Source organism: Oncorhynchus masou, chromosome 6 (genome assembly GCF_036934945.1).
Source record: "Oncorhynchus masou masou isolate Uvic2021 chromosome 6, UVic_Omas_1.1, whole genome shotgun sequence".
In the NCBI taxonomy this organism is placed as follows: Eukaryota; Metazoa; Chordata; class Actinopteri; order Salmoniformes; family Salmonidae; genus Oncorhynchus; species Oncorhynchus masou.
Genome location: NC_088217.1, coordinates 66,431,407 through 66,487,469, shown reverse-complemented (window position 1 = coordinate 66,487,469; position 56,063 = coordinate 66,431,407). Strand labels below are relative to the sequence as shown.

Sequence of the window (56,063 nt, the reverse complement as noted above, 5' to 3'; positions counted from 1 at the left end):
ACCGCCTGGACAAATGTTCTAAAAACACATTTCCCTGCTCTACATCTATTTCCCTTTCCTTAAATAAACCTTGGAAATGATCAGTTGTCACCCTGACCATATCCTCTGGTTCTCTAACTATACTACCATTTTCTTCCCTAACGCCATGCATTACCTTCCTACTCTGTCTGGCCCTAACCGACTTAAAAAACATAGCAGAACAAGTCTCATTGTGTTCTAGAAAGCCACTATGCGCACGCTCCAGGAAAACTCGAGCCTTCCGCTCCTGCAACTCCCTGAGCTGCGCCTTTAGGGTTACGGATCTCTCCCAGTCAAACGACCCGCCGAGGTTGCCTGCCTCGTACTCGAGTTCAATTAACCTTTGGATACGATCCACCTCCCTCCTCTCCTCCCTTGTTTTCCTCTTGCAATACCCTATTATAAAAGCCCTCATCCTCACCTTAACTAATTCCCACCACTCTAACACCCCCTTGCACATGGACCGGAGGCCTTCAAGCCTCCAAAAGAAACCAAAAAACCCGTCAACAAAAGCCTGCTCCTCCAGGACCTCCCTATCTAACTTCCAGTACCCCCTACCAAAGAGGCAGACTGGCGACCCCACCTGCAGGAGCACCCCGTCGTGATCTGAAAAGAAAACAGGCAACAGCCGCCCAGACAACTTACCCAAAGACCTGGGTACAAAAATATAGTCGAGCCCCCTGGAGTTGCGCCATGTAGGACCGGCCATTTTCGGAGTAGTGTGCAGGCCACCATCAACCAGACCATGGCAACCCATTAGCCCGGTGATGGCGCCTGCACTGCTATCCCCCCTATTCCTAAATCTGTATTAAAATCCCCCCCTATCACTAATTTCCTATTTGTGACACACAGGGGCACCAGACAGTCCACCATCTCCTTCCTGTCTGCCACCACCTGTGGCCCATACACCACCACTAATCTAAATTTACAATCCCTTATCGTGACATCCACCCCTATAACCCTCCCCTGCATCACCACAAAAGAACCCTCCACTTTTACCTCCCTGTGCCCACACAAAATCCCTACCCCCGATGAGTGCACCCCCCCCCCCAATACCCCAAACCGACTCCGCCTTGTCCAACTCCATCTTAAACCTACTAACATCCCCTCCGTCCCTCAGGTGAACCTCCTGTAAAAAAAACACAAATCAAACCCCACATCCTCCAAATAACTAAAAACCGCCCTCCTCTTAACAAAATCCCTTAAACCCCTTACATTTAAACTAACAAAAGTAAAATTAGACCCCATGAAATAAAAACATGTAATACACTCAAATACTAAACCCAGACACAAAAAAACAAAAACAGGAGACTCACCCGATGCTCCCCTGCTCCATATCTACCTGTGAAAACACCATTGACATCCCCCCTCTTCCTCCATCTCACCAACCCAGGATGCAGGAATAGTGTTTGGCTCCGGGGTGCCCTGCACCCTGGGTCTACCCCCACACTCCTCCCCAGTGCTGCAGCTGGTTTGGAAAAAAATAGGGGAGGCTGAGTTCCCAAACAAAAAACTCCCAACCTCCTCCTGTACCCAGTCCTGAGTCTTGTTAGGTGTGACCCCACCCACCAGAAGTTGAGGGTCTGGGGAAACCAGCAGCAACCCAGAGGTTTCTCCCACCCCCATCACTCTCTTGACCATCCCCTCCCTCTCATTGTCGGCCAATCGCACCCTCCTCTTCATTCTCTTCTTTGGTGATGGCTGCAGTGGAGAGATACCACCCTCCCCCCCCCGCCAGCTCCTCCACCATATCCCTCATCTCTTCCACCAGGGCACTTTCCCCCCAGTCCACTTGCTCTTCCACCGTCTCCTTCTCCACCACCCCTCCCTCGCTTTCTTCTCTCTCATGCTCCTCCACTCGCTTGCCTTCTTTCGCCGCTTTTCCTGGTTCTCCTACTCCTGTGCCTTCCGTTTCCTTCTCTCTTCCATCCACCGCTTCTTGCTCCTCCTCCTTCCTTGCGGCCTTCCCCTCTGGACCTGTACTCTGGTCATGAGGCGTGCTTCTTCCCCCATCCCCCGCCCCTGCTCCCCCACCAGCCGCAGACGCGTATGACCTCTGATGAGCCGGGCACCCTCGCCACAGGTGTGCTGACGAGCCACACCCGTGGCACGCCTTAGGCTTGTCACAATCCCTCGCCTCGTGCTCCCCAGATCCACAAAATCTGCATTTTCTTGCACTGCACGAGGCGAATATATGGCCGTAGGCCATACAGCGCCTGCAAAATGGAGGCTGACGTGCATAAAACAATGTCCCCCTGTCAGCCCCCAGGGAGAACATAGCAGGAGGATGGAGGTAGCCACCATGTCCCTTTGTGTCCTTCCCGAGGAGGGCCTGGAAACCACTCCTCCCATTCCAAAACCCAAGAGAGTCTTTGAGGTGCCTTGCTGAGGAGACGTTATCCATGTATCTCCCCAGAAACGCCCTCACCTCTTCGTCCTTAACGTATGGGTTGTATATGTTGACACAGTTACAACCTTAAAGTTGTTCTTCGCCAGGCTTGTTATTTCATAGTGGCTCATCGGCCTCTCACCTCCCACTGCTCTTGCCCTTCTCAGGATATCATCGTGTTTTTCCTCTGGATGTAGTGCCACGTCGTATGCTCCCTCCAACAAGTTGCCTTGGAAACAAAACACGTCCTTCACCGTCAGCTTTAGAATCCCCATCAATATTGTCCTTCCAAAAGTTTCCCGTCCTAAAGGCTCCAACTCCTTTTCCTTCCAAGCAAACCGAATCGTGTTGGCCAGCCCAATCCCAGGGACCGACCGTGTTGATGAATTTTGCACCATCTCCAATTTTGCACCATGAATGGCGCACCCGTCTCACGTTCTCTTCTCTTCCAAAACAAGGAAAAAAGAAAAACCAAAGTGACCGAGCCTATTTTTTTTTAAATAAAAAATAATTTAACCGAGCCCATTTTGGTGCAAACAAACACAGAGACAGGAACAATCACCCACAAAACACTCAAAGAATATGGCTGCCTAAATATGGTTCCCAATCAGAGACAACGATAAACACCTGCCTCTGATTGAGAACCACTCTAGGCAACCATAGACTTACCTAGACAACTCTACTATACCACAATCCCGTAACCTACAAAAACCCCAAGACAAAACACACCACATAAATAACCCATGTCACACCCTGGCCTGACCAAAATAATAAAGAAAACACAAAATACTTAGACCAGGGCGTGACACACAGGAGTTTTTTTTTGCGAGAATTAAGGTGACTTTCAAGTAGTAAGACATGTATAAAAACGACAGATACCATTAAATAAGAAGGGGCTAGAAGAGTCTTATATTGTGAGCTATGGAGTGGCTAGGATAGGCAGGCCCCATACTATTGTGGAGGACTTAATTAAAATGAATGCCTGACAGCTTGAAATGCATTTGACACTACAGTGAAAATGGTTAACTTTGTTAAAGGAAGGTCCCTGAACTCTCGTATTTTCTGCACTATGCAATGATATGGGCAGTGTCCCACCCTGACCTTAGTTATCTTTGTTTTCTTTATTATTTGGTTAGGTCAGAGTGTAACAAGGGTGGTTTGTGTAGTTTTTGTATTGTCTAGTGGTTTTTGGTATGTTTATGGGGTTTCTCTAGTCTAGGTGTTTATATGTCTATGGTTGCCTAGATTGGTTCTCAATCAGAGGCAGCTGTTTATCATTGTCTCTGATTGGGGACCATATTTAGGTAGCCGTATTCCTTGAATAGTTTGTGGGTTGTTATTCTATGTTTAATTGCCTGTTCTGCACTAGCCATAGTGCGTCACGGTTTGTTGTTCTGTTCTGTTCTGTTCTGTTCTGTTCTGTTCAGTGTTCTCTCTTTATTTAAAGAGTTATGTTCGCTTACCACGCTACACCTTGGTCTCCTCTTTATGATGACCGTGAAAGGCAGCGACCATGTAACAACCATTTTACAACATACAGAAGTTCGCTGGTTTTCAAGGGGCAAAGTATTGACACATTGTTTTGAATTGAGAGACGAGCTTAAAGTTTTCTTTACTGATCATAATTTTCACTTGTCTGACTGCTTGCAAGATGAATTTCTCACACGACTGGCCGATCTGGGTGATGTTTTTTCTCACCTGAATGATCTGCATCTAGGATCACAGGGACTCCCCTCAACTATATTCAATGTGCGGGACAAAATTGAGGCTATGATTAAGAAGTTGGAGCTCTACTCTGTCTGCACTAACAAGGACAGCACACAGGTCTTTCCATCATTGTATTATTTTTTTCTGTGAAAATTAACTCGGGCTTACGGACAATGTCAAATGTGATATAGTAAAGCACCTGAGTAAGTTGGGTGCGCAATTACGCAGGTGCTTTCCCAAAACTGATAACACAAACAACTGGATTCATTATCCCTTTCATGCCCTGCCTCCAGTCCACTTACCAATATCTGAGCAAGAGAGCCTCATCGAAATTGCAAAAAGCGGTTCTGTGAAAATGTAATTTAATCAGAAGCCATTGCCAGATTTCTGGATAGGGCTGCGCTCAGAGTTTCTTGCCTTGGCAAATTGTGCTGATGCCCTTTGCAACCACGTACCAAGTATGTGAGAGTGGATTCTCGGCCCTTACGAACATGAAAACTAAATACAGGCACAGACTGTGTGTGGAAAATAATTTAAGACTGAGACTAACTCCAATACAACCCTACATTGCAGAGTTATGTGCATACTTTCAAGCACACCCTTCTCATTAACCTGTGGTGAGTTTTTCAGAATTTTCAATTATCAAATTAAGTTTTATATCCAAGATGGCTAAAAAAAGAGGAAAATTATTGATTCTGATGAATTACTCTCCAGACTGATCGAGTGATTTCAACAGAGCGAGACGACAAAGTCATACAATCGTAAATATGTACATTGTATTTCTAAATCCGAATGAGTTGTTGTTGGGGTGCTAAATATCCATATTTATGATGAGTGTATTAATCAACTGTATGTACGATAGATGAAGTCCTTTGTCTCTTCTTATCCTGCACTTTCTTAAATGCCCCTCCTTTTTCATTGTGTAACAAGCCGTCATATCGGGTTAGTCCACAAGGGAATTTTTATTGCATTATGTAGTAATCAATGTGTAACCTATCCTGTGTGTGCTTATTTATTTCTGCATGATTATTTTGTTAGTTAGTAAATACATTATTAAGCCAATTTGTATATCTCTGATTCATCATTTATGCTAGGTTTCGTGCAGATATTCAAGAATTTGCGACATTCAGAATGAGACTGAGGTAAATTAAAATTACTGAATTGACTGTGACTCATGTAAGAGATATTTATCTTTAGAGTTTAGTCAGGAGATAGCATCTTGTTAAATAAACTTTTCCCATGGTGCCCCAAGATTACTACTGTGTTAATTGGTACATGGTTAATGTAATCATCGTAATAATTAAACGTAGTTAATTGATTTGATAAAATAACAGTCAAACACATTAATGATGGTCACGACACAACACAAGTATATTACTCGCTAATTTTACATTTATGTTCAGTCTCTGGATTATAAAGTTGACGAGCTGAGGGTGTGGATTTACTTCCAGAGTGACATCAGGGATTGTAATGTACTATACTCTGTTTCACAGAAACATGGCTCTTGGGACATACTGTCTGAATCTGTATAGCCAGTGGGGTTCTCAGTTCATCGCACAGACAGGAATAAATGTCTCCCCGGGAAGAAGAAGGGCGGTGGTGTATATTTCATGATTAACTACACACGGTGTGATTGTGATAACATACAGGAACTCAAGTCTTTTGTTCATCCAACCTAAAATACCTCACAATCAAATCCCGACCATATTACCTCCCAAGATAACTTTCTTAAGTTATAGTCACAGCCGTGTCTATTCCCCCTCAAGCCGATACCACAACGTCCCTCAAAGAACTTCACTGGACTTTATGCAAACTGGAAACCACATATCCTGAGGCCGCATTTATTATAGCTGGGGATTTTAACAAAGCTAATCTGAGGAAAACGCTACCGAAGTTTTATCAACATATTGACTGCAGTACTTGCGCTGCTAAAACACTTGACCACTACTACTCCAACTTCCGGGATGCCTACAAGGCCCTCCCCCTCCCTCCCTTCGGCAAATCTGATCACAACTCCATTTTGGTCCTCCCTTCCTATAGGCAGAAACTGAAACAGGAAGTACCCGTGCTAAGGATTGTTCAACACTGGTCTGAACAATCGGCATCCACACTTCAAGATTGTTTTGATCGGCCTCCCGGGTGGCGCAGTGGTTAAGGGCGCTGTACCACCAGAGACTCTGGGTTCGCGCCCAGGCTCTGTCGCACAATTTGGCCTAGCGTTGTCCGGGTTAGGGAGGGCTTGTGTTAAGAAGCACTGCGGTTTGGTTGGCTTGTGTATCGGAGGACGCATGTCTTTCAACCTTTGTCTCTCCCGAGCCCGTATGGGAGTTTTAACGATGAGACAAGATAGTAGCTACTAAAAACAATTGGATACCTCGAAATTGGGGAGAAAAAGGGGTAAAAAATGAAATTATAAATTTAAAAAAGATTGTTTTGATCACACGGACTGGGATATGTTCCGGGTAGCCTCTGACAATAACATTGATGAAAATACTGATACGGTGACTGAGTTTATCAGGAAGTGATAGGAGATGTTGTACCCACTGTGACTATTAAAACCTACCCTAATCAGAAACCGTGGATAGATGGCAGCATTCGTGCCAAACTGAAAGTGCAAACCACTGCATTAAACCATGGCAAGGTGACTGGGAATCTGGCAGTGTAGTTTTTCCATCCATAAGGCAATCAAACAGGCAACACGTCAGTATAGAGACAAAGTGGAGTTCCAATTCAATGGCTCAGACACAAGACGTATGTGGCAGGGTCTACAGACAATCACGAACTACAAAAGAAAACCAGCCACGTTGCGGACACTGACATCTTGCTTCCGGACAAGCTAAACACCTTCTTTGCCCGCTTTGAGGATAACACAGTGCCACCAATGCGGCCCACTACCAATGACTGTGGGCTCTCCTTCTCCATAGCTGACGTGAGTAAGACGTTTAAGCTCGTTAACCCTCACAAGGCTGCCGGCCCAGATGGCATCCCTAGCCGCTTCCTCTTGTACAGTGCCTTGCGAAAGTATTCGCCCCCCTTGAACTTTGCGACCTTTTGCCACATTTCAGGCTTCAAACATAAAGATATAAAACTGTATTTTTTTGTGAAGAATCAACAACAAGTGGGACACAATCATGAAGTGGAACAACATTTATTGGATATTTCAAACTTTTTTAACAAATTAAAAACTGAAAAATTGGGCGTGCAAATTATTCAGCCCCTTTACTTTCAGTGCAGCAAACTCTCTCCAGAAGTTCAGTGAGGATCTCTGAATGATCCAATGTTGACCTAAATGACTAATGATCGGTACGGCAACTGCACCGCCCGCAACCGCAGGGCTCTCCAGAGGGTGGTGCGGTCTGGCCAACTCATCACCGGGGGAAAACTACCTGCCCTCCAGGACACCAGCAGCACCCGATGTCACAGGAAGGCCACAAAGATCATCAAAAGACAACAACCCCCCGAGCCCCTGCGTCTTCACCCCGCTATCATCCAGAAAGCGAGGTCAGTACAGGTTCATCAAAGCTTTGGCCCGAGAGACTGAAAATTAGCTTCTATCTCAAGGCCATCAGACTGTTAAAATAGCCATCACTAGCACATTCGGGACTGCTGCCTATTTACATGGACTTGAAATGATTGGCCACTTTAATGAATGGAACACTAGTCACTTTAATAATGTGTACATATTTTGCATTACTCATCCCATACGTATATACTGTATTCTATTGCATTCTACTGTATCTTAGTCTATGCCGCTCTGACATTGCTCATCCATATATTTATATATTCTTAACTCCATTCCTTCACTTAGATTTGTGTGTATTGTTGTAAAATTCTTAGATATTACTTGTTAGATATTACTGCACTGTTGGAAATAGAAACACAAGCATTTCCTTTCACCCGCAAAAACATCTGCTAAACACGTGTTTGTGACCAATAAAATTTGATTGATTTGATTTGAGATAGGGATACTTGATTCTGTTCTGTCTGAAGATGTCACTATTGTACAGACTACTGGGGGGCTACATATATTTAAAAGAAGTATCTGGTACAACCTGACGTATAACATGTGGGCGAGGCTTAAAGTGGAACATAACAAATGAAGAGCTCCATTCATCTGTCAGCCTACTCTTTCCATAAGAGAGAGTAGACATATTATATTGTTTCATGTATTCTCGTCATTGAGATGGGAGACATATTGCATATAGGCCTACGGAAGCCGAGGAGAGACGAAATATTTTGTCTCCGCCCGCGGGAATGGCGACTGAAGAATGTCAGACAGGCGTGAGTGGTAGACATAGAGTGATAGAAAGTCGGAATGTCCTACATATGCCAATGTAACTTTTTCTGCAACGTATTTCAAAACTAAGTATTTCCTTTGCGTAAATCATCCTGGAGTCTCCAAAGGATTCCTGAAGAAGGCACGCAGAACAGAGGCAAGTTTTTAAACCATGGCCTGAAATTATGAGCAAATCAGCCTATACAGTCGAACTCACATGCAAGTTTTTTCCAACAAAACGATACGGTTTTTTTCTTAGATTATTTAATGTGGTATAATTAAGTTATTAGTTATTACAATGTCACATCAACTGCCGTAGGCTATTTTGTGCTACGAAATGGACATTCTATAAAATGTTATTGCTTTAGTTTAGCCTATTTTAATTGCTTTGGTATCAGCTGGAGGCAGTGGCATTTTGACAAATTATTCTAATCATCATCAGTGGGGCAATGCGTGAGTATAAAGTCGTGGTCCTCGGCAGCGGAGGTGTCGGCAAGTCTGCTCTCACCGTGCAATTTGTGACCGGGACCTTCATAGAGAAGTATGACCCGACAATTGAAGATTTTTATCGAAAGGAGATCGAGGTGGATTCCTCCCCGTCGGTGCTGGAGATTCTGGACACTGCTGGGACAGAGCAGTTTGCTTCTATGAGAGACCTTTACATCAAGAACGGCCAGGGCTTCATACTAGTCTACAGTCTGGTCAACCAACAGAGTTTCCAAGACATCAAGCCAATGAGAGATCAGATCATCAGAGTTAAAAGGTGATTTCTGAGTTTGATATTAATTCCCTGACTGTGTCACTAGATTGAAAGTTAATTTGGAACACGATCAGGGTCATGGCCAATGGCCCTATTGAAATCAATGAATATAGGCTATATTCTAGAAAATTCTAATGGTCTAGTAATTACTCTAGTTTATTCCACTACTAATTGCAAATTAGTATGTGTGTGTGCACGGGTGTGTGTGATTTTGTTTCCTTTGGATCGATAATACTTGAGTAGGGCTGGGCTCACATCTGCTTAGTTTTATCTTGGACATGAAAGCAAATAAGCTTCCTGTTCTTTGAGGAGATATTATCTGATTCATCCAGGTCATGTGTTAGTCATGAAAGTCCAGCTGTGCTTCACCTGTACTCTATTGCCCAGAAGTCCTATGGTTTGATGTTGGACTTCTCGCTAGATGGAGAACCCATATGAAACCTGAACAGGTCAGAGCATAGGCCATCATTCAGATTGTCCCACATACAGTTCCTTCAGAAAGTATTCACACCATTTGACTTTTTCCACATTTTATTGTGTTACAAAGTGTGATTCAAATTTATTAAATTGTCTTTTTTGGGGGGTCAATTATCTACACAAAGTACGCTGAAATGTCAAAGTGGAAGTATTTGTTTTTATTAAAAAACATGTATAAATGAAAAACAAAAACACAAATATATCTTGATTAGATAAGTATACACCCCCCTGAGTCATTACATGTTAGAATTTGGCTTTATGTTTTAGGTTATTCTCCTGCTGGAAGGTGAATTCAACTCCCAGTGTCTTTTGGAAAGCAGACTGAACCAGGTTTTCCTCTAGGATTTTGCCTATGACAAGCATACCCATACCACAATGCAGCCATCACCATGCTCGAAAATATGAAGAGTGTTACTCAGTGATGTGTTTGGATTCGCCCCAAATGTAAGGCTTTTATTTAGGACAAAATGTAAATGTCTTTGCCACATTCTTTATTTTAGTACCTGGTTGCAAACAGGATGCATGTTTTTGAAAATGTTTATTCTGAACAGGCTTCCTTCTTTTCACTCTGTCATTTAGGTTAGTATTATGGAGTAACTACAAGGATGTTGTTCCATTCTCAGTTTTCTACTATCACAGCCATTAAGCTCTGTAAAATCACCATCGGCCTCATGGTAAAATCCCTGTGCCGTTTCCTTCCCTGTATCTTTGTAGTGACTGGGTGTTTTAATACACCATCCAAAGCCTAATTAATAACTTCACCATGCTCAAAGGGATATTCAGTGTCTGTATTTATTCCTTTTTTTAAACCCATCTACCAATCGGTGTCCTTCTTTGCGAGGCATCTGGAAAACGGATTATCTTTACGTCTGACCTTATTTGGTCTTGTCATAACAAAGGTGTTAAATACTTATTGACTCAAGACATTTTAGCTTTTCATTTTTTTAATATGTAAAAAAATTCTAAAAACTAAATTTCACTTTGAAATTATTGGATATTATCTGTGTAGAACAGTGACACAAAATCAAAATTTAAAATTCAGCCTGTAACACAACAAAGTGTGGAAAAAGTCAAAGGGTGTGAATACTTTCTGAAGGCTCTGTAGGTCATCTCCATACCAATGCTGGTCCAGAATACCATACTGGTCCAGAGTAGCATTTTCCCTCCTCCCTGGCAACTCATTTAGGAAGTACTGTATCTTTGTAACCAGAGATGTTAGACACGATGGTTTAGAGAAAAGCCCAGGAAAAACTCTAGGTCCTAGGTAATGGCAATAACGTGTCCTGCTCAGATCACATGGTCAAGAAAAACTCTAGGTCCTAGGTATTGGCAATAACTTGTCCTGCTCAGATCACATGGTCAAGAAAAACTCAAGTCCCCTACTCAAAGTTTCACTCTGTTAGTTGGAACAAGTGAGACGATGAAGTGGCAAATGCAAATCAGATGCCTGTTTCACACTATAGGGCCGACCCAAAGTGAACCATACTTTACTGGCCATCCCAGTACAGCTGGGGTTGGTTTTGCTTGGTTTAGCTTCTATTTTCCAGCCTGTCATTACTAAGATGCATAGTACTCCTCCATGGTAAAATGTCCCCTGGATACAGATCTAGGATCAGCTTCCCCTCCCACAGACCTAACCTTAACCATTAGTGGGGAAAATGCTAAACTGAACCAAGATCAGCATCTAGGGGAAACTTCACTCTACACCCATTAGCTAACTCCAGAAAGTGGCTTTACAGTACTTTTACTGCCTCGCAAAACCCATTATTGCTGAGCCAGCGAGCAGAAGTGCACTATATCCTCACTCACCACAACTCGGGATTGTGTGTGATTTGGAAGCCAAAGAAACATCAGGTCTCCATTAGTGAGAAGGCACATAACCTAAAGCCACGTTTGACTCCTAGCAGCGGAATCCTCAGAACTAGGGGGATCCAAGAGTGAGGTAATTTGGGCTCTGTGTGTGTGTGTGTGTGTACCTTCAACTCTTGCTGCAGCACCCCACAAAATAACCAAATAAATTACTGTATCGTGTATATTGTTGTTTCGTAAATCCAACCTGGGTGTGTTCCAACTTGATCTTAACGTTTTCCTCACATGAATGTGAAGGATATTGAGTCGATCGACCTAGAAGCTGTGTTTTCAAAGCACTTTCAGATGGATTTCACGCTGCACTGATGCTGTGTTTAATAGCAAGAGAGGAACAACACAGGCTGTTAAGTGTAGTCATTTGTGCAATGAGGTGTGGTCTCAAACTACACTTCTAAGGAGGGATGTGTGACTGAAGTTCTGACGTTTAACCCACGTCCTGGCTCACCGTGGTGGTGGTGTTCATTAGGCACACCGTAACAAAATGCTTGGTACCCACAGGGTCCTGCATGGCTCAGGTGGTAAAGCATGGAGCTTGCAACACCAGGGTTGTGGGTTCGATTCCCATGGGGGACCAGAATGAAAATGTATGCACTCTAAACACTGTAAGTCTATCTGGATACATTTTTTTCTAAGAAGACACAAAAATGGGTATTGGTCAGCATGATTTAGAGAACATAAACATAGGCTATGAAATGGAATACAAACCAATACTTGTAGCTATGTTTTAGAAGTACTGGGACTCAATTTGAAAAGTATCACAAATAGCCTGTTTTTGACCATGTAGACCCATTTATTAGGCCTCATTCCCTGGTTTGCCATAGAGCTTTAAAGTTCCAGGAAGGAACATTATTTAGTTCAAGTTACTGTTATGGTTCATGTTGAATTCACTGATTTGCCCTATTTTATTTTTGTTGTCAAAAACTATATGTGGCCTTTTGTTGTGTTGTGTTAAGTTTTTGTAAGTTTATAAGCTTATAAGTATAGGTTTATAAGCACACAGCCCAGCAGCGGCAGCACAGTGTGGGAATCCCATCATCACAGCATCTCTTGGGACTCCGCATCCATTTTGTTATTATTTTCCCTAGCTCTCCCTCAGTACGCCAAAGGAACATCTATCTAAGTACTGTATGTTAGCTTAGCCACCATAAGGCTACAGGATTGGGAAAGACACAATCTGGGATTTTCTTCAAGAATCAATGGAGAAATATATCATTAAAGATCCAATGCAACCATTTCTATCTCAATAATCTCAAACCATTTCTGGGTAAAAAAAAATTTTTTTTAAATTTAAATGATCAAAAATAAACAAAAATAGCTTCGTAGTAAAAAAGCAATTTAAGGAAGAATTTTGACTGTCTGGGATAGGTCTGAGTGAGTGACCTAATTGGGAGGAGCCTAATGGGAGGGATATGTAACCTGAAAACTAGCTGTTATTGGCAGAAAGGTTCAACTCTAATTTGTTATCGATCTATTAACTTGATGTTGCCAGGCAAGCCAAAACTGCATCCATGCAAAAACATTTCAGGCAGCCTTTTAAACAGCTCTTACACTAAAAAATGTATTATCATCATTGTTACAGTTTCAAAGAATTAGTCCAACATCATAGTGTGGAAATATATATACAGTATATATATAAAACACCGAAAATGCATGTATTACAATGCACTGCCCCATTAATTTGAATGACCAAACATTTCCTGCAAATGTCTTGCCTGTAAAAAAAATTAATTAAAGGTGCAATGAAACAATGAAACAACAGCAGCTCAGGGCTTGGGGGGGGGGGGGCATCGTGCTGGAGAGGGCGCATGCTCCGCAGTCATTAGTGTAATTGCACTGTGCATTAGGAAGCTGGTGTCGGTGTGCTGGATAAGGGAGCAGGCTGACGCTCCTTCAGGCGAAACGAAGAATGGAAATACCTTTTCAAAAAAACACAGCGGTTTTCTTGTTGTGTCTTTGGTTAGACCAGGGAAAACAGTCTCAGACACAGCCTGCAGCCAGAAAGCGTCATGATCAGTTAGTTGAAAGTGCTCCCTTAGTGCAACATTTGCTTGCAGATCAATCGGTTCCATCTGTAGAGATCCAGCACGTGCCCACTTGAAGGTCTGTGTCACCTCCTTTGAAAAGTCCCCTGACGTCTGTGACGAGGAATGGATTCTCAATTAGAAGAAGGAGCTGCTGTCCAAGGCTGAAGCTGTCAATGCGATTTCCAAAGTTTCCAATCAGCTTATCTATGAAGTCAGCATGAGGAGGAACATCTCTCTCACCCTTAATCTGTTCCTGCACTTTTGGGAAGTGCACACAGTCTCCTTGAAGATCTTCCTTGAATACTTCCAGTTTCCTCTGGAAGGAGCGGACAGATGTCATCAAATCACAAACGGAATTGTTCTTGCCCTGTTGGTTCACGTTGAGCTCGTTAAGGTGTGATGTTTACCAAAAAAGCAACAATATCCATTTTGCTCTCGTCTTGCAAAAAAAGTGAAAACTGTGTTGCCTTCTGACTCCTGAGCTGTACTAGGAAAGCTGTCATTTCCTTTCAAATGGACCAAAAGCGTTCCAACATCCTGCCTTTACTGAGCCATCTTACGTTGTTGTGCAGCAGTAGGCCATTTGCCTACAGCTGCACGTCTTTCAGGAATTCAGCAGGCGATGTTGATGAGATGAGGACGCCCTGAGGAAGTGGATGAGTTTCATTATATCCATCACTTCAGCATGCCCTTCGGACAGATGGGCGCACGGGACGGACTGATGAATGACGCGGTGGTAGACTGTGAGATCAGGGTTGTCCTCGTTCAGCCGGACCACAGCTCCTCTCTCTTCCTGTCATGGCAGGGGCCCCGTCTGAGGTGATAGAGACCACTTGTTTTTAGATCTATCCCCCTCTTTCTCAGCATCACCTTTATGGCCATGTATATGTCTTTTTCCTCTTGTATGCGTCTCGAGTGGTGTTACACCTAGCAGGTCTTCACAGAATTCCTTCTTTCTCTGTGTGGTAAAATCTAACACACACCAGAAGCCGGGCCTTATCACTCACCTCGGTAGATTCATCAAGAGCTAGTGCTATGCATGGTGGACTCTGAATAGCTTCATCACGCTGTGTTACTACATCCTGTTTTAGTATTTCACTCTTTCTTGCCGTTGTTGGACGTGACATTGGGATTTGCTTGATCTTCTCACACAGCTCGCCTTTTTTGTTTACCGTCAAGTAAAGTTTCAGCAACAGCTTTCACGCACTCGTTCACCACGCCCCCGTCAATAAATGGCTTTTGGTGTTGATCCAAAATCCAAGCAATTTTTTTTGTGAACATTCGTTTGCACGTTGTTGGGCAGTGAAGGCATGGGAGAGGACTCTGGTGGACTGATCATACTGGGCTTTGAGTTTGTTTATTTTTGCGTGCCCTCACCTCAGACTGCTGTGGATATGTTTGCTCAAAATATCTGTGCTTTGTTTCGTAGCGGCGCTTCATGTTGGCACTTTTTATTAGCGCCACGGTCTCTGAACATACTCTGCCCGATAAAGGCATATTTCTCAGTCCACTCCTCTTTGAAAGCTTGATTTTCTGTATAGACTATCCTGACTTTTGCGCACGCCATTGTATAAGTTCTCCTCGCGCTTCCGCTTTTGCATCTCTCGCTGTCTCTCTCTAACAACATCAGTCTCCTAACATGCATTGTAAAAATTCGCTGTGATTGGCTGAGTTTCGTGAAGTGATTTAAATAGCGCACGTGACTGGACAACACACAGTAGTACGGGGCGCTGTCGGGGACCTTCCCAAGTATGTGTAAATTGAAAAAAAAGGATTGCTTCATCAGTATTTAATTTAACATAATTGCAAAAGTGTTTTCTAATGAACAATTAGCCTTTTAAAATGATAAACTTGGATTAGCTAACACAACGTGCCATTGGAACACAGGAGTGATGGTTGCTGATAATGGGCCTTTGTACACTTATGTAGATATTCCATTAATTTTCCAGCGACAATAGTCATTTGCAACATTAACAATGTCTACACTGTAATTCTGATCAATTTGATGTTATTTTAAAGGACAAAAAATGTGCTTTTCTTTAAAAAACAAGGACATTTCTAAGTGACCCCAAACTTGTGAACGGCAGTGTATGTAAAGGAGATATGTCTGTATTTCATTTTCAATACTTTTGCAAATAGCTTTGCTTTGTCATTATGGGGTCTTGTCTGTCGACGGGTGAGAAAAAAATATATTGAATCAATTTAGAATTCAGGCTGTAACACAACAAAATGTGGAATAAGTAAAGGGGGAAGAATACTTTCTGAAGGCACTGTTTCTGGGTTATTAAACTTGGACTTGGAATTCAATCAAATCTGCACTGCAAGAAACCCAAAGTGTGGAAAACATCACATTTAACGCCCGCTTGGAGGATAACACAGTGCCACCAACGCGGCCCGCTCCCAAGGACTGTGGGCTCTCGTTCTCCGTGGCCGACCTAAGTAAGAGATTAAAGCATTTTAACCCTCGGAAGGCTGCAGGAGTGTTTACGGACATATTCAATCTCTCCCTATCCAAGTCTGCTGTCACCAATTGCTTCAAGATGTCCACCATTGTTCCTGTCCCAAGAAAGCAAAGGTAACTGAACTAAATGACTATTGCCCTGTAGGTCTCACTTCTGTCATCATGAAGTGCTTTGAGAGGCTAGTTAAGGATCATATCACCTGCACCTTACCTGACACCCTAGACCCACTCAATTTGCATACCGCCCCGCCCCAATAGATTCACAGATGGTGCAATCGCCCTCGCACTGCACACTGCCCTATCCCATCTAGACAAGAGGCATATCTATATAAGAATGCTGTTCATAGACTATAGCTCAGCCTTCAAAACCATAGTACCCTCCAGCTCATCATTAAGCTCGGGGCCCTAGGTCTGAACGCCGCCCTGTTCAACCGGGTCCTGGACTTCCTGACTGGGCGCCCCAGTTGGTGAATATAGGAAACAACACCTCCACTATGCTGATCCACAACACAGTGGCACAAGTCTTTTTTCTTACATTTTAGTCATTTAGCAGACAATCTTATCCAGAGAAATTAGGGCTTTGCTCAAGGGACAATTGACAGATTGTTCACCTAGTTGGCTTGGGTACTCAAACCAGCAATATTTTCAGTTACTGGCCCAACACTCTTAACCCGCTAGGCTACCTGCTTCCCATGGAGTCATGGAAACGGCCTAGGACTCTGGAAAATCACTGTCATAGCAGCAGTGCCCAAGGCAATGGGAATCTGTCACTGGATCAGTATTGTTCAGAAGAGAGGCTCGAGGCCAGAGCAATGTAACATTAGTGATAATGGCAGGATCCCCTACAAGGCCAGAGGAGGCCTGGAAGAGAACTGCCAAAATCAAGCCATTATGAGTGCTATAAATAATCATAATCATAATAATAATCATAATTAATACATTTTGGGGTATTTTTTATTGTTTATGGACTGGCACAGCTGGAAGGTTGAGAGGAACCTACAGTAACAGTAAAAAAGTTTGGACAAACCAACTCATTCAAGGGTTTTTCTTTATTTGTACTATTTCTATATTGTACAACAAAAGTGAAGACATCAAAACCATTAAATAACACATATGGAACCATGTAGTAACCAAAAAAGTGTTAAACAAATGTTTATATTTGACATTCTTCAAAGTAGCCACCCTTTGCCTTAATGACAGCTTTGCGGACTCTTGGCATTCTCTCAACCAGCTTCACCTGGAATGCTTTTCCAACTGTCTTGAAGGAGTTCCCACATATGCTGACCACTTGTTGGCTGCTTTTCCTTCACTCTGCGGTCCGACTCATCCCAAACCATCTCATTTCGGGTTGAGGTCAGATGATTGTGGAGGCCAGGTCATCTGATGCAGCATTCCCTCACTCTCCTTCTTGGTCAAATAGCCCTTACACAGCTTGGAGGTGTGTTGGGTCATTGTCCTGTTGAAATACCAAGCCATGATGTCGAAGGAATTGTCGGTAGAGCTCCGAGACAGGATTGTGTCGAGGCACAGATCTGGGGAAGGGTACCAAAAAATGTCAGCAGCATTGAATGTTCCCAAGAACACATTGGCCTCCATCATTCTTAAACGGAAGAAGTTTTGAACCACCAAAACTCTTCCTAGAGCTGGCCAACTGGTCAGTTTTGCATTTCCCCCACTAATGGTTAAGGTTAGGTTTGGGGGAGCGGAAACTGATCCTAGATCTGTACATAATAGCTGATATGGAATCAAAGTATTGTTGTGCAGAATGTAACTGGTTTGTGCCCAGTGAGGGACAGGGACTGAACCTACTCTGTTACAACAGCACATACCCAAGACGACTCAAGGCTGTAATCACTGCCAGGTTCTTCAACAAAGTACTGAGTAAAGGGTCTGAATACTTCTGTAAATGTGATATTTCAATGTATTTGTTAGAAATTTGAACAAGAATTCAAACCTGTTTTTTGCTTTGTCTTTATGGGGTATTGTGTGTCGATTGATGAGGAAAACAAACAATTTAATCCATTTTAGAATAAGGCTGTAAAGTAACAAAATATGGAAAATGTCAAGGGGTCTGAATACTTTACCGAATGCACTGTATCTCTCGCTCTCTATTCTGTATCTCTATTCTGTACATTGCTTTAATAAATACAGAGATGCATACAGATATACTGTATCTCCCCCATCTCTCTTTATCTCTCTCTCCCTCCTTCCTAGGTATGAGAGTGTGCCGGTGATCCTTGTGGGGAATAAGGTGGACCAGGAGGGAGAGAGGGAGGTGTCTTGTGGAGAGGGCCAGGCTTTGGCCGAGGACTGGGGCTGTCCTTTCCTGGAGACCTCGGCGAAGAGCAAGACCATGGTGGACGAGCTTTTCACTGAAATCGTCCGACTGATGGACTCCTCCTCGCTGCCCGACCGAGCGGAACCCTGCTGCGACTTAGCCTGCAGTATACAGTAGCTCGTGGGGAGGCGGGTCTGTGAGAGGGTGGCGGACAGGGGGCTGAACAAATAGGCGCACAGCTGCTCGGTTTGCAGTATTTACCAACTCCAGGGGGGAGTTGGACAATACCGCCCCCAATGTTTGTGATGGTGAGCTATCGAAGTCTTCAGGTCTCAGGCAAGGTTACTCTTCATGCGACAGTGGTAAACAGAATTCCCTCCGTTACACATTCGCCAGAGAAGCATTTGGAAACAGGGGTGAAAGAAAACAGATCGACATTGTAAGCCTACATCGTGTGTTGACTCAAAAGGATGGGGCAGAGCATGGGACACTATTGAGTACGTAGAATCAAACTCACCAAGACCGAAGGACGGACAGACAGACAGACAGACAGAAAGACAGTCTAAGGGCTCTATTAAATCTGTATCGCAAAAGTTTAGCCTTACAGCGTGATAGAAATTTAAAGGCAATTTTCCGGTGTTAGCGGAGACTGCATTTACGGTAAAACACTGTATACTGTATGTCGGACTCAATTGGAATTTACATTTCTATTGTGCAATCTGTAATGTTTCACATAGTTTAGCTTGGCCGTTGTCTGTGCATCTCGGTTGCCATACACAACAAATTGTTTGCCTTGTTACCTGAGGTTCGTGGTTGACTACACATGTTTTTAATGTGTACAGTTACATTTAATCTCCCACTTCGGTTTTATTTTGCACCTCAATATATACATTTTCAACAAACGTGGAAAAAGAGTCAAATGTATTCAATGACATTTGTACAATTATTAATAGGCTATAATACAAATATCAGTATCATACAGATGTAGGATCTTCATTTGATGAGAATTTTCCTGCACAGTCGGAAATGCAAACATGTAGTGTATAAGGTTTAAAAAGGCTTCCGAGTTTTTACATTTCCACTTCAAAATTTCAGACTTGATTTGCCCTAATGTAAAATGTATCAACCCCTACATAAAAAATGTATCAACCCCTACATAAAAAATGTAATTAATTATTATCCACTTAATAATTCACATTTCCTGCTGCTGCTGTAGCAAACTGGCTCAAATGAAAATCATACATGTGTAAACGATATAAATTATATACGTGTGTTAGTTATTAGATCATCAGGTTTTTATGAAACTCTAGACTTTGAACATGACTTCCCACATCACATTATACAGCATCATCAATGCTCTTACTGGGGGAAGGAGGTTGTTGGCCAAGATCTCGCGATACATGGCCCCATCCATCCTCCCCTCAATACGGTGCAGTCGTCCTGTCCCCTTTGCAGAAAAGCATCCCCAAAGAATTATGTTTCCACCTCCATGCTTCACGGTTGGGTTGGTGTTCTTGGGGTTATACACATCCTTTTTCCTCCAAACACAGAGAGTGGTGTTTAGACCAAAAAGCTCTATTTTTGTCTCACCAGACCACATGACCTTCTCCCATTCCTCTGGATCATCCAGATGGTTATTGGAAAACTTCAGACGGGCCTGGACATGCGCTGGCTTGAGCAGGGGGACCTTGCGTGTGCTGCAGGATTTTAATCCATGACGGCGTAGTGTGTTACTGATGGTTTTCTTTGAGACTGTGGTCCCAGCTCTCTTCAGGTCATTGACCAGGTCCTGTCGTGTAGTTCTGGGCTGATCCCTTACCTTCCTCATGATCATTGATGCCCCACGAGGTGAGATCTTGCATGGAGCCCCAGACCGAGGGTGATTGACCGCCATCTTGAACTTCTTCCATTTTCTAATAATTGCGCCAACAGTTGTTGCCTTCTCACCAAGCTGCTTGCCTATTGTCCTGTAGCCCATCCCAGCCTTGTGCATGTCTACAATTTTAACCCTGATTTCCTTACACAACTCTCTGGTCTTGGCCATCATGGAGAGGTTGGAGTCTGTTTGATTGAGTGTGTGGTCAGGTGTCTTTTATACAGGTAACGAGTTCAAACAGGTGCAGTTAATACAGGTAATGAGTGGAGAACAGGGGGGCTTCTTAAAGAAAAACTATCAGGTCTGTGAGAGCCGGAATTCTTACTGGTTGGTAGGTGATCAAATACTTATGTCATGCGATAAAATGCAAATTAATTACTTAAAAATCATACAATGTGATTTTCTGGATTTTTGTTTTAGATTCCGTCTCTCACAGTTGAAGTGTACCTATGATAAAAAAAATTACAGACCTCTACTTGCTTTGTAAGTAGGAAAACCTGCAAAATCGGCAGTGTATCAAATACTTGTTCTCCCCACTGTATATATTTATAACCCAACCCTGATCTGTACTTCTCTACAACTTTGTCCTTGACCTGTTTGGAGAGCTCCTTGGTCTTCATGGTGCCACTTGCTTGGTGGTGCCTCTTGGTTAATGGTGTTGCAGAGTCTGGGGCCTTTCAGAACAGGTGTATATTTACTGAGATCATGTAACACTTAGATTGTACACAGGTGGACTTTATTTAACTAATTATATGACTTCTGAAGGTAATTGGTTGCACCAGATATTTTTTAGGGGCTTCATAGCAAAGGGGGTGAATACACTTTTCCGTTTTATTTTTTTTAAACATTTTTTGAAACAAGTCCTTTTTTCCATTTCACTTCAACAATTTGGACTATTTTGGACACTCAATGGTGGTCAGGAAAACCGTCAGGATGAAGAGCAGGATAGCGATCCAGGGAAAGGGAAACGGCCAGATGGTTGGTGAAGGCCACAGCCCGGGCAAAGAAACTTTTCAGGTGTGGGAGGTTTTGGTCATGATTGACCTGAACCGCCTGCTAGGGGTTCATTTTTGGAGGAGGGGGTGACCAGGGTGGGAGGGGTTGGCAATCTTTCCTGAACTCTTCCTTGCCCCAGAGTCGTGCAGGACCTTGATGGAGGGCAGGTGGCAGACATGACCCTGTCTGCAGACTGGACAATGCGTTGCAGTTTGCCCTTGCAGCAGGTAGACGCAGACCCAAACCAGACGGTGATGAAGGCAGTAAGGAAGACTCAACAATTAATGCATAAAACCGGATCATGATTGACTGTGAGATTTTGAGGTTGTGGGAGATGATGGTCCCCAAGAATTTGAATGATTCAGCCATGCTAACAGCTGAGTCATCCATCTCGAGGGGGAAAGATGGTGGGGGGCGTTTTCTGAAGTCAACCACCATTTTCACAGTTTTGTCTGTGATTAGTTCCAGGTTATTGCAACTGCACCAGGCCACTAGCTGGTCAACCTCTCCATGGTACATGAACTCATTGCCGTCGTGTTGTTGGAAGTGCAGTCATTGGTGTAGAGTAGAGGTGAGAGCACGCATCCTTGTGGTTCTCCAGTGCTGACGGATAAAGAGTCCGAAAGGTGTTTTCCCAGCTTTACATGTTGTGTCCTGTTGGTCCGGAAGTCAGTGATCCACTGACAGATGTCGCTGGACACAGAGTTTATTTTGTAGCAGTTCTTAGATGATGGTATTGAACGCAGAGCTAAAAGTCCACAAACAATATCCTTGTATAGGTCTTTGGGTTATCGAGGTGTTTGAGGATGTAGTGTAGGCCCATGTTGACAGCGTCATCCACAGACCTGGGGGGTTGCTATGATGGCAGAAGTGTAGAGGAGAGAGGGGCCTGGAGAGGAAAGGGGAAGGGAGTGGTGGGGGGTGGGGTAGATGGGTGAGAGGGGGAAGTGGCAAGCAGGGGAAGGTGGAGGGGGGGGTATTGTCCTGGTGATTGAGGGGCCTTTGTGAGTCAAATTTGCAGTACAACTGGTTTTGTTTATTCGGCAATCATCTGCTGTTGGGAGAGCTTAAGGTTTGTTGTTGGTAATTTGTCACTGAGGACTTAACATGGTCCTCTCACACCAGTATAGTTGTGAAGAAGTCACGCCTCCTCTTCCCCCGGAGGTTGAAACATTTTGGCATGGTCCCTCAGATCCTCCATCGAGAGCATCCTGACTGGTTGTATCACTGTCTGGTATACACTGCCCTCGACCCGGAAGGCGCTCCCGAGGGTGGTGCGGATGGCCCAGTGCATCACCGGGGGTGAGCTCCCAGACATCCAGGACGTACATGCGAGGCAGTATCTAAGGCCTGAAAAAATCCCACAGACTCCAGTCACCCGAGACATGGACTGCTCTTTATGCTCCCTTCCTGCAAACGGTACCGGTGCATCAAGGCTCAGACCAACAGACTCCTAAACAGCTTCTATCCCCACACCATAAGACTGCTAAATGGCTAACTACCACTAATCCCACTCACATCTACGCTGCTGTTAAAATGATGATCGATTAGATGTATTATTACCACTGCGCTGTATTATTACCCGTCATAAAGCTTGCTGATGACACAACGGTTGTATCACTGTTTGGTGAGCCAACTGCACCGCCTGCGACCGGAAGTCCCGAGAGAGGGTGGTGCAGACAGCCCAGCGCATCACTGGGGGCGAGCTCCCAGCCATCCAGGACGTACATGCCATGTGTCGTCTGAGAGAGGCTTGAACTATTGCCGAACACTCCAGCTGTTCTCCACGCTCCCGCCCGGCAGGCAGTACCTGTGCTAACAACTACAGCTCTCACTCTCCCACAGACTATCCACACTGACTCGATGCCCATCCACTGGTACTCTACCCACTCAGACACAACCTACACTGCTGCCAAAATAATTCTTGATTAGATGTATTACTCCATTACGTTGCTGTCCATTGATTGATTGCCATTACCATAAGTATATATATATATATTTATCCTGCCACTGGTCACTATTATTCCTGTTTACATGTACAGTTGAAGTCAGAAGTTTACATACACCTTAGCCAAATACATTTAAACTCAGTTTCTCACAATTCCTGACATTTAATCAGAGTAAAAAATCCCTGTCTTAGGATCACCACTTTATTTTAAGAATGTGAAATGTCAGAATAATAGTAGAGAGAATGATTTAATTCAGCTTTTATTTCTTTCATCACATTCCCACTTGGTCAGAAGTTGACATACACTTAATTAGTATTTGGTAGCATTGCCTTTAAATGGTTTAACTTGTGTGAAACGTTTCGGGTAGCCTTCCGAAAGCTTCCCACAATAAGTTGGATGAATTTTGGCCCATTCCTCCTGACAGAGCAGGTGTAACTGAATCAGGTTTGTAGGCCTCCTTGCTCTCACATGCTTTTTCAGTTCTGCCCACAAATCTTCTATAGGATTGAGGTCAGGGCTTTGTGATGGCCACTCCAATACCTTGACTTTGTTGTCCTGAAGCCAACTTTGTATGCTTGGGGTCATTGTCCATTTGGAAGACCCATTTGCGACCAAGCTTTAACTTCCTACCTGATGTCATAAGATCTTGCTTAAATATATCCACATAATTTTCCTACCTCATGATGCCATCTATTTTGTGAAGTGCACTAGACCCCCACAACATGAAGCTGCCACCCCGGTGCTTCACGGTTGGGATGGTGCTCTTCGGCTTGCAAGCCTCCCCCTTTTTCCTCCAAACATAACGATGGTCATTATGGACAAACAGTAATATTTTTGTTTCATCAGACCAGAGGACATTTCTCCAAAAAGTACCATCTTTGTCCCCATGTGCAGTTGCAAACCGTAGTCTGGATTTTTTATGGCGGTTTTGGAGCAGTTGTTTCTTCCTTGTTGAGTGGCCTTTCAGGTTATGTCGATATAGGATTCGTTTTACTGTGGGTATAGATACTTTTGTGCCTGTTTCCTCCAGCGTCTTCACAAGGTCCTTTGCTGTTGTTCTGGGATTGATTTGCACTTCTCTCACCAAAGTACGTTCATCTCTAGGAGACATAACGCATCTAACGGCTGCATGGCCCCATTTTGTTTATATTTGCGTACTATTGTTTGTACAGATGAACGTGGTACCTTTAGGCTTTGGAAATTGCTCCCAAGGATGAACCAGACTTGTGGAGGTCTACAATTTTTTTCTGATGTCTTGGCTGATTTCCTTTGATTTTCCCATGATGTCAAGCAAAGAGGCACTGAGTTTGAAGGTAGGCCTTTAAATACATCCACAGGTACACCTCCAATTGACTCAAATGATGTCAATTATCCTATCAGAAGCTTCTAAAGCCATGACACCATTTTCCTGAATTTTCCAAGCTGTTTAAAGGCACAGTCAACTTAGTGTATGTAAACTTCTGACCCACTGCAATTGTGATACAGTGAATTAAAAGTGAAATAATCTGTCTGTAAACAATTGTTGGAAAAATGACTTATGTCATGTACAAAGTAATGTCCTAACCGACAAACCTATTGTTTGTTAATTAACAAGAAATTTGTGGAGTGGTTGAAAAACTAGTTTTAATGACTCCGACCTAAGTGTATGTAAACTTCCGACTTCAACTGTATATCTTACCACTAGTATATTACCAGAAGTATATATATGTTCCTGCTACCAGTCACTTTTCAGCCCTGTGTTCGTGTATATCTGTCTATCCCTGTATATAGTTTCCTCTCTTATTTCTTAATTATCTTGTTTACTTTACTATATACACTTCTGGTCAAAAGTTTTAGAACACCTACTCATTCAATGTTTTTTCTTTATTTTACTATTTTCTACATTGTAGAATAATAGTGGAGACATCAAAACTATGAAATAACAAATATGGAATCATGTAGTAACCAAAACAGTGTTAAACAAATCAAATTATATTTGAGATTCTTCAAATAGCCACCCTTTGCCTTGATGACAGCATTGCACACTCTTAGCATTCTCTCAACCAGCTTCATGAGGTAGTCACCTGGAATGCATCTCAATTAACAGGTGTGCTTTGTTAAAAGTTAATTTGTGGAATTTCTTTCCTTTTTAATGCGTTGGAGCCAATCAGTTGTGTTGTGACAAGACAGGGGTGGTATACAGAAGATATCGTTATTTGGTAAAAGACCAAGTCCATATTTTTGCAAGTACAGCTCAAAAAATCAAAGAGAAATGACAGTCCATCATTACTTTAAGACATGAAGGTCAGTCAGTCTGGAACATTTCAAGAACTTTGAAAGTGTCTTTAAGTGCAGTCACAAAGACCATCAAATGCTATGATGAAACTGGCTCTCATGAGGACCGCCACAGGAAAGGAAGACCCAGAATTACCTCTGATGCAGAGGTTACGTTGATTAGAGTTAACGGCACCTTGTTTGGCCAAGAAACACGAGCAATGGACATTAGACTGGTGGAAATCTGTCCTTTGGTCTGATGAGTCCAAATTTGAGATTTTTGGTTCAACCACTGTGTCTTTGTGAGAAGCAGAGTAGGTGAACGTAGGATCTCTGCATGTGTGGTTCCCACCATGAAACATGGAGGAGGAGGTGTGATGGTGTGGGGGTGGTTTGCTGGTGACACTGTTACTGATTTATTTAGAATTCAAGGCACACTTAACCAGCGTGGCTACCACAGCATTCTGCAGCGATATGCCATCCCATCTGATTTGTGCTTAGTCGAACTTTCATTTGTTTTTCAACAGGACAATGACCTAACACACCTCTTTGACCAGGAAGGAGAGTGACGGAGTGCTGCATCAGATGACCTGGCCTCCAAAATCACCCGACCTCAACCCAATTGAGATGGTTTGGGATGAGTTGGGCTGCAGAGTGACGGAAAAGCAGCCAACAATTACTCTGCATATGTGGAAAATCCTTCAAGACTGTTGGAAAATAATTCCAGGTGAAGCTGGTTGAGATAATTCCAAGAGTGTGCAACGCTGTCATCAAGGCAAAGTGTTGCTACTTGACTAATCTAAAATATAACACCTTTTTGGTTAATACATGATTACACATGTTATTTCATAGTTTTGATGTCTTCACTAATATTATACAATGCAGAAAATAGTAAAAATAAAGAAAAACCCTTGAATGAGTTGGTGTCAACTTTTGGCTGGTCCTGTGTATGCGCCCAATTAAATGTGATTTAATTTATTGTACACACGATGGCGCCATTTAACCACGCACCTAATTGAGTGCCACGCCTCTACCCCCTTGGAGAACAACTTTCATGTTTTAATGACTATGCATGCTCATTCCGTGCAATTGTTATCCCACCACTGTCTCCAAAAAAATGAAATGAAAGAGACGTTTATGAGTTTGTATTTTATAGGGCCTGCCATATCATGGGGATATTGTATATGTAAATACAATAGTGACCACGAGCGACTGTCCAGGCTGCATACGTCAGATGTCAACAATAACATTCTGGTTAGTCAGTGAGCCACATCTCTGGGGCCTGTTGCACAAAAGTAGAATTAAGACATCCGGGATAAATGACTCAGCTGAGCTCAATGAAGCCAAAACATGTGCGTCCAGGCTTAATTGGTTGCACAAAGACCAAGCCAGGATGAGCAGACACGGATTCATTAAGCCAGGTGAAACCAATCCTGGATAGGTGCGCGCTCACGGCTCACTCAAATAGACCCCGCCACAGATCACAGATTAACTGATTTACCATGGCAACTAGAGCCGCGTACTTTTCCCCGTCGGAAGCACAAATCCTCATGGAGGCATACGAGGAGGTAAAAGATATAATTAAGAAGAAAGGCAACACCGCCACAGTGATAAAGCAAAGAGAAAAAGCGTGGCAAAGTATTGCAGACCGCCTGAATGCGTAAGTAGTGCACAATTACACACTCACCGCTCCGCTGAAACATCACAATTACAATTCAAATATTTAATTCACATCTCCAAAAATGCAGTTGTACTGTAATTATGAAACGGTTAAATTTTTTAATTGAAATGCACTGCAGATATGAGTGAAATTGTGTAAAGTAACTCCATCACACTGTATAAAGCTATGATCAATTTTTTGATATTTTTACTGAAAACAAGACAAAAATACCAAGTAATTTTTTTGCAGTGTGACTCCATTATATGTGTGTGTGTGTGTGTGTGTGTGTGTAGATTAAACATGAACGGGCCAAAACGGACATGGCAGCAGGTCAAAATCAAATACAAGAACATTCTGCAGAATGGTATGGTCCCTGACTAATATTTAACAAAGCACAAGCATATATTGTACCCAGAAGGTGCCTGCTCACACATTGTCTGTACTGTTTTAGCAGTGAAAAAGAATACCCACAGACAAGGCACGGGTGGTGGGTCACCAAAGGCTGACCTTACCCCAGCAGAGGACATGGCCTTGGAGCTAAATAAAGGCAGGCCCGTCTTAGAGGGGATCCCTGGGGGAAAGAGACGAGCATAGGTTCCTCCCAAGATGCCACCCGCTTCATTCAAGGTATGTCCTTCCATCTCTACATGGGATACAACCACATTCATATTGAATCAATTTGGACTGTCTGACTTTGGTTTACCTATTGCCTTGCAGTGTCTGGCAGCACTGTGTTCCTGTTAGAGCCACCAGCACAAGCACCAGACGATGCTGATCCAGTGAGTACTCCATCAAAGGCATACTGTAGGCCTGGCATGTCTTGTCTACTAGCTTCAATATGAATCCGATTAAATGTGATAGGGTGAAGGCCCCAGTGCAGTAGCAACAGCACATGATGGAGACGATGATGAGGAGGAGACCATCTCTCTGGATTCCAGAAGGCATGAGGTATCATGTTAAGACTGTGAAAGTACTATTTACTCTACAATGGTGAGGAGTCCTCATCAAAATCAAAAAATCTAATTTATTTTACAGGACCCAGATGCTATACAGTGGGAAAACCAGCCTGGCAACATAGTGCGTATTAATAAAAGGACACCACATCCTGCCAAATTCCAGCTGCGCTAATTGTATTGTGTTCACAGAGCTCACAAGCTATCAGAAAGTTGTATGGCAACCACCTCCGGCGCCAAATAGAACTGGCAGACATAGACATTCAGTACAAGAAGAAAAAGATGGAAAATCTTGCACTGGAGTCCGAAATAAAAAAGAGGACAATTAGGAAACTGGACCTTGAAATAAAAAAACTTGAGAGGGAGGTGAGATATGCCTTCAATGTACACTGTATGCTAACTGTAACACAAATGTATTAATCATTATTTTTCTTTCCTCCCCCAGCTCCAAGAAGATGACACAGCTCAAAATAAAAATTAGGTATATTCTCGTCAAGTGAGCCATGACATATGAGCTCTTATTGTGAGCACACAGGACGGTGGCATCTTTCTAAGGTTTTTTTTATTTTCCCAGCAATCAGTACAACCAAGTCATCGTTATAAGGCATCGCCCTCTTTTGCCCACCCCCCCAGCACCAGGTGTGGCCACTAGCCTATATGAAGTCCCAAAATTGTGTGTTCCTTTCTGCTCTGACAATGGCATGCCCATTCGTGCGAGATGTGGTGGATGAAGAAGCACTTGTGCTGAGGAGAGCCTTCAGGCGAGAAAGGGTCTTCAGGGACCGGTTGGACCCACTGGCCTTCCCTGATGACCATCTATATGAAAGATACAGGTTTTCTGCAGATGGCATCAGGTATCTATGCAGACTACTGGGTCCCAGGATTAAGCACCGCACTGCACGGAGCCATGCACTGAGTGTGGAGCAAATGGTTTGTGTGGCCTTGCGCTTTTTGCTAGTGGAGCCTTCCTGTACTCAGTGGGGGATGCAGAACAGCTGAACAAGGCCACAATTTGCCGCACAATAAGGAGTGTGTGTCTGGCTATCAAAGCATTAGCAGATGTCTTCATCTCCTTCCCTGGCCACAGAAGACTCTGTGACATCAAAGAGGAGTTCTATAGGATTGCAGGTAAGAGGATCTACAAATTACAGGACAACTGTTAACACATAGTAGGATACTCATTACTTTGTGTGACAGGTTTCCCCAATGTCATTGGTGCAGTGGACTGCACACACATAAGGATAAAAGCCCCCTCAGGTGCCCATGAGGCCGATTTTGTGAATAGGAAATCCTTTCACAGCATTAATGTTCAGGTGAACATAACTTTTTGATATTGTCCATTGACGAACACTCTGCATTGCCAGTGATGTGCATTGATTGGTGTAATATTCCTCATCTTATGATTTCAGATGGTCTGCAATGCTGACTGTGTGATCAGCAATGTTGTGGCAAAATGGCCTGGCTCAGTCCATGACTCCAGAATCTTTCGGGCCTCTGAAATCTATCACAAGGTAAGCCACACAACCCCTATTTATAACCATCATGGCTGTGTCAAGAATATCACTGTGTTTATGAGGTAGTAATGATGAGATTTTGTGTTGACAGGTGAATTCTCTGGAGTGTTGCTGGGAGACAGGGGGTATGGCTGCCTGCCAGCCTTTTCTCCTGACACCTTTCACAGACCCCCAGGAAGCACAGCAGGCCTACAACCATGCCCATGCCAGGACCAGGGCCAGAGTTGAAATGACCTTTGGCCTCCTGAAGGCACGCTTTCACTGCCTTCACAAATTAAGGGTCAGCCCTGTTAGGGCATGTGATATTACTGTGGCTTGTGCTGTCCTCCACAATGTGGCCTGCCTGAGGAAGGAGAGGGCCCCCAGAGTGCCACCAGCCATGGACTGGGACAATCCGGCAATCTTCCCTGATGACGACAGTGGTCGGCTGCTGAGGGACCAATATGTGTTGAATTATTTTAGTTAGTATGTGTGCTTTCAATTTTGGTTAAATATGTCCTGCGGTGGCAGAGGAATTTGGGTTTTTTGGGTTCGTTTTTTGACGAATTTGGCCTCTTATGATGTTTGTGCGGTATACTGTGTGTAATACAAGGCTGCAGGGAGGCTACTGCATCCATTCATTTGTCTGTTCAGTTGATGTGTATGGATTTGTCCTGCATTTATTTTAGTGTGCAGACATGCAGGGTGTGTTATATACAGACCTTTGAATGTGTATGTATCATTTTGTATAATATGCTTGGATTCTGTGCTTTCCATCTTGTAGAGTCACTGACTTCAGTTTCGAAAGGAGCTGATGGTTTACCTGCTTTGTTTTGTCCTTATTCAATAAAGGAACATAATGTTACACATTGTGTTTTTATATTCATATGGAATGTGTATTTGTTTATATGACAGAGTACTAGGGCCACACTGAAGAAAAAGGATAAAGTCATACATTTGAGGCTGGTTCTTTCTGCAGAAAAGCTACATATTGTTTTTACAGTTTTGATACTTATGACAATGTGATACTTAATATTCTGGCACATCAGCATGTCTTTGTTTATGAAACCATACTGAAGTACAATTTCACGAAATGCCCCACATCTGTCATTTTAACAACTGTCCTCCTTTAAAACAACTGGTTACAATATTATGACTTGTGTTTTTTTCCCCTCTGTGGCCCTAATATTCTATCATTTTATATATAGCCTTATAGTCTATGGGAGACTGTAAATTATCTAATGATAGCAACATCATCTAAAAATCATTTTTTATCCAAAATCATTGAAATTAATGATCACAAACGTTTAAATAATAACAGTGGGTCTAGTTATATGTGATAACAATGTATAGTGAGCAGTGAAATAACTATTGGTTTCCATTTGTGGTGACTGCTGACTGACATTAGGGATGAGATTAAATAGATCCTGGAATTTAGCCTGGTCTGGAGCAGGCTAGCTCCACAGAATAAATCTCCATGGTAATTTATACCATAACATATCCTCCTGCCCCCTATCCATCTTTAGTGCAACCGGATTACGGATCAATTGAGCCAGGATCACCAAGATATCCTGGCTTAATCCCTTATCCTAGTTTTGTGCAACAGGCCCCTGAACAGACAAAACTATCAATAATATTGTTCATGCTTTACTGAAACATAGTACAACTACACCTGCTGTCTGTTTTTGGAACATAATGTCCACTCAAGCGTTTTTGTGGGAACTATTCAACACCCCAACAATTTATTCTACCCGGACCGAAATCAACGTTGCTCTTTAGTCAGGCATGGCGTCCAAACGAACTCTATAGAAAATAGCAGTGTAAAATACACATAATTTAGCCCGGCATTGGTGCCCTACTGTTAAACCAGCACCAGAGATTAATCGCCAAAAGCAACAATGGCGTGTCGTACCGCATGTCAACTTCTACAGCGCCGTAAGTACAACATATGACCACACAACCGCTGCCACTCGTATAACATGGGCTAGCTACGAATGCTAATTAGCTACCTTCACTGTATACAAAATGACCTTGGGTGGTTGCTACGTACAGTATTAGATCATGACACCATCAACAAATGTTCATGATGTAAACTATGACAGTGAGAGTTTATATCGCTCATCTGGGTTTCTGCATCGCTAATTTGTGTATAGGATGTTGGATTGTGAAAATCAGCTGCCATGTTCTTGCTTTGTGGCTCCGGCACTGCAGTCGTAGTGTCCAGTAGGTAAAGTTAACATTTGTTCAAGATCATTTTTTCGGGAATCGATTTTCGTGGGATAGCTAGTTCCCAATAACACTATTCCAATGATGACCAACGAATGGCGAATTCCATTAAATCTTGAATCTTCAAACTAGTTTTGGCGTAGGAAATGTGTATTATTCATAGTGTATTGTCTTATCATGTACTCACCATGAATTCATTGACTCAGGGTTGGCATCCAGTTCTGCGTCTGTGCGTCTCTCGGCTGCTGAGGTGCGTGGTCGGCGCAGCGCTGTGTTTTCCCGGGAGCAGGCTCGCCAGCGTTCCCTGTACCCACGCACAGAGAAGATTGAGGTGACCTTGGAAATACCCGGTCTGCAGGGCACCCTGCTCGTCATGAACAAGGGACTGTCCACACCACACAGCTGTGCACGCCGTGAGTACAGGGACAATACCTGTGGTTTGTCTGTGTGCCGTATTGATTTTGTCAAAGCAGTCAGAAAAATTCTCTAGTATAAATCATATTAAATCTCTCTCTCTCTCTTAGACTTGACAGAGTGGTATGTAACCAGCTCTGCCCTGGCCTTAGTAGACGGAAAGCCCTGGTCCCTGCACCAGCCCCTCACCCAATCCTGCTCCCTCTCCCTGCTCACCTTCAAAGACACAGACCCACTGCTGGTCAACCAGGTACAACACAGCACCACAGATATAGGTATACATGCACTGAGGTATATAGCACCGGTGTAGGGTGAAGTTGCACTTAAGACGCTGATGTTGGATTAGTTTAGCATTTCCCCCACTAACGGTTAAATGAAATCGTATTAGTCACATGCGCCGAATACAACCGGTGTAGACCTTACAGTGAAGTGTTTACTTACAAGCCCCTAACCAACAATGCAGTTTAAAAAAATACAGATAATAATAAGAAACTGAAGTAACAAGTAAGTAAAGAGCAGCAGTAAAATAACAATAGCGGGACTATATACAGGGGGGTTACCGGTACAGGGTCAATGTGCGGGGGCACCGGTTAGTTGAGGTAATATGTACATGATGGTAGAGTTATTAAAGTGACTATGCATAGATGACGTCAACAGAGAGTAGCAGTGGTGTAAAAGAGGAAGAGCAGCATTGCAAATAGTCTGGGAAGCCATTTGATTAGCTGCTCAGGAGTCTTATGGCTTGGGGTTAGAAGCTGTTTAGAAGCCTCTTGGACCTAGACTTGGTGCTCCGGTACCGCTTGCCGTGCGGTAGCAGAGAGAATCGTTTCTGACTAGGATGGTTGGAGGCTTTGGCAATTTTTAGGGCCTTCCTCTGACACAGCCTGGTATAGAGGTTGTGGATGGCAGAAAGCTTGGCTCCTGTGATGTACTGGGCTGTTCGCACTACCCTCCGCCTTGCGGTCGGAGGCCGGGCAGTTGCCATACCAGGCAGTGATGCAACCAGTCAGGATGCTCTCGATGGTGCAGCTGTAGAACCTTTTGAGGATCTGAGGACCCATGCCAAATCTTTTCAGTCTCCTGAGGGGGAATACGTTTTGTCATGTCCTCTTCACGACTGCCTTGGTGTGCTTGGACCATGTCAGTTTGTTGGTGATGTAGATACCAAGGAACTTGAAGCTCTCAACCTGCTCCACTACAGCCCCGTCGATGAGAATGGGGACGTGCTCGGTGCTCATTTTCCTGTAGTCCACATTCATCTCCTTTATCTTGGTTACGTTGAGGGAGAGGTTGTTGTCCTAGCGCCACACGGCCAGGTCTCAGACCTCCTCCCTATAGGCTGTCTCGTCTTTGTCGTTGATCAGGCCTTCCACTGTTGTGTCAAACTTAATGATGGTGTTGGAGTTGTGCCTGGCCGTGCAGTCATGAGTGAACAGGGAGTGCAGGAGGGGGCTGAGCACACACACCTGAGGGGCCCCTGTGTTGAGGATCAGCGTGGAGGATGTGTTGTTACCTACCCTTATCACCAGTTGTAGACGGAGGTGTTTAGTCCCAGGGTCCTTAGCTTAGTGATGAGCTTTGAGGGCACTGTGGTGTTGAACGCTGAGCTGTAGTCAATGAATAGCATTCTTACATAGGTGTTCCTTTTTTCCAGGTGGGAAAGGGCAGTGTGGAGTGCAATCGAGATTGCATCATCTGTGGACCTGTTGGGGCGGTATGCAAATTAGAGTGGGTCTAGGGTTTCTGGGATAATGTTGTTGATGTGAGCCATGACCAGCCTTTCAAAGCATTTCTTGGCTACAGATGTGAGTGCTTACGGGTCGGTAGTCATTTAGGCAGGTTACCTTGGTGTTCTTGGGCACACGGACTATGGTGGTCTGCTCGAAACAGACTCGGACAGAGAGGGGTTGAAAATGTCAGTGAAGACACTTGCCAGTTGGTCAGCGCATGCTCGTAGTACATCCGTCTGGCCCTTGCGGCCTTGTGAATGTTGACCTTTTTGGGTAAGTCTCTAAGAACTTTGCACACCTTGATTGTACAATATTTGCCCATGCATTCTTTAACTCTTCAAGCTCTGTCAAGTTGGTTGTTGATCATTGCTCGACAGCCATTTTTAAATCTTGCCATAGATTTCAAGCCAATTTAAGTCAAAACTCTTAAATAGGCCACTCAGGAACATTCAATGTCGTCTTGGTTAACAACTCCAGTGTATATTTGGACTTGTTTTAGGTTATTGTCCTACTTAAAGGTGAATTTGTCTCGCAGTGTTTGTTGGAAAGCAGACTGAACCAGGATTTTGTCTGTATTTAGCTCTATTCCGTTTCTTTTTATCCTAAAACAAACCTCCCTTGTCCTTGCCGATGATGAGCATATCCATAACATGATGCAGCCACCACCATGCTTTAAAAGAGAGTGGTACTCAGTGATGTTTGATTTACCACAAACATAGCTATTTGTATTCAGAAGAAAAACGGTTTGAAAAAATGCTACATTTTTTGCAGTAGTGCTTTAGTGCCTTATTGCAAACAGGATGCTTGTTTGTACAGAATAAAAAATATTCAAAATCTTCCTTCTTTACAATCTGTCACTTAGGTGGGTATAGAGGAGTAACTACAATGTTGTTGATCCATCCTCAGTTTTCTCCCATCACAGCCATTAAACTCTGTACCTGTTTTAAAATAACCATTGGCCTCATGGTGAAATCCCTGAGCGGTTTCCTTCCTCTCCGGCAACTGAGTTAGGAAGGACGCCTGTATCTTTGTAGTGACTGGCTGTATTGCTACACCATTCAAAGTTTAAGTAATTATTTCTTCATGCACAAAGGAAATTCAGTGTCTGCTTCATATTTTATTTTTACCCATCTACCAATTAGTGGCGGCAGATTTTCTAGTGTTTAGAGCGTTGGGTCAGTAACCGAAAGGTTGCTAGATCGAATCCCCACGCTGACAGGGTAAAAAAAAAAAATCTGTCTTTCTGCCTCTGAACACGGCATTTAACCCAATGTTCCTAGGTTGACATTGTAAATAACTGACTTGCCTGTAAAATAAAGGTTAATTATAAAATATGCAAGGCAATGAAAAACTCCCTGGTCTTTGCCGTTGAATCTGTGTTTTAAATTCACTACTCGACTGAGGGACCTTAGGTCAAGAGGCTTCTAAACGGCTTCTACCCCCAAGCCATAAGACTCCTGACCAGTAAATGTATTGAAGTAAAAAAAAAAAATATATATATATACTTGTTTTGAGTTGATCTCACTCACTCAGAAAATGCATCAAGGTAATTGGTGTTGTTTTAAGATATTCTGACTTGTTTCAAGCCTTTTTTTTTAGGTTAAAGTAAGCAAAATGATTTGCCAGTACACTGAGATAATTTACATTTTGAAGATGTCAAGTCATTGCATTGTAATGTTAAGAGATACTGTATCTAGGTAAGATAAACATTTCTGCAGTGTACATATAGACTGTAGTGTACAGGGCCATAGATACCGTATAGGCCAAACTTTTGACACCAGACATATTTGCCCCCAAAGTGGTGGTTTTCTGGTGGTGGTGACTGACTGGTCTCAGACTGTGACTGTGGTGATTGGCTGTTGGTTTGTGTGTGTGTGTGGCCTCTCTCTCCCTCCCTAGGCATACTGGCGGTCGTGTGCAGCCCTCCTTGGCCAGGTCCTGCAGGATGCCTTTAAAGAAGACTTTTCTGTGGAACTGCTCAGACTCCCAGAGGTGCTAGGTATAAGCCAGGAAACACTCATACCCATATTTTCCCTACCATTTTCATAAAAAAATAAAATAAACATCAACAAATGACTAGTCAACAGATTGGAACTGAATCCTTATATTCAGTGCATTCGGAAAGTATTCAGACACCTTGACTACTTCCACATTTCGTTATGTTACAGCTTTTTTTATTTTATTGATTAGAATAATCTCCACACAACACCGCATAATGACAAAGCGAAAACACTGAAATACCTTATTTACATAAATATTAAGACCCCTTGCTATGAGACGCCTTATTGGGATCAGGTGCATCCTGTTTCCATTGATCATCATGAGATGTTTCTACAACTTGATTGGAGTCCACCTGTGGTAAATTCTATTGATTGGACATGATTTGGAAAGGCACACACCTGTCTAAGGTCCCACACTTGACAGTGCATGTCAGAGCAAAAACCAGGCCATGAGGTTGACGGAATTGTTCGTAGAGCTCCGAGACAGGATTGTGTTGAGGCACAGATCTGGGGAAGGGTACAAAAATAATATATAGCATTGAAGGTCCCCAAGAACACAGTGGCCTCCATCATTCTTAAATGGAAGAAGTTTGGAACCACCAAGCCTCTTCCTAGAGCTGGCTAAACTGAGCAATCGGGGGAGAAGGGCCTTGGTCAGAAAGGCGACCAAGAACCCGATAGTCACTCGGACAGAGCTTCAAAAATAAAATAAAATGTTATTTTTCACATACACATGTTTAGCAGATGTTATTGCGGGTGTAGCGAAATGCTTGTAATGCTTCTGTGGAGATGGGAGAAACTTCCAGAAGGACTGCAGCACTCCACCAATCAGGCCTTTATGATAGAGTGGCCTGAAGCCACCCCTCAGTAAAAGGCACATGACAGCCCACTTGGAGTTTGCCAAAAGGCACCTAAAGGACTCTCAGACCATGAGAAACAAGATTCTCTGGTCTGATTAAACCAAAATTGAAACCAAGACTGAATGTGTCACGTCTGGAGGAAACCCGACACCATCTCTCCTGTGAAGCATGGTGGTGGCAGCATCATGCTGTGGGGATGTTTTTCAGTGGCAGGGACTGGGAGACCAGTCAGGATCGAGGCAAAGATGAATGGATCAAAGTACAGAGAGATCCTTGATGAAAACCTGCTCCAGAGCTATTTGGACCTCAGACTGGGGTGAAGGTTCATGTTCCAATAGGACAACGACCCTAAGCACACAGCCAAGACAACGCAGGAGTGGCTTTGGGAAAAGTCTCTGAATATCCTTAAGTGGCCCAACCAGAGCCTGGACTTCAGTTTTGTATTTTTAGATACATTTGCAAAAATGTATGAAAAGCTGTTTTTGCTATGTCATTATGGAATATTGTGTGTGGATTGATGAGGGGGGAAAACAAATCCATTTTAGAACGAGGCTGTAACTTAACAAAATGATGAAAAAGTCAAGAGGTAGGGCCTCCCGGGTGGCGCAGTGGTTAAGGGAGCTGTACTATCAGAGACTCTGGGTTCGCGCCCAGGCTCTGTCGTAACCGGCCGCGACCGGGAGGTCTGTGGGGCGACGTACAATTGGCCTAGCTTCGTCCGGGTTAGGGAGGGCTTGGCCAGTAGGGATGTCCTTGTCTCATCGCGCACCAGCGACTCCTGTGGCGGGCCGGGCGCAGTGCACGCTAACCAAGGTTGCCAGGTACACGGTGTTTCCTCCGACACATTGGTGCGGCTGGCTTCCGGGTTGGATGTGCGCTGTGTTAAGAAGCAGTGCGGCTTGGTTGGATTGTGTATTGGAGGACGCATGACTTTCAACCTTCGTCTCTCCCGAGGAGGTATGGGAGTTGTAGCGATGAGACAAGATAGTAGCTACTAAAAACAATTGGATACCACGATATTGGGGAGAAAAGGGGGTAAAAAAAAAGTCAAGAGGTCTGAACACTTTCCGAATGCACCAGCTTTTACTTACGCTCGCTCGTTCTATCGCTAGCTTTTCGCTCTCTCTCTCGCTATCTCTTTCAAATTCAGATTGTTTTGTTGGCATAACATAACATTTCTAGATAGTGGTACTGTACAGCATTTCAGTAAATATGCAATGAAAAAGGATAATGAAGTTAATTTCAGTTGTAATAATTATAATAGTAAATATAATCATGTACACTACTGCTGTTGTATTTTGTAGTCTTCGGTCGATAGATATAATTAAAGAAAACAATTATTAAAAAGAAAAAATGCCTCATCGATAAACAACAAAATGTACATTGATGATGGTAACACTATGTATTACTTGTAAGTTATATACAATGCAGACTGGGTGTACAAAACATCATGAACACCGGCTCTCTCCATGACGTAGACTGACTTGGTGAAAGCTATGATGCCTTATTGGTGTCATCTGTTAAATCCACTTCAATCCGTGTAGATGAAGGGGAGGAGACGGGTTAAAGGAGGACCTTTAAGCTTTGAGACAATTGAGACATGGATTGTGTACGTGTGTCATTTAGGGTGAATGGAAAGACAAAATATTTCAAACGGGGTATGACGAACTGGTTTGAGGGTGTGACAAACTGCAACGCTGCTGGGCTTTTCATGCTCAACAGTTTCCCATGTGTATCAAGAATGGTCCACCACCCAAAGGGACATCCTACCAGCTTGACACAACTTTGGAAGGCGTTGGAGTCAACATGGACCAGCATCCGTGTGTAACCCTTTTGACACCTTGTAGAGTCCGTGCCCCGACTAATTGAGGCGGCTCTGAGGGCAAAAGGGGGGTGCAACTCAATATTAGGGGGGTGTTCCTAAGGTTTTGTACACACAGTGTATATAATTCATACAATGTATGTAATCTCTCTCTCTGCAGTAACTTCAGGAGCGTTCTGTTGTGATGTGGTGCTGGATCCTCAGTTAGACACCTGGAACCCTTCAGAGGTCAGTGTGTGTTATATTCTGGTATGTGTGTAACTGTGTGTTTTTATACAGGAGATTCCAAAGTTATTGACAGCCTTGATAAAGATATTATATATATATATATATCTCTTCTAAAGCCATGAGATTGTTTTCTGAAATTATCCAAGCTGTTTAAAGTCAACTTAGTGTATGTAAACTTCTGACCCACTGGAATTGAGATACAGTGAATTATAAGTGAAATACTCTTGTCTAAACAATTTTAGGAAAAATACTTGTCATGCACAAAGTAGATGTCCTACTGACTTGCCAACACTATAGTTTGTTAACAAGAAATTTGTGGAGTTGTTGAAAAATGATTTTTATTGACTCCCACGTAGGTGTATGTAAACTTCCGACTTCAACTGTGTATATGTATATAATAAAAATAATAAAAAATGTGAGCTTTCATTTAACTTGGCAAGTCAGTTAAGAACAAATTCTTATTTACCTTGACAGCCTACCCCAGGCTAAACCCGGACGACGCTGGGCCTATTGTGCACCTCCCTATGTGACTCGCAATCACGGCTGGATGTGATACAGCCTGGATACATGAAGTAGTCAAAAGTTTAGTATTGACTACATCAAGCGTGTAACTCTACAAACTTGTTGGATGCATTTGCAGTTTGTTTTGGTTGTGTTGCAGATTATTTTTGCCCAATAGAGACATGCATGGTAAATCATGTGTTTTTGTGAGAAAGTTGGAGTTTCAGGTCATACCCCCCAAGACAAGCTAACCTCTCACCATTGCCAGTAACAGAGTTTAGAATGTCTTGGGGGGGGGGGATGATCTTTGATCCTCTAACTTTCTCAATCATCATTTATTTATGATTAATTCAGGATTATTGTATTTTCATTTTCAAAAAGAGTGGCTCCAAAATGACAAAATAAATTATTTACCATTTAATTTACTAATCTGAAACACAACCAACCACAACAAGCTTGATGTAGTCATTGCGTGCTAGTAATACTTAACTTTGACTACTTTATTCATAAGAAGCTTTAGGGATGCCAATAAAAAAAAAAAAATGTATTAGTATAAAATATAGGATATATTTTAAATGTTGCATACAATATTGTTCTGTATTTTAATCATTTATTTTATACAGTCATTGTTGCTCATCTTTATCAAGGGTGTAAATAATTTCGGACCCCACTGTGCATGCGTGTTGAGCAAAGTGAAATGACCTGAGAGTGTGTGTGTCCCAGGAGTCCCTGCGCTCTCTGACGCGTGGTGCTCAGCAGCTGATCCATCGGGACCTGCCCTGGGAGCCTCTGGAGGTGACGCCCCCTGTTGCCCTGGAGGTCTTCTCCAACAGCAGGTACTTTATTTCTATACTCTCTTGTTCAATTGTATCATTTTTTAGGGGGGGATAAAATATACAAGACAAACCAAAATAATGTAAAGGTATTGAATTTGGCCATCAGTACCCCCTTTCGGAGGACTGAGAAGGTGTTGCAGCTTGTTACGTGCTGTTATAACAGGTTATAACCTAGCATTTTTCTGGACTGAAAGCCTATTGGCAAAGTCAGTTTCGAAACCTCTCTTTTCTTGCAAAATTTTCCCTTCTCGGCCTTTTCCTCCATGTTTTCAAAGCACTTTTTCACTCATTTTAGTCTGTTTCGTGTTCTCCTCCAGTGTTCTAGCTGTGCCTGTGTTTGTGTTTGCAGGTGTAAGCAGGAGGAAGTGGAGGAGAAGTCTGCACAAAGTCCTAAAGGCACAGTGATCCTCTACAGGTGAGCTACAGGAACTGTACCGCGGTAGATGACTCGCTCACATCCTTATTGAGTGACACTTATCTTCGCTGTGTTTTCATACACGTATAAGGCACACACACACGCTCTTGTCTCACCTCGTATCTGTCTCTTAGGTGTGGGGACCATGTTCTGTTGAGTGGGGGCCCCTTGGCGGCGAGGACAGGGCTGTGCTCTCAGTATGAGGTAACTGCCATCCACCCTCTAGGAGAGGGCAAGTGGGGTCTCCACCGCCGGGCCCAGGGGCTCTCACTGCCCCTCCAGCAGCAGGTAGGTACGCGGACAAATATGCAGGACATGTTTCAGTCAATGTATGAAGCATCTTTTGGATGTGTTCGAGTGTCAGTGAGTGATGAGTGCCACTGACTGAGTCATTCATTCATTTCTCCGGTTGTCTTTCCGTAGGCCCACCACACTGTGTGGAGGAAACTGAGGAGCAGGGCAGAGAAGCTGGTAAGAAAATATTACTCTTCACAATTCTCTCCACATTATTTTGAGTGGTTTAGATGAAACAACAAGACCTAGGTAAGTCAAAATGAGTTAAAACCCATCCTGATCTCACCTTCAGATTTTTACTGAAAGGGGTTCTTTAGTATCTCATATCTTTACTGCTGACCTGCACAATTGTTTTGGGCCATATCAACAGTTGACAAATGGGGGAGGGGGGGGGGGTCGGAAATATGTTTGAGTAAAGTGATCCTTTAAAAAGTGAAACATCCCTTTCAGTATCTATCAGTATCTATTCATAATTAATTATCAAACTGCCGGTTTAATCCTATTGGCTCTCCCTCTCCACAGGTTAAGGTGCCCACAGAATCAACCAATGAAGCCATTTCAGATACATTGACTCCGCCCTCTGCCCCTGAACAGACTCCTCCCCATGCTCCCCAACAATGATCATGACTATAACCTTGTCATTATATATGTCTTTGTAATATTTGGGGAATAAACGTGTAACGCATGGAAATCGTCCCCTCTCCTCTGTACACTAAATGCTTGCTGAAATTTAAGTGGGTTATTGGTTTATGACAGTGTAGCTGACGTGGTGTAGAGTGAAGTTGCTGAACTTGGGTCAGTTTTTCATTTCCCCCGCTAATGGTTAAGGTTGGGTTTGGGGGTGGGGAAGCTGATATGGAATCAAAGTATTTGTTGTGCAGAACGTAACTGGTTTGTGCCCAGTGAGGGACAGGGACAGAACCGACTCTGTTACAACAGCACAGTTGACTTTTCCTTAATATTTTATGCTTGCCGGGGATTTGAACCCAAAGTCAAATTAATTGATGACCTGTGGTGTGTGATATAGCCATCTGTCTTTTGTGTGGAATGAAAGCTGCGGTCCGTGCCATGCTCGAGCATGTTAAAGCCTTACACTAACACACCCCTCTCCGGCCTTTAACTGCTCAGCTGACGGTATGTGTTGAGTGGTCAGCAGTTTGCTAACACACAAAGACGGGTGTGTGCTGCTCGGCCATCAGGGGCAGAGCAGCTGTTGTGTATGTCGCTTTGGGACAGGTGTTTGAGGAGTGTGTGTGTGTAAAAGTGGGCATGAGCTGTCACAGATTACCAGATCAGAGTAGTGGACATGGGTTATGTCCCAAATGGCTCCCTATTTAGTGCACTACTTTTGGTCAGGGTGCATAGGGCTCTGGTCAAAAGCAGTGCACTATATAGGGAATAGGGTTCCGTTTGGGACGAAGAAAAGTGTGACCATATACAGTATCTGTAGGCCTACAGTACATGTCAACAGTTACAGTATATTCCTCAAACTGAAGCTGTGATATAGTATACTAAGAAACATAACAATGTGTGCATAAATGTGATGCTGCATAATTTATCTTGATCTATGATGCTCCCGGTCTAGAGTCTCAACAATGGTGATGGTACATTTTTAATATACATGGTGCTGTGAGACCGATCGAGAGTTTGCCCATTGCACAGCTGTCGCCCCCCCCCCCCTCTAACAGCCAGCCCCACCCCGACACCCAGCGACAGTATGGGAGACACACCCAAGGACAAATTACAGTCCCCATCCCACCTCTCACCAATTGAGATGTTTGAACCGGTGCCTGGAATTCCAGACTACTATATTCCATGGATATTATTATTCCATACTACTATATTCCATGGATATTATAATTCCAGACTACTATATTCCATGGATATTATAATTCCAGACTACTATATTCCCATGGATCCTATTATTCCAGACTACTATATTCCATGGATATTATTATTCCAGACTACTATATTCCATGGATATTATTATTCCATACTACTATATTCCATGGATATTATTATTCCATACTACTATATACCATGGATATTATTATTCCATACTACTATATTCCATGGATATTATTATTCCATACTACTATATTCCATGGATATTATAATTCCAGACTACTATATTCCATGGATATTATTATTCCAGACTACTATATTCCATGGATATTATTATTCCAGACTACTATATTCCATGGATATTATTATTCCAGACTACTATATTCCATGGATATTATTATTCCAGACTACTATATTCCATGGATATTATTATTCCAGACTACTATATTCCATGGATATTATTATTCCAGACTACTATATTCCATGGATATTATAATTCAAGACTACTATATTCCATGGATATTATTATTCCAGACTACTATATTCCATGGATATTATAATTCCAGACTACTATATTCCATGGATATTATTATTCCAGACTACTATATTCCATGGATATTATTATTCCAGACTACTATATTTCCATGGATATTATTATTCCATACTACTATATTCCATGGATATTATAATTCCAGACTACTATATTCCATGGATATTATTATTCCAGACTACTATATTTCCATGGATATTATTATTCCAGACTACTATATTCCATGGATATTATAATTCCAGAATACTATATTCCATGGATATTATTATTCCAGACTACTATATTCCATGGATATTATTATTCCAGACTACTATATTCCATGGATATTATTATTCCAGACTACTATATTCCATGGATATTATTATTCCAGACTACTATATTCCATGGATATTATTATTCCAGACTACTATATTCCATGGATATTATAATTCAAGACTACTATATTCCATGGATATTATTATTCCAGACTACTATATTCCATGGATATTATAATTCCAGACTACTATATTCCATGGATATTATTATTCCAGACTACTATATTTCCATGGATATTATTATTCCATACTACTATATTCCATGGATATTATAATTCCAGACTACTATATTCCATGGATATTATTATTCCAGACTACTATATTTCCATGGATATTATTATTCCAGACTACTATATTCCATGGATATTATAATTCCAGAATACTATATTCCATGGATATTATTATTCCAGACTACTATATTCCATGGATATTATTATTCCAGACTACCATATTCCCATGGATCCTATTATTCCAGACTACTATATTCCATGGATATTATTATTCCAGACTACTATATTCCATGGATATTATAATTCCAGACTACTATATTCCATGGATATTATTATTCCAGACTACTATATTCCATGGATATTATTATTCCATACTACTATATTCCATGGATATTATAATTCCAGACTACTATATTCCATGGATATTATTATTCCAGACTACTATATTCCCATGGATATTATTATTCCAGACTACTATATTCCCATGGATATTATTATTCCAGACTACTATATTCCCATGGATATTATTATTCCAGACTACTATATTCCCATGGATATTATTATTCCAGACTACTATATTCCCATGGATATTATTATTCCAGACAAATGCGTCAAAATGTAGCCTAAATGTTATTGTCCACAAAAAGTAGATTCTTCCTGGCTTATGTCATCCGTTATCAATTCGATGTTTGAATCAACTAACGATGGGATAGGCCTACATGCTTTTGTAAAATATAGCTTGGACTATAAGCCTATACAAGAAGCATTCACAATGGATTATTCCACAACCATACAATAAAGTTAGAAACTGAGATCGCTAAGGCAGTAGTGCTGTGTGGGTAAAATCACTGTGGAAGCCCCCCAAAAAGCCATATCGCAACCTTTGTATGATGATAATTGCGTATTTTGCACTATAGCCTGTTAATTCATATGTCTTGCGACCATGATATATAGGCCTAAAGGCCGAGACGATAAGAAAATGTTGGCAGAATAAATAAACCACACCTTTGTTTTATCACAAAACCAGATAGCAAACTCTGTCCAGCATATTGCATGTAGTAACAGACAATTGCATGGTCAAGCAAGTTAATGTTTCCAACATTTTCAGACCACTGAACAACTATTGATTTAGAACCACAGAGTTACCGCAAGTCGCAAAGACAACAGGAGCTGCCGCCACTATTCCAGCACCATTTCAACTTCAACATTTCAACATCATCAAATCACATATGCTTAGTCTAATACAGTAACAACTAAAAGATACCAAAAACAATTTAGTACAATCAATGTAAGCCAAACGTGGCTCTCCATGGTGCTGATTTCTCTGTGTGCCTGCTCGTTCATACAATTAGAAAAATATGTTAACTGACCCTACTAGAGAAATGCCATCCTCCTCTCTTTCATGTTGACAAAATGGTCTATCACTCTGTCATACAGTATATGCTTTTATTTTTTGTTGTTCTAGTCTACCTGGCTTTAATGCATGCTCACTAGCCTAACTTCCATTCATGACCAACGTTAGCTAGTTAACATTAGCCTTCTACATCTAGCTACAGACTGAACTTCCCATCCTCTCAGGCCAGGGGCACAATGTATGAATTAATGGTTGTATCATAATCACCATTACAATCATTGGCAGTATGGAGAATTATGTAAAGCCACAAGTCCAAATCCCTATCTTCATCCATGGCTAATTAAGGAAAGGGACAATTTTAGCGAGCTAGCCGGCCACTGGAGGACAACAACAACATGCAACAATTCAAGTTAAGTATTCTCTCAATGGGTTTTGATAGGAGTGATGCCAAAATCCAAGCTGGCTTCCCTTTTACACTTTTGTTGTTGTTGTGCGCCACACAGTTGAGCTCGCTCAGTTTAGCGCAACGCTGATTGGCACATTTTGTACACTTTTGTTTTAATCAAGGGAGGCCAGATGCTCGCTGGCTTCCCTTGCCTTCAATGCTACGGACGGCAACAATATACTCGTTTGGACCAGACAGCATCAGATAGTTGGCCTACACAGAGAGGCGCTGTTTAGCTTGCTCTGTTTTCTCCTGTAAGATACAGTCAACCTCTTGCGAATAGATGGAACATTTTGAAACACTAGAGAGATGAAAGATCAAATTATTTATTTTTTGTAAAAAAATAATACAAATAAATTGGAAGCCTGGATTCCCTTGGCATCCATGAATGTATGCCACTGCCCTAAGGGACTGTGGAAAGAATGATAACCACCCTACAATTGTGAATTACTTTGAAGGACTTCATATTGAAATCATTTGCATCATTCATTAGGGGCCAATTTCAACAAATGATAAGGGTACCAGTGTGCACCATTTCCTCACTCTATCCAAAAGCATTGTCCGAGTTTGACAAGTGTATGATGGCGCCGGAGGGGGCGGCTGCCATCTTATCGTCTCTTAGCCAACCATGCTATTTTGTTTGTTTTTTCGAGTTCGTAACTTGTTTTGTACATAATGTTGTTGCTACCGTCTCTTATGACAGAAAATAACTTCTGGACATCAACTGAGATTACTCACCTCAAATTAGACAGAGTTCTTCGTCAATGAGTCGGACGGGAGGGATATACTACTACAGACACCCGACCCGGCCCGTCATTCGCTGGAGAAGAAGGGTGAGGATCAGGTGACGAGTGGCTAATCTGCCTTTGCCTTCCGTCCTGCTAGCTAACGTTCAATCGCTGGAAAATAAATGGGATGAATTGAATGCACGTATATCCTACCAACGGGACATTAAAAACTAATATCTTATGTTTCACGAGCCGTGGCTGAACGACTTCATTAAGAACATACAACTGGTGGGTTATACACTCCATCGGCAGGATAGAACAGCAGCCTCTGGTAAGACATGGGGCGGTGGCCTATGCATATATGTAAGCAAGAGCTGGTGCACGATATCTATGGAAGTCTCCAAGATTTTGCTTGCCTAAAGTAGAGTATCTCATGATAAGCTGTAGACCACACTACCTAGAGAGTTTTCACCTGTATTTTTCGTAGCTGTCTACATACCACCACAGACCGATGCTGGCACTAAAATCACGCTCAATGAGCTGTGTACCGCCATAAGCAAACAGGAAAACACTCATCCATAGGCGGCCCTCCTAGTGGCCGGGGACTTTAATGCAGGGAAACTTAAATCCGTTTAACCTCATTCCTATCAGCATGTTAAATGTGCAACCAGAGGGAATTTATTTTAGACCACCTTTACTCCACACACAGACACAAAGCTCAAAGCTCTCCCTCGCCCTCCATTTGGCAAATCTGACCACGGCAAGCGGTACCTTAACGCCAAGTCTAGGTCCAAGAGGCTTCGGAACAGCTTCTACCCCTAAGCCATAAGACTCCTGGACAGCTAATCAAATGGCTTCCCAGACTATTTGCATTGCCCCCCCCCCCCCCCTTCTACGCTGCTGCTCTCTGTTATTATCTATGTATAGGCACTTTAATAACTCTACCTTCATGTAGATATTACCTCAATTACCTCGACACCGGTGCCCCTGCACATTGACTCTGTACCGGTACCCCCTGTATATAGCCCCGCTATTGTTATTTACTGCTGCTCTTTAATTATTTGTTATTTTTATCTCTTACTTTTTGGGGGGGTATTTTCCTAACTGCATTGTTGGTTAAGGGCTTGTAAGTAAGCATTTCACTGTAAGGTGTTGTATTCGGCGCATGTGACAAATACATTTTGATTTGATTAGTCCGACAATCACACCTGGCAACAACAACCACAGCATTCGTGGTGGTCCTCTTTTATGGTAATTCATCAAAATGTCTCAAAGTAAATAGCATGGCGTTATTCCAGGATTTAAATGCTGAGACTATGATGACACATACTCACAGAAAAAAACAGTCATCAGTGCAGTTGGCCATTGTTGGCGCGTTGCGCACGATGGACAAGTGTAGTGCACGTCTTGGACACCGCGTTGCGCTCTCCGCATACCTTCTCCAGGAGTCCCCCACCAAATCGCTTCCTCGCCCCACCAAACCCCCTCCCTACCACAACAGTAGAATAGTAGAGAAAACGTCTACAGTGACAGCCACTCTGCAGCCGTGTGCCCTGCGGCTGGTGTAATAGTGTGCAGAGAGTCCGAAAGTGTGACTTGCGACTTCCTCGCTGCCTAACTGCTCAGGAAATTCTACGGAGTTCTCGGAACATAATTTCCCCAAAGGAGTGACGAGATTCTGGAATTCCTGGAGTTGTGGGAATAGGTTGTCGCTCAAGAGCAACTCATATTTCGAGGAAGGGCATACTTTTGAACAGCGGGAGTTCAGGATGGAGAAAGCGTCACTGTTTTTGCCCCTTGTCATTCTACTGATACAATGTAAGTAAACTTTTGCATTTAGTCTATTCCGTATGATAATGAGTTATTCGTGTGTGTGTTTGTTTGCGTGCTTGTGGACGTGTGTAATGCATGTTTGGGTTGATCTGTATTGGTATTCTTAATAATTACATTACCGTCATCCCTATTGCTTTTGTAAGTGTAATGCCATGTCAGCTGTTTGTGTTTAGAAAAAAATAAGCCATTTTAGATAGGAAAATAAAGCACAATTTAAAAAAACAAAAAAACATAATTATTGTGATCTTACTGTGTTGATGCTTCTAGTGCTTCACACACAAATAAAAAAAGTGAGCAGCACTTGTTTCGGTAGTAATTGGCATATCACTTAATCCTCTTCCTTATTTTATTTCAACTTTATTTACCTAGGCAAGTCGGTTAAGAACAAATTCTTATTTACAATGACGGTCTAGGAACAGTGGGTTAACTGACTTGTTCAGGGGGCAGAACGACAGTTTGTTTTAACTTGTCAGCTCGGGGATTCGATCTCGCAACCTTTATGTTACTGGCACAACGCTCTAACCATTATGGCCTGTACTAAATTTTTCCAACGTTGCCGGTCTTTCGTATACAGCCTTCCTCACTGTGTGTGCGTGTTATTGCGATGATATTGGACTACATGCAACTGCAGAAAACAGATATGGACCACTAATGTGACCTTAAGTTTTTGTTGGAAATAGGCCAGTCTATTCTGGATGTGGGCTATCAGCAGGTCACCATATCGTTTCTTCCCAAATGGCACTCTATATCACCTTTTATAGTGCACTATTTTTTTTTAAATCGGGGCACATAGCGCTCTGTTCGAAAGTAGTGCACTACAAAGGATGCCATTTGGGACGATCCCATGGTGTCAGTGAGATGCCAACATTTAGCAAACAAGCCCCCCACCACCACCACCAACAACCCTGACTGGCACAGCTGTTCCTGACAGAGCAGTGCAGGGTTACACACATACAGAGGGGCTTTGTTCTCCTTGGAAGACACACACACACACACACACATTCTCTCTGTTTGTCTCTCTAGATCCCTCTCTGTCTGGAAATGGATGTTCTCTTAGATGCTAATAGATGCTAACATATAGAAGTAGCATCTCATTTCCCGTTTATTGCGAAGTCATTTAAAAATAAATGCCCCTTTTTTTGAAATTCTTGAATTGGAATTTTAGTTTTCTTTCTGAGTTGACTGACTTTAATTTGACCCAACCTTGGTAGGTCTCAGGGCGGGTGGCTCATAGGGTTCAGAGAGGGACAGGTCACCACTCAGCAGACAGAGAAAGTGTGGGCATCATGTCACGGTTGTTGTCACGTCTGTGTTATCTCGAGGAGACGCTCCTCAAGGTGGCTGGCGTTCGCCACAGCCGACACTGACAACAGTTTCTACAACCCGGGGATGCTATTGATGGATCCTGACGATATAAAATAAAACTCTCTCGTTATCTCTCTCATTCTCTCCATCTATTTCTTCCTATCTCCCTCCACATCTCATTCTCTCTGTCTGTCTCTCTCTCCCTTATCTTCTGTCTCTCTCTCCCTTATCTTCTGTGTCTCTCCTCTCCCTCTCTCTCTTTGTCCATCCAGCCAGGGAGAGACAATGCTCATCCTCACAGAGAAAGAGGGAGTGATGAGGCACACTCCCACTCCCAACACAGCTGCAGTGATAACAGTGTTACACATACTCACAAAGTAACACAGACAGCAAGCAGGGAGGGACAAAATACACAAGGCTGCACTTCCACCGCCTACAGTACTCAAACATCTGAAGAACAATGTGAATAGACAACATGAGTCTGCAGTTTGAATTCATACTGTACTTACGCACATCAAGCGAGAGATCGCATTCTGCCACCGATAATGTGTAGGCCTATGTAGACCTAATTGCCTAAATACTCATAACTAGGATTCAGAAGGGGAATTCAAAATCAATGGGACACACATTCAGTTTTTCCGTTTATTTCCTGTGAATCGACTAGATTTGAAATGAAATTGAGTTTGCTTCATTGGTTTGCTTCATTGTTTGTCAGCGAGCAAGTTGTTTACGTCTTGTTTCCCAACTTTTGCTCTGCTTTCCTGGCCATTTAAGATGGCCGCCTCCACGCTGAGAGGACCTGCACATCCTTTATCACTTCCTGTGCCTCTCCAATGCCTTTGTCTCACTTCCCCTCAATTCTTCCACGTAGACCCGGTTTGCGTCTATATTCCCTACATAGTGTTCTACTTTTGACCAGGACCCATAGGGCACGATGTAGGGAATGGGATACCATTTGGGACGCACACCTGCCCTTCCGTGGGGGGAAAGCAGGAGACCAGGAGGATTGGTTTGGACCTTTCCTATGCCCCACCCCACCCTCTGGTCCACTAATAGAACCACAGGAAATAGTGCAACAAAAAGAAGCTGACTGAACAGGAAGCTAGCGAACTGCTAACAGTGAATGACTCATTTGGTAGTTGACCTCAGTTAAGTACAGTGTAGACCAGTGGGTTCCCCATCCAGGGGTACTTGGCCTATCCAAGTGGGTACTTGATAAGACTCACGAGCATGGGCTTACTGGCACAATGCACATGAGAGGGTACTGCAGGGGTACTCTCGGCAGAGCAAAATTCAGTTGGTGGTACAGTTTCCGAAAAAGGTTGGGAACCACTGGTGTAGACATGGGTGGTTTAGGTCTTTTGACGTGATGTTTACCAGTACTGGGCCATGACAGATAGCTTTGTGCTTTGCTGGCCAGCAATTGTCAGTATTTAATGAATTGAGCGGAATATAGTATTAGTAGGTTATGCAGCGATACAGATGTCATTACAGTTATCTAGTTGAGCATGCATGTGAATAAGTGTGTTATCTGAATACATCTCAGTATTTACTGAAACAATGGAAGGAAAAATGGATGTTGGCCAATACAAACACAACACAAAATAAATGTGTTTGTCTGGGTGTGTTAAATAAGTGTCTGTGTAAAGCTAGCCGACTAAACTTAGCGATTTACGATGGAATTGAGCAACGAATTAAGTTTTTATCACCACCCAAAGGATAGCAATCAGTTTTACAGGACATTGTCTCATGTTGTGTGCAACAGGAAGTGGCAATTGAATGCAAGCTTCACACATTTTTTTTGTTTTATTGCTGAAACATTTCTAGCCTGTCTATCTATGGGTAACAGTTGACATGTTATGCCCGACCCGCTCAGTTTTCCACCAAAAAACACCAGAAAATGACCCAAAACAGTGAGAACCTGCTTTTACGCTCGATGTTCAATGATTATTTTGGACAAAAAGTTTAGTTCACGTAACACAGTTGACCTTAAAATGAGGGACAGACGTAAATGAATCAGTAATGTAAGAAATAATCATCTTCAGAAATGACTTTTTCTAAGCAACAAAATAACTCTGGCTTTACAATGATGGTGAAATGTTGGGGTTAAGTGGGTTAATAACTTTCTAGAATCATAGAGTGTCAAAATGCTGAATTTTGGCACTTTTTATTTTACCTTTATTAAACTAAGCAAGTCAGTTAAGAACAAATTCTTATTTTCAATGACGGCCAAGGAACAGTGGGTTAATTGCCTGTTCAGGGGCAGAACGACAGATTTGTACCTTGTCAGCTCGGGGATTTGAACTTGCAACCTTCCGGTTACTAGTCCAACACTAACCACTCTAACCACCACGCTCTAACCAACTGCTCTAACCCCTGCCGCCCCAAAGACTTTAACAAGTCTTTATTCATATAATAAAAAACCCAGTGGTGTAAAGTACTTAAGTAAAAAGTACGATTTAAGTAGTTTAGGGGGTATCTGTACTTCACTATTTATGTTTTTGACTACTTTTACTTCACTACATTACTAAAGAAAATAATGTACTTTTTACTCCATACATTTTCCCTGACACCCAAAAGTACTAGTTACATTTTGAATGCTTAGCAGGACAGGAAAATGTTCCAATTCACACACTTATCAAGAGAACACCATTGGCCATCTCTACTGCCTCTGATCTGATGAATCACTAAATATAAATGCTTGGTTTGTAAATGATGTCTGAGTGTTGGAGTATGCCCGTGGCTATACGTAAATAAAACAATTCAATTGTGTCATCTGGTTTGCTTGATAAATATAAGGAATTTGAAATTATTTATACTTTTACTTTTGATACTTAAGTCTATTTTAGAAATGACATTGACTTTTAATACTTAAGTATATTTAAAACCAAATACTTTTAGACTTTTACTCAAATAGTATTTTACTGGAGGACTTTTCTATTATTTTCTATTAAGGTTGCTTTTACTCAAGTATGACAATTGGGTACTTTTTCCACCACTGAAAAAAACGGATTTTCTCCATGGGGTATAGTATATTTTTAAAAGGCTCTTCATTTAACATAACAGGCTTTTAAAATTCAATATTGGTGCACAATTGCTACATAAAATGCCAAAAGGGGTGCAAAAGGCAGTCTTTTCATGGAACCACCCAAATACTCAGTGTGAGTGTGTGTTGTACATAACGTTATTGTACCAGTTAATCTCCCCCCGCACACACATACACACGCATACATATACATATACACACGCAACACGCGCTCCTCCCTCAATGGATGGGCGTTACCCGGGCGACCTGTGGACAGCAACAGGATGACAAAACAATAATCCTGACCCCTGCACCAATCAACCGACAGGAAGGGATGCTCCTATTTCCTGTTCCTGTCTAGATGTACATGTTCAATAGGAGCGACACACAGACACAGCCAGCCAACCAAAAAAATCAGCCATGAGTCTTCATGCTCCGCTGCCAATCTGGTCCAGAGGAAAAACTGGTTCATAACAGATATAATTGGTTCATACAACATTTACAACTGGTCCATCATAACTGAATATAACTGGTTTCTAACAGATTATTAACTAGTTCATAACTGATTATAATTGCTGATTTATAACGGCGTTTAAGGTGTTCATAGGTCCTCCATCTTACAACCCTTTCCCCCAACCCCATATGTGGCACCTCTCTCTCTCTCTCCATCCCTCAGGCCTCCCCATTGTCCCTGTTACCGTGTCAACAACCACGCCCAAGGTGGAGGTCCACGAGAACTCCGATGCGGTTCTGAGCTGTGATTTTCGGACAGAGAAGGAACAGAATCCTCGAATCGAGTGGAAGAAGAAAGGAACAGATGTATCATTTGTTTACTATGAGGGACACTTCAGAGGTGATTGGCTGTCCTGGCACATTGTCTTCCATCGCTCTCTTTCTGTCTCTTTTAACCCCTGTCCAGAGCCCATCTTCAGACTCTCAGATTTCATTTACGCTCCTCACACGAGGGGAATTCATTTTAAGAGCCTCATCAACATAAAGCAGAATGTGATGAACATTACAAAGATATTTGTATGAGAAGTTACCAGATGGTTGATGTTAGTTTAAGTAGAACATTTGTCCTTAAGAAACAACATCTCCACAACCCCCCTCTTCTCTGTGTTGACCGGTTTCCACTCTCCCAGGAGCCTTTGCAGGGCGTGCAAGGATCAAGGGGGCAACGGTGACCCTACAGAGGGTGACCCAGAAAGACGCCGGCGAATACCGCTGTGAGATCACTGCCCCTCACGACACCATCACCCTGGGGGAGACTAACATCACCCTCGAAGTCTTGGGTGTGTACCACATCGTCTGGCAGACTGAGAGGGTCTGTCTGCCTGACTGAGTGTTCTGAGTGTGTCTGTGTGTGTTGTCTCAGACATGCTGTTTGTGCACCCCCTTAACCAAGCTGACATTGTGGCTGTACCCTCCTCACAGTGCCCCCCCACACCCCATCCTGTGAGATCCCCAGCTCGGCCTTGACGGGCTCTGTGGTGCAGCTGCGCTGTAGGGACCAGCAGAGCATCCCCCCAGCCACCTACTCCTGGTACAAAGATGACAAGCCGCTGACCCCCTCCCGCATGGCCAACGCCACCTACCACCTCAACCCAATCACGGGCATACTGGTGAGATACTTTTTAACAACAGTGTATATACAGTGATGCTTTGGCACAATTTACTCAATGTTCAGTGCATTCGGAAAGCATTCAGACCCCTTCCCCCTTTTCCACATTTAGTTACGTTACAGCTTTATTCTAAAATTGTTTTTTTTTTTTATCCTGCTCAATCTACACACAATGCCCCATAATGACAAAGTGAAAACAGGTTTTTAGAAATGTTTGCAAATGTATTACAAATAAAAAACATAAATACCTTATTTACATAAGTATTCAGACCCTTTGCTTATGAGACTCAAAATTGAGCTCAGGTGCATCCTGATTCTATTGATCATCCTTGAGATGCTTGAGACCACCTGTGGTAAATTCAATTGATTGGACATTTTTTGGAAAGGCACACACCTGTCCATATAAGGTCCCACAGTTGGCAGTGCATGTCAGAGCAAAAACCAAGCCTCGGGGTCGAAGGAATTGTCTGTAGAGCTCTGAGACACGACTGTGTCGAGGCACAGATCTGGGGAAGGGTACCAAAACAATTCTGCAACATTGACTCTCAGACCATGAGAAACAAGATTCTTTGGTCTGATGAAACCAAGATTGAACTCTTTGGCCTGAATGTCAAGCAACACATCTCAAGGAAACCTGGCACCATTGCTAAGGTGAGGCATGGTGGTGGCAGCATCATGCTGTGGGGATGGTTTTCAGTGGCAGGAACTGGGAGAATAGTCAGGATCAAGGAAAGATGAATGGAGAAAAGTACAGAGAGATTTTTGATGGAAACCTGCTCCATAGCGCTCAGGACCTCAGACTGGGGTGAAGGTTCACCTTCAAACAGGACAACGACCCTAAGCACACAGCCAAGACAACACAGCAGTGGCTTCGGGACAAGTCTCTAAATGTTCTTGAGTTGCCAAGTCAGAGCCCGGACTTTAACCCGATCGAACATCTCTGGAGAGACCTGAAAAATAGCTGTGCAGTGACGCTCCCCATCCAAAACAAATCAAATTGTATTTGTCACATGCACCAAATACAACAGGTGTAGATCTTACAGTCAAATGCTTACTTATAAGCCCTTAACCAACAATGCAGTTTTAAGATAAATAAGTGTTAAGTAAAAAATGTAAGTATGTATCAAGTTATTAAAGAGCAGCAGTAAAATAACAATGGCGAGGCTATATACAGGCAGTACCGGTACAGAGTCAATGTGCAGGGCCACCGGTTAGTCGAGGTAATTCAGGTAATATGTACATGTAGGTAGAGTGAAAGTGACTATGCATAGACAATAAGAGAGTAGCAGCAGCGTTAAGAGGGGGCGCAATGAAAATAGTCTGGGTAGCCATTTGATTAATTGTTCAGGAGTCTTATGGCTTGGGGGTAGAAGCTGTTAAGAAGCCTTTTGGACCTAGACGTGGCGCTCCAGTACCGCTTGCTGTGCGGTAGCAGAGAGAACAGTCTATGACTAGGGTGGTTGGAGTCATTGACAATTTTTAGGGCCTTCCTCTGACACCGCCTGGTATAGAGGTCCTGTATGGCAGGAAGCTTAGCCCCAGTGATGTACTGGACCGTACGCACTACCCTCTGTTGTGCCTTGCGGTCGGAGGCCGAGCAGTTGCCATACCAGGCAGTGATGCAACCAGTCAGGATGCTCTCGATGGTGCAGCTGTAAAACATTTTGAGGATCTGAGGACCCATGACAAATCTTTTCAGTTTCCTGAGGAGGATTAGACTTTGTTTTGCCCTTTTCACGACTATCTTGGTGTGTTTGGATCATGATAGTTTGTTGGTCATGAGGACACCAAGGAACTTGAAGCTCTCAACCTGTTCCACTACAGCCCTGTCGATGAGAATGGGGGTGTGCTTGGTCCTCCTTTTCCTATCGTCCACAATCATCAACCTGACAGAAATATTTGAGGATCTGTCAGATCGAAGAATGGGAGGAACTCCCCAAATACAGGTGTGCGTGTAGTGACATCCCCAAGAAGACTCAAGACTGTAATCACTGCCAAAGGTGCTTCAACAAATTACTGAGTAAAGGGTCTGAATACTTTAAATGCGA

General features: G+C 42.8%; 3 protein-coding genes and 1 pseudogene across 8 annotated transcripts in view; all 4 read left to right on the top strand.

Moving 5' to 3' along the window:
• Positions 1 to 8,160: 8,160 nt before the first annotated feature.
• On the top strand, positions 8,161 to 19,952 carry LOC135542455 (ras-related protein Rap-2a-like). 2 transcript variants are annotated; one of them, XM_064969415.1, is made up of 3 exons: positions 8,161 to 9,153; positions 18,196 to 18,463; positions 18,854 to 19,952. In XM_064969415.1, exons 1-2 carry the CDS (start codon positions 8,840 to 8,842, stop codon positions 18,434 to 18,436), a joined length of 555 nt encoding a protein of 184 aa, XP_064825487.1. In that variant the 5' UTR covers positions 8,161 to 8,839; the 3' UTR covers positions 18,437 to 18,463; positions 18,854 to 19,952. The 2 variants fall into 2 exon arrangements, with proteins under 2 accessions (XP_064825487.1, XP_064825486.1); XM_064969414.1 differs by having other exon boundaries at positions 18,196 to 19,952.
• Positions 19,953 to 27,619: 7,667 nt separating this feature from the next.
• On the top strand, positions 27,620 to 30,325 carry LOC135542453 (putative nuclease HARBI1; annotated as a pseudogene).
• Positions 30,326 to 31,184: 859 nt separating this feature from the next.
• On the top strand, positions 31,185 to 41,456 carry mrpl39 (mitochondrial ribosomal protein L39). 2 transcript variants are annotated; one of them, XM_064969412.1, is made up of 10 exons: positions 31,185 to 31,374; positions 31,872 to 32,078; positions 32,190 to 32,329; positions 35,709 to 35,808; positions 38,652 to 38,719; positions 39,944 to 40,056; positions 40,406 to 40,471; positions 40,606 to 40,759; positions 40,895 to 40,942; positions 41,288 to 41,456. In XM_064969412.1, exons 1-10 carry the CDS (start codon positions 31,338 to 31,340, stop codon positions 41,384 to 41,386), a joined length of 1,032 nt encoding a protein of 343 aa, XP_064825484.1. In that variant the 5' UTR covers positions 31,185 to 31,337; the 3' UTR covers positions 41,387 to 41,456. The 2 variants fall into 2 exon arrangements, with proteins under 2 accessions (XP_064825484.1, XP_064825485.1); XM_064969413.1 differs by having other exon boundaries at positions 40,606 to 40,763.
• A 6,259-nt stretch (positions 41,457 to 47,715) lies between these two features.
• jam2a (junctional adhesion molecule 2a) overlaps positions 47,716 to 56,063 on the top strand; it is a 16,501-nt gene continuing 8,153 nt past the window's right edge. For 2 of the 4 annotated variants that reach the window (XM_064969407.1, XM_064969408.1), the window contains exons 1-4: positions 47,721 to 48,049; positions 53,071 to 53,247; positions 53,537 to 53,686; positions 53,829 to 54,016. In XM_064969407.1, coding sequence (XP_064825479.1) covers positions 48,001 to 48,049; positions 53,071 to 53,247; positions 53,537 to 53,686; positions 53,829 to 54,016 — 564 coding nt within the window. In that variant the 5' untranslated portion in view covers positions 47,721 to 48,000. Of the gene's footprint in view, positions 48,050 to 53,070; positions 53,248 to 53,536; positions 53,687 to 53,828; positions 54,017 to 56,063 lie in introns of all 4 variants that reach the window. The other 2 variants (XM_064969406.1, XM_064969405.1) reach the window with 2 other exon arrangements.

What these genes read in the sequence shown, in the direction of transcription:
- LOC135542455 (XM_064969415.1), top strand. Translation starts at nt 8,840, where the DNA reads ATGCGTGAGTATAAAGTCGTGGTCCTCGGCAGCGGAGGTGTCGGCAAG. An exon ending in CAGATCATCAGAGTTAAAAG is followed by an intron (nt 9,154 to 18,195) that starts GTGATTTCTGAG and finishes CCTCCTTCCTAG; the next exon opens with GTATGAGAGTGTGCCGGTGA.
- mrpl39 (XM_064969412.1), top strand. Translation starts at nt 31,338, where the DNA reads ATGGCGTGTCGTACCGCATGTCAACTTCTACAGCGCC. An exon ending in ACCCACTGCTGGTCAACCAG is followed by an intron (nt 32,330 to 35,708) that starts GTACAACACAGC and finishes CTCCCTCCCTAG; the next exon opens with GCATACTGGCGGTCGTGTGC. An exon ending in ACACCTGGAACCCTTCAGAG is followed by an intron (nt 38,720 to 39,943) that starts GTCAGTGTGTGT and finishes TGTGTGTCCCAG; the next exon opens with GAGTCCCTGCGCTCTCTGAC.